This window comes from Desmodus rotundus, chromosome 1, assembly GCF_022682495.2.
Source record: "Desmodus rotundus isolate HL8 chromosome 1, HLdesRot8A.1, whole genome shotgun sequence".
NCBI classification, from domain to species: Eukaryota; Metazoa; Chordata; class Mammalia; order Chiroptera; family Phyllostomidae; genus Desmodus; species Desmodus rotundus.
Genome location: NC_071387.1, coordinates 200,970,100 through 201,042,188, shown reverse-complemented (window position 1 = coordinate 201,042,188; position 72,089 = coordinate 200,970,100). Strand labels below are relative to the sequence as shown.

General features: G+C 41.4%; 1 long non-coding RNA gene across 1 annotated transcript; it reads right to left on the bottom strand.

Moving 5' to 3' along the window:
* Window positions 1–55,186: 55,186 nt before the first annotated feature.
* LOC128781229 (uncharacterized) lies at window positions 55,187–56,622 on the bottom strand. Its single transcript, XR_008427160.2, has 2 exons — window positions 56,437–56,622; window positions 55,187–55,833 (listed from the first exon to the last, which is right to left on the bottom strand). It is a non-coding gene; the product is annotated as an uncharacterized lncRNA (long non-coding RNA).
* Window positions 56,623–72,089: the final 15,467 nt, after the last annotated feature.

The window sequence follows — 72,089 nt, the reverse complement described above, 5'->3', positions numbered from 1 at the left end:
CAAACTTTCTAAGTACTTTCTGACTATACTGACCCTAAGGTGCCACTCCAATCAAATACACACTTCTGACTATTCTGGCTGTTTCATTTAAATCATTCCTTAATCCTTGTTTCTCTTACTACTGTCCCTCTCATAATATCTATCCAGTCACTGGTTTCTACTGTCCCCACATATTTTGACTCCTTAAAGTCAAGGGTAATATCACAGTCTTGATTGTTCCAGTCATCTAATAATAAGACAAAATAGCATAACAGGGCAGAAATGAAGATTATGCAAAACATATATTCCAGAGATATCTATGTTTTTTGGTAGTATACCACAATCAGAAATCCATATGTCTATGGGCCACATACATTTTAAATCATAACAATAATAGAACTGTAGTCTATTAAAAAATATTTAGCATTATACTGTCTAAATAGTCTAATCATCTTTATTCATAGGAAAGTGCATGATTATTGGCCAATTACTGGTCTTCAATAAATTTTGATAAATCAGTGAGAATATTGTTACACAACAGACCAAATTTTGCTCAAAAACCAAGGGCTGTTCAACAAATGGTACTGGGACAACTTGCTAGATGCAAAAGAGTGAAATTGGATCCTTCATACTATATGCAAATATTAACTCAAAATGGATCAATGACCTAAATGTAAGAGCAAAAACTATAAAACTCTTAGAGGAAAACACAGGGGAAATCTTTATTTCCTTGGACTTGGCAAAGGATTGTTAGATATGACAACAAAAGCAAGAGCAACCAAAAAAACAAAAAAAAGATATATTGGGATCCAAAATTAAAAACTGCTTCAAAGGACACAAGAAAATGAAAAAAAAAAAAACCCCACACAAAATGGGAAAAATATTTGCAAATCACATCTGATAAAGGATCTACATCTAGAATATATAAACTCCTACAATTCAATAATTACAAATAACCCAATTTAAAAATGCATACAAGATCTGAATAGATAATTTCTCTTAAGAAGAAATGCAAATGATCACTAAGCAGATGAAAACGTGCTCATCATCATTAGTCCAAATGGACTAATGCAAATCCAAATCACAATGAGTTAACACTCCATCCGACTAGGATGGTAAGAATAAAAAAGTCAGGTAACAACAACTATTGGCAAAGATGTGGAAATACCGGAACCCTCATCATACACTGCTGGTGGGAATACAAAGTAGTGCAGTCACTTTGGGAAGCAAGTAGTTCATCAAGTGATTAAACATCTAGTTACTTCATGACCCAGCAATTTTACTCCTATGATATACCCAAGAGAAATGTTAACATGCCCACACAGAGGTATGCACACAAATGTTTATAACAACATTCAGAATGTACAAGAGGCGGAGCCAACCTAAATGTCCATCAACTGAAAATGTGTAAACAAAATGCAGTATATCCATTTTGGGATATACAGGGTGGGGCAAAAAATAATACAACAAATAATAATAGAAGAATAAACTCACTCATAATTGTAAGCCTACTTTTGCTCCACCCTGTATTATCTGGTCTTAAAAAGGAATGAAGTAGATATGCATGATGCAAATGAATGAATCCTGAAATCGCTATGTTAAGTCAGTCACAAAAGCCCGCATGCTATATGATTCTATTCACATGAAAATCCAGAATAGAGAAATCAATAAAGTAAATTAGCAGTTGCTTAAAGCTGCTGGGCCAGGGTGGAGGGAGGGGACAGGGTAAGTGGATGAAAGGGATGATACCTAAAGGGTACAGGGTTTCTTTTCTGCAGTGATAAAAATGTTCTAAAATTGACTGTGATGATGGTTGGACATATCTGTGAATATACTAAAAACCACTTAATTGTACACTTTAAATGGGTAAATTCTATGGTATGTGAATTCTGTCTCAATAAATCTGTTAAATAAACAAAACAAAGACCATACGTATATAGACAGGGAACATTCAATTTCCACTTCAGGTTTACATTACTGAAAATGGTCCTCATATTCAACTTCCATTGTTTCAGCAAAGAATATAATACAAATTAATGAGAGTTGGAAGACTCATATATTGCAAGAATTTGACCAGGCAGAAATTTCAGAATAGTAATGTGCGATGTATATAATCATCCTCAATATCCTAGGGATACTATTGATTCTTGGTGGACATAGTCTGCTTTCACTTCAGCTGGTTCCTCTTTAAGTAGAGCCATGTTGACAAGGCATGTGCTTAAAAAATTCAAATATATCATTCTAAAGTCAGCTGCAGAAACTTAAAAGCATAATTCAGCTAATGTAAATTTCTTTAGAAATCCTGATTTTATTTCTGCCAAATAGCTCAGCAGTGCCTCAGATTCTGTGCTTCTCTTTAGCACAAGGCAGTCTGATAAAGAACATGAATGCACACTCCAAGTAACATTTACCCACTCCCCATGTTCTTATTTGAACATTAATAACTATAGTTCCTTCACCAACTCATCAGTTCTTTTACTTCTTTCTTCCTCTGCAGTTTCAAGTTCAGTATATTCAGATACCTTGCTTGCAACACCAAACATGAAATACAATCATGTTAGCTTTTTGGGCTTTGGTACGGACTGAATATTGGTTCCTCTCCCCAAAGTCATATGTTGAGGCCCTAACCCACCATTCTGACGGCATTAGAAGATAGAGGCTCTGAGAGGTAATTAGGTTTAAGAGAGGTCATGAGGGTAGAACCCCTGTGAAAGGGTTAGTACCCTTATAAGAAGAGGAAGAGGCACCAGAGCTTCCTCTCTCCACCACGTACCCATACAGCAGGAAGGTGGCCATCTGCAAGACAGAGAGCGAGCATTTACCAAGAACCAAATCTGCTAGAACCTTGTCTTCACTTTCTCAGCCTCAGAAGTGTGAGAAATAAATGCCTGTTTTTTAATCCACTCAATCTATGGTATTTTGTTATCACAGCCCAAGATGACCAAGACAGGATCAGACAAAGTTGCATCCCTTTAATTACCAAAAGTTTTAGATCTAAAGTAGCATCAGTGTAACTCTTTTGACAAGTTGCCATAATCTAGCCATTTTACTGCATTAAAATAAACTAAATTGATTACATTCAGAATAAATAGCACAATGACAGCAATAACAAAGAACTTCAGATAATCCTAATGAGAAATGTGTGGAGTCTATAAAAATGTATAAAACTTTCTACTGAGAGCAATAAAAAAATCTAGAATTGTTCTCAATTTATAGGTATTTTTGTAGAACTTGAAAAATTATTCTAAAATTCATGCGGAATAATAGATGAAAACAGACATTTGCTGTAGGAAACCACATTACCTAATTCCAAGTTGAATGTTATAAGTGTGCAAATGTTTTGAGCATGCTGTGAATAGACATTGTTCAAGATTTTTTTTCTAACTATACCAAATAGGCCCACGTGATTAAAACAGGCCCAATTCTCATTAGATATCTTTAAAGCTGATGGGTTTTTGTTTTATAAGTTAGTTTGCCATATAAGTCAACACATATAACATTTACATTTGTCTTTTCAATACTTTTAATAATTTAAATCGTAAGTTTTAAAAAAAGCTTGTGAAGATATAAGCCATTAGTTCAGGTAAAATCAATAAAAATGTTCTAAAAATGTGAAGTCTTAGTATTTACATGGAAGAAAAAATATAATATTGCAAGACTGGGTCAGTTTTTAGCCTATTTTCATAAACTAAAAGCAAATATATCCTAAAATGTTATATTTTTGTCTAATCTTTGCTGTTATTAATTTGAAATTTCATTTCTATGTGAAATAGAGAATTTCATCAAGCACACACCTTAAAAAATTAGATTTAAGTAACCCTGGCTGGTGTGGCTCAGTGGATTGAGTGCTGGCCTGCAAACAGAAAGGTCACAGGTTCAATTCCCAGTCAGGGCACATACCCAAGTTGCCGGCCAGGTCCCCAGTTGGGGGTATACAAGAGGCAGCCGATCATGTATCTCTTGCACACTGATGTTTCTCTCCCTTTCTTCCTTTCTTTCCTCTCTCTAAAAGTAAATAAATAAAATCTTTCTAAAAATCAGATTTAAGTAACTAATTGCTAGAACTTAGGATAATCACTTAATTTTTATAAATGTCACTTAACTCTCTAAACCCATTCCCTCATTTATAAATTAGAAATTATGGTTGTGGCTAACTCATACAGCTAAGGGTCAGAATTAAAGGCAATAATACATGTAAAGTTTTAACACAATGTCTGGCACATAATAAATGTGACTTTTGGACTACCTCGTTTTAATTCTAACTCTGATATCAGGGAGATTATGCAATTTGTATTTTTAAAATATTATCTAGCTCATGGGACTGATGGGAATATTTTACAATTAAAAATATTTTTTAAAAATCCTTAGATTCCACTTTAGATTTTTAAAAAATGCTTTCCCTCTTTAATTTCTCTCCTCCTTCCAAATCCAAAAACTACCAGTTAAATTTTCACAGATTTTTATGGAACTTTCCATGTTACCAAACTTATAAACCAAGAAACATCATTTGCTTTATTAGGAAATGAATATGCTGTGACTCAAGTAACACAAGATTGTACCAATTTCACTAAAGAATAAACTATTCGAAAATGATGGGCTCGGGTCACAGAGAATTTATGGCAAAGGCAAAAATAAGCTGTACCCTTTTTTATATCTAATAAATGCTCAGCTCCCCATCACGTAAAGGAAAAGCCCCAGCCGTACACTGCCTCTGACACCCAAGTCCTCCCAGAAACAGCCTACGTACTACAGCATCGCCGGTGGTTGCCTGTTCCATGCTTTGGAAAACAGATTGCTAATATGTCACTAACATCCTTAAGATTCTAGTTCGTTTTAAAGAAAGGATTTAAAAAGTACTTTCCACATCTTCCACTCTGCTTTGGTTCAAAGCAAAAGACCCTCCGGTGGAACCCTCGCACTGAGCGCGGGGAAGCTGCCTGGACCCCCGCGTCTGCGACTGCGCTCCGCCTCCAGCCGCACGAGGTGGGGGGGGGGGGGGCTGCCGGGGAGGGCGCGTCCCCCGAGGACCGACCACTGCCGGCCCCGCGCACGGCCTCGGCTGGGGAACACGCACGGGTGTGGGCGTCCGCGCCGAGCCCCGTTCTTACACTCTGATTTCTACTAGTTCTGTGTCTTCGCGCAAATCACCTGCCCCAGATGAAAAAAAAATTTTTAATTTATTCCCAGTGAAAAGTCCGAGAGATGGCGCGCGTCAAGTCCCAGGTGAGTGCACAGGGCGGCGCTGAGTAAAAGTTGGCGTCTCTTCCGCAAACCTCCATTGCTCCCGTTTCTTGGAGAAGCCTCGACTTTTTTCTTTGGCCAGGCTTCAGCGAGGAACCAAAAAATCTGGACACGTGGGTATTTTTCTATTTGTTTTAAACGTTAAAAGACAGAAAAATTAACTTACATTTAATTTACACATTTAATGAATCACCTTCCTTGAAGATCTTATTTACACGAAACCAGGGCTGCCCTGGTAAATCCGAGGCGCTTGGCTTTCCTCCTACTACTACTGCCCGCAGCCACCTTCTCAGGAGTGTCACCTACTTCGGGTGTCAAGTTCAAATGCAGATTCTATTTATAGTACTTGAGCGCATCCCACGTGCCCTCCCAGCCCCGACCGTCTGCACACCTGAGGGAAGAGGTCCAGCATCTCTATCAGCCGCTTAAGCTGGGGGGGGGGGGTGGGGGGGATCCGTGAAGAGGGGCAGACGGGTGCTTGTATTTCTGGAAGCGGACACACTAACGGGGCCGGGGAGTTAACGGAGAAGCACCTAACTGGTAATGAGGAGAAAACTGTGGAGCCTCTTACCTGAGCGGGAAGCCTCGGGTTAAACCATTCCTCCCAGCGAGTTCCCATAGGAGACAGCCAGGGGATCCTCGACTTCAAACGTTCACCTCAGATTCAGTCATTTTATGGCACAGTCTGGCTTATTGTAATTTATCCCATGGATATCATTGGTGATCATGAAGTTCTTCTATTAATTTGTGAGCTAAATAAGTCATATCTCTAAGGAAGTACCCCCCCGTCACTGACAAATGGAAGCGTCCACTGGCTGTCCCTGCGGTCCGCGCTTTGCTCTGTGAGCGCGCTGCGCAGGGCTCGCGGCCGTGCCTGCGGCTGCGTGGGTGGCGCTGTGCGCGCGCGTGTGTGCGCGCTGCGGAGAAGGGGGCAGGGGCTGTAAATCATAGTAAAGCGGGAACAATTTTCTTCTTTAAAGAATTGGCTCGTTCAAATAGGTTTTCTTTAATGTAAAGAATGGAAAAGAGAAAAAATATTTAAAACAGAAATTGTAGTGACATTATGATGCTCAAACTGCAATGAACCAGTTTTATTTTTACTTTTTACAGAATTGACAATGATATGAATTAAGTGGATTTCCATGAATAATTTTCTAAATAAAAAGCGTTCACTAGGGAGCTTAAAGTGAGAAATAAAGCGTGCAGTGTATTTTTTTTCAAATGAGAAGAGTTTTATGTGTTTCTGACTTTAATGGTAATGCATGATCACTGTTTAAAAAATCAAAACAATACGCAAAGGCATAAGTGAAGAGAGTAAAATCACCTGCAATGTCACCGTTCAGAGACAAGCACCACTAGAATCTTGTTAAACAATTTCCTAGTCTTACGGTACAGACTCACCCACGGGCACACATACGGACACGGTTACGTATGATTTTAAATAACTGGACGACCTACATGCACACTGCTTCGTGCACTGCATTCGGACGAAACATTACACTGTGTACAACTTCCTATGCCATGGCTCGGTAAGACTGGGTAGTATGGTTGAATGGTAAGTTGTTTGATCAACCAACTCTTATTCAAGGATGATTAGATTGTTTCCAATTTTTTAATAACATATAAATAATACCAGAGAGAATATCCTTATTATATAATCTTTGAGTACTTGCTGGGTTATCTCCTTAGGATACATTTCTAGAAGCAGTATTGCTGGAGCAAAAATTACGCCCATTTAAAAGTTTGGTATATATTTTCACACTGCCTTCCAAAAATATGGAATCAATTTATAATCCCATCAAGTACAAGAAAATGTTCATTTCTGAACACTCTCAACATCACTATTATAAATCTTTTTAAAGTTCAACTATCCAGAAAGTTTTCTTTCTTTTTTGTATGTTTATTATTAATTAAGCTGTTTATTGTCTATTTGCTTTTCATCTTCTGGCATTTTTATGTCATTCACATATTTTTCTATGGTAGCAGCCATCTGCCTTAATTCTTTGTAATAACTCTTTCATATTATACTAATCTTTTGTTTATATTAACAAATGCAAACATGTTTTTCTGAATTATCGGCCTTGTAATTTTGCCCAAAATGTATTTTAGACACATATTTACTTAAAATTATTAAATCTGTACATCACTACTTGATTATAGAATTGTGTTTTAAAGTGCAAAAATTCAAAGATACCTCTGTAAGGAGTTGCTACCTTTTCTCAGGTTGTCAGCTCCACCAATTTCTGAGGTATGTTTTGGTGTTTCATTTGAGTGATTTATCCTCTGCCCTCCCAAAAGTAATTTTACAAAAGTCTACCCATAAAAATTTCATTAGAATGTCACAGCCTAACAATACTGTAACCAGAGAATAACCCTAAACTAAGGGACAATTCATTGCACACCATCCCACCTTTTCCAGATCCCAGAACCTTCACACAGACTCTAGTCTGCCCAAGGAAAGCACCCCACTCTGAAGCCTCCGGCCTCAGAAAAGTAGACTCAGCTTTCACCTCTCAAACTTTTATATCCTGATAAACATCACCAGGTCTGTGCCTCATTGCCTTAGGACGGAAGAGTCACTATTAACTGCCACTGTTTTTAGATGAACATTGTTTTATGGAAAGCTTTTTCCTTAAGTCATCTTTGGAAAAAAAAATCCCAAATTGGGATTATTGGATCAAAGGATGGAAACATTTTTATAACACTTGTTACCTAGCATTATATTTTTCTCCAAATGGAGAATACCAGTAAAATTGTTTGTGTTTTCATTCCATTTCAACTTTAATAGTTTTTGTGTTATTAATAATTTTTGTTAGTTTACTAAGCATAAAAGAGAAATGTATTTAAGTTTTGGTTTATTTTTCTTTGATTTTACTACATGCCTTAGGCTTTCATTTTCCTTGTGTTTATTTTGTGTTAATTTTTCATAATCATGATAAAATTTGCCCTGTTTCTCTAGAGGTTTAAAATTTTAAAAACTGGAATAATTGAGTTTCTTAAAAAATGTGTAAAATGAAGAAAATGTACCTTTTTGAGAAGAAAAATAAAAATACAAAACAACACATTCTATTCTCAATGCCTGGATTCACTTTCTCTTACTCTTTAAAGTCATTTCACAGGTATAATCAAATTTGGAATTGGCCCTAAAATGTATTTATTTTCCATATTGCAGCTAGAATGATCTTTTAAAAATACAAGCCTAAAGTCACTTCAATAAAAGTCCAAAATTCTAAACATTGCTTTTCAGACCCTCCATGATCTGACCTCTATCCATACTTTCCATCTCAGCATGCAACCCTCACTTGCTTAGTTCAGGAAATCTCTTGTCCGTAGTCCCCAGTACACTGTTCCTTCTTCCTAAGAGCTAAATTCCTCCATGCTCTTTACCCAACATTTTTTCATTCTTCAGCGTGCTCTTGGAACATCTTGTTGTTTGATGTAGGTGATTAAAAAAATCTCTCTAAAAAACAACACATGGAGATCATATTAAGAAAAACAATACAAAAACATATAGCCAGGGCCTGTCCTTAGAAGCATCATGCGAGTGAGGGGTCCTGAAATTTACCATTCACAGTATATCCACCCTCTGGGTGTAATAATCCCTTGCCTTACCTCTATTTCATGATCGTGAGGATCTAAAGAGAAAACAGATTTGGAAACAAATTGAAATTTAAAGCAAAACCCAATGGTTATTTTTCCTGATATTTTTCTTTTTATAGTTATAGCAACAATATAGGTTTGATCTCAATAAGTTGACAAATTTCACTGAGGTTGACAAACCGAGTCATTTGTTCATTTAATTTATGGACTACTCTTTAGGGGATGTTAGCCAATCTATACTGTGCACAAGTTGGCCACACCAATACATTTTGCTTCAATCAATACATTTTTCCTTAAGGCTATTAGTTACCTTTAAAAACACTTCTTTTGATGAGCCTGTGCCATCCTCCAATAAAAACAGCTAAATGATTAGACATGAGGAGAGGTATCAGTAAAACTAATTTCTCATCATTTAAAGTATCTCTTATAGTTACTCATTCACTCTTTTAACAAATATTTATTGAACACCTCACCTACCCAATATTTATTGAGGAACCATTTTAAATGCTGGAGATGCAGTGATGATAAAGAAAGAGTTTATATTCTAGTAGGTGAAAGCAGTCAATAAAGAAAAGAACAAATAAATATTGAATATGCTAGTATGATAAGGGCTGTGAAGAAAAATAAAGAGGATGGAGAGTGATGGCAGAAGGTTGGAGCAAGACCTCTCTGTAGAGATCACATGTGAGAGATGTGGACGAAATGAGAGGTGAGCCACGTTAATGTCTGGGGAACAGTTTTCTAAGCTGAAACAAAACAAGAGTAAAGAACAGTAAGATGTGCAAGATGAGTAAGAGCTTGGCATGTTCCAAGACAGCAAGAAGGATATTTTGTTTCTGGAAGAGTGGAGTTTCTGAGACAGTGAGCCAAATGACAAATCCCTGTTCTCCTGGAACTTACATCATACCATGGGGAGAGAGACAAACAAAATGAATAAACCATCACTTAAGTACATGTGGGGCGGTGATGAGGTGATAAGAGAGCAGATCAGGAGAAAGGGCCAGAGAAAGGAATGAGTGCTGCTTTAGATAGAGTGGTGACAGAGGTTTCCTTAGAGGGACAACATTTGAGCAGAACTGTCAGTGAGGACAGGGAGGGAACCACACAGATCTCTGGGGAAGAATGACCCAGGCAGGAGAAGAGTACTTGCTGAGGCCCCGAGATGCTTAGAGAAAAGCAAAAAGATGCTTAGAGAGTGTGGGAAAGTTTGCAAGGAGGAAAGTGGTAGGAGATGAAGTTGGATTCACAGCCAGCAGCAGACAGAACTGTTTGGAGCTTGTAAGCTTTAGAGTTAATCTCAATGAGGCGGACTGCTGGTGGACAGGTATGAGCAGAGGAGTACATGCTATGACGCACTTTACAAGAATCACTGTTTGCTGTGTTTAGGAGGCAAGGGTGGAAACAGGGAGACAGACCAGTTAGGAAGTTACTTGGACAGTTAGGTGAGAGCCTGAGGAGTTTCGATTGGTGGAAGTAGGGGAAAGGGGTCAGAGTCTGGATGTATTTTGAAGACAGAGCTGACAGGTTTTAAAAATGTGTTAGCTGTCGGTGTAAGAAAATAATTACCATTGGATGATAGCACTTGCAAAAATCCAGGTGGAATTATGTATTTATAAGTGTAAATACAGTTTGAAATGCTTACATTTTAACTATTAAAAGATGTTATGAACACTAATCTTGATTCAATGAATCCATTCAACTAAGTAATTTTAGATGTGAAGGTTTGATTGAAATGTGAAAAATAACTCTCTTATTTTGGCTTTTATTTAGCACCTGGCCATAGGGTAACACTCATAACTAAAGTGCTTGGCAATAAATTCACCAAATAAATTCAAAATAAATTCACCAGGGGACCTGGCCTGAAACCCAGGCATGTGCCCTGACTGGGAATCAAACTGGCAACCCTTTGGTTCACAGGCTGGCACTCAGTCCACTGAGCCACGCCAGCCAGGGCGGTGCCCTTTATTCTTGTTGTTAGTCTGTACTAATAAGAGAAGAATTGTTTTCTGGCATTGATTCAGGGAGAAAAAGATGGATTTGGGCTTATAATGTATGCCTGTCATGCTTCTGATTGAAAATTTGTGCACTGGTTTTATATTTTAGGGCCAATTAACGTCTAGGGAAATGTCCAAATCATTAACTTTTCATTAGGACTTCTACAATTCTTTCTCTTTTTAGTACAATAATTAATCTGGAATTATTTTGCTATTGTGACACAATTACTGTAAATCTTTGCCTGTCCAACATCCACCCTTCAACAACTCTAGACCTTCAAAAACAACTTGGAACCCATAATTAAACAAAACAAACATCGCAAAGAAAAGTGTCAAAACAAAGCTTATGCCTTCTGCATCATGATGGTTGGCTTGACCACACCAACCGACGACAAACAAATCAAAACAAAAAAAAGAAACCGCCAGAGCACTTTGGTTGATTAATCTTTCTCATAAAAGGCATCCTGCTAACTTTTGCTTGTTAAAGCCATGAGGCAGGGGTTAGAGAAAAGAACTAAAAGAAGAAATAACCAAAGAATAAAGAAGAGCGGGGAGTGAAGGCGTTCCTGCAGAAGTAGCTGGGTTAGAAATGGCAGCAGTGGTGAGAAACAGCTGCGGGCGTGGTGAGAACAGTCTTTGAGGTGCACACCGAAGTGGTCAACTATGCAGCCCCCCTGCTCTAGAGCTCTGGAAAGTATGAGACAGTGCCTTCATGAGACTACTTGAAGGAGACAATTGCCACATAGGCATAACCTTCCTAAAGGCATGTGTTTCGTTACCTGTAAAATGCAGAAGAGTATATTTCTTTCGAGCTAACTTGAAAGAGAACCATGCTGTCTTTTCTTGTTTTTGTTCTGTTGATGAGATATACTAAGTAGTAAACAGTTTAATATTTTCTGAATAGTTATTAATGCCCTGTTTTTTTAGTGAAAGAAAGCAAGTGTATTCTTTATCTGTAGAAATACCAATTCATAAATATTACAGTTTTCTCTCCTATTGGCTAATTTCATTCTGCATAGCCAAATGGTAAACTTTTAAAACCTAAATCCCATTTCTGCCTTAGATATTTGTAGAATGAGGTAGGGTATAAATAATTATAAATGAAATTATACTAAATGTAATTTGTAATTGGCTTCATAACCTTTGTAATTAGCAAGTCAAAATAAACATGTTTGTATTTAGCTCAATAACCTGGACTTCACTGCATTCCTATTTTTGTTCCTTTTCACAGAGTGACATCTTTCTAAAACTGTATCAATGTGAAAAAATTTGGTTAGCGTATATTTCTGTATTTCATTAAAATGTCCCCAACTTTCAGTAACTAGAAAAAGATTGATCAATATTTACCCTAAAACAGTGGTTTATTTATTTTTTTAAAGATTTTATTTATTATTTTTAGAGAGAGAGGAAGAGAGGGTGAAAGAGAGGGAGAGAAATGTCAATGTGTGGTTGCCTCTCGCGTGGCCCCCACTGGGGACCTGGCCCAAAACCTAGGCATGTGCCCTGACTAGGAATCAAACCAGCAACTCTTTGGTCTGCAGCCCTCGCACAATCCACTGAGCTACACCAGCCAAGGCTAAAATAATGGTTTAAAAAAATATGTTCTGTGTAGCTGCAGTAGGCAGAATACTGCCCGTACCCTGCCAAAGTTGTTCACGCCCTAACCCCAGACTGGAGAAATGAGTGAAAGCATGAATTTGAGATGAAGAGATGACCCTGGGTTATCCTGGCAGGCCCAGGCTAATCACATGAGGCCTCAAAATCAGAGAATCTTTACTGGCTGTGATCAGAGTGAGTCCACTCCAGACGAAGGGTCAAAGAGACATGATGTGAGTAGGTCTCAAACCACTGTTGCTGGCTTTCAAATGGAATAAGTGAGCCATGAGTCAAGGAATGCAGAAGGCCGCTAGAAGTTGGAAGTTGAAAGGAAACAGACTCCCCCCTAGAGCCTGCAAAAAGGGAGGCAGTCTGCTGACACCTTGATTTTGACCCAGTGAGACTAGTGCCATACTTCCGACCTACAGCACTGTAAGATGACAATTCATGTTAAGTCACTGCATGTGTGGTAATTTGTTAAAGCAGCAATAGAAAACAAATAATGCAGCCCAAGGGTTGGACAAGGTGCCTCCCCGATCACAGTGGAAAAGCCTGGGGAAGGCCACAGGCCCACCCATGACCTTCCCATTTCCTGCTTGCATAACTTGTCCCTTCGACCACATAACTTCTCATCTGCTTTATGTTATTGGAATTCCATGTGAGATTTATTTTGGGGAAAAGGCTGTTTAAAATGAGCATAATGTAAATATGTATATAGGTATATACAATATCCATTCATGAATGTATTTATTTATTAACTTTTTATTGTTATATATTTGTTAAATAATAAGCAAATATATTGTTTACCTGCCTCAGTGGGGACGGCTAGTAATGGTGAGGGGCATACACTTTAGCATTATACCGACTTTGATTCAAATCACAGCTCTGACACTTACCAGGTAGATAATTTTGAATCCCAAGTTGTTCATTGAAAATTGAAAATAATCGCAGTCCCTATCATTTATTGAGTGTTCTCTGCACCCAAAACTGTCCTAAAGATGTTTTCTTAATTAATCATTGAACCCTCCCAAACTAAGACTGGTAATAATGTGTTAAGTACTCTAATTACTACCATTTTACAGATGAGGAAACTGAAGAAAGAGGTTACATAGTGGCGGAAACTGAGTACTCTGGCTACCAATCCTGAGATCTTAAACAGCTACACTTTGCTGCCTCCTGTAATATAACTAAACAGAACAGAGCAGCAACTCAGGCATTCGGGCCAACCACAAGTGTGAAATTTTCTTCACCGCACACATCTGAGCTGCAACCAGAGCTGGAGAGGCAAGGGTATTTGGCCCTAGATCAGCTCAGGAGATGGCAGAGCATTAAAACAAGCTGTCATCACCGGAAAGAGAAACTAGGCAAGGGCTGAACACAATGGGGAATTAATGAGACGATCACAATGACTGCTATGCACCTCGTACTTAGAATATGTCATGTACTAAATTAAGTGCTTTACATTACTATCTCATTCCTTAAAATCCACGAGATAATTGCTACCGTGCTCTCCATTACACAGGGAAGGAAATTAAGCCTCAGAGATGTTAAGCACCTAGACAAAGGGTCAACCAGCCAGGAAGAAAGAGAACTGAGAATGTAATTGAGATTGCCTCCAAAGACAGAGCTCTTAACCCACACAGGTGGCAAACACAAGGCCGGTGGGCCGAATCCAGCCCTCTGCCTTGTTTTATCTGGCCCCGCACCTTGTTTCTACCCAGCAGCAGCGCTGAGCTCCTTGCCCCCAGTTAAGGAGTAGTTACATTTATACAGTCCTAAAATTCCATTTGGCCCTTTGCAGGCCACCGCAGGGCTGATGTGGCCCCCCGGGGAAGGTGAGTTTGACACCCCTGTAAACCGGTTCATGACACTGTATTAGGCCAGCAGTGAGAGAGCCTTGCAGCCTGGGCACTCCTCATCCTCCCCTCCGCCCCGTGCTTTGGGCAAATGTGAGTAAATATGACAATTGAGCAAGGCCTGTGGAGTCTGAACTCCAGGAATTTCTAAACTATATCTCCTCTCTGCTTGCCAGTGTCTGAACAGGTTGTGGGTTACTAATTGATGAGCTCCTTTAAAACGCCTGAACTTAGCCAGGCAAAATGCTCCAAGATTTTTCCAAGCAGCATCACTCTAGAAACTTAACAGTTGTGCACATAAATCTTCAACTTATTTACCCTGGGTCTTTCTTTCTCTTTACATTTTTTTTTCCTGCAAAAAAATTCCAAAGCTTTGCCCCAGGCCAAGGGATGATTCAATGTTTCAAGTAGATTGGGGCCAATGTCATGTGCTCAGAAAGGCAGGGGAAAAAGCTCTTTAATGATTTTGAAAAGATACCTAACCCTCCCCTCCCCAGTTTATCTGGGAATCTCAATAGTCTTTTACTCTCCTATTTCACCTTTGAAGGCCAGATTCTGTGGTTGCAACGTAGGTAGGCTCACAAGTCAAATTCAACCCTAAAGATGTGTTTTTATTGGCTGACACAGTGTTTAAAAATTGTTTTGAGCCAACATTTAGAAATTAGGAACTTTCACATAAACATTCAGTTTCCTAGCTTCCCCTAAAAAGTTGGAAGACTCATCCACATTCAGTGAGTTTCTACTCGGTACCTTTTGTCTGGGCTAGATTTTAGGGGTCTATGCCCCTTCTGTTTGGACATGGTCAATTACCTCCAGTGCATTTCTTTCCTGTAATAGATGTATCTGTCCTTATCTGGGGCCCTTGAGATGAGATGGCAACCTTACCTCTCATCATACTTCTCTGCCCTTTGTCTCCCACTATCCTCTAGGGTTCGGGTTGTCTGTTATTTTTGAGAGTCCTCCTGTTTAGCTCCTGCATCTTCTGAAGATTCAGGTGGGGCAGAACAAAGGAGAAAAGCTGGATAAGTCATTCATGTGCCTGTAAATTTCAGATGCATCCCAACCCAAATCCTTGATTGCCATGTATTTTAGGGGGCTTTTTGGCCAATGATCTGGGGGAAATTTCCTTTTTCTTGTTAGCTCTGTGGAAATAATAGGTCATTTTATAAACCAGTGTGTGAAAGTTTCAGGTTTCAGTCAGAATTATTCTTCAGCAAAGTCTCTTTATTGTGTAGTCAAAGTAATGTTAATAAGTAATGTAATATTACTTATACTAGGTACTCAGCCTTCTGGTGGTGAAGTCTCTTTCCTTAATGACTGAACTCTTTCAAGGGCCCAAAAAGGAATTAGAGACCCTGTACTCCCTTTCCCGCCCCAACCGCCTTGCCTAGGGGAGGCAGAGAGAAGAGAGATTCGTCTGGTGGAACACTATACCCACAACTCGTTGTTGTTGTCGCTTCCTTCCTGAGCACCTTTGATGCATAGTTTTGCTTTCTAATGTGGAGCATTGAGAAGCAGCTTCTATTCAAGATTTTCTCTCAGAGATGGCTCAATGTAAGCCGAAAGAAATTACTAGCCGGGGGACTGTTATTTCCTTGTTAGATTTATGTAAATAATTTTAATAGAAGGGGGAAGCCTTCTTGGGTTGTACTCTCCTTATGAAAGTTTAGAAGTTCACGTGACCACTGGCCAGGAAGCATTGGAATGTGGCAAATGGCCGAGAAAGCTCCCAGGTGGCCCATTTCTTCAGGATTACTTAAGAGCCTCAAGCATCCCATCTCAAAATCTCCTTTACCTCTAAACCAACTCTTCAAAATAAGTTATGTAAAGCCTTTGGCTCTCAGCCTTTAGTGGGGGAGCTTGTCACAATACATATTCCTGTATCCCGCCTTTAAAGACTTGAGTTTCACCAGTTCTGGGATGGGGCTGAGGAAAAATCACTGCATAGGGGCCTCTTTCATCTTGATTTTAAAATTATATGAAGTACAGAACCATTTAATATACTTTCCTGCAAACACAGTCTAATGTTGATGGTGAGGTTTGGGAAGAGATCGAATACTTTAAAAGCTGGCATATCACAATGCTGGGGTAAGGGTACTTAAATGGGACAGATAACTTAATTCTCTATAATTTCATAAAGCTTACTTTCTAGTAATAAACTCTTGTCCAAAATAAGAGTAGGTACATAGCATAAGAGAGAAAAATAGAAGATGAAACATTTCTCTTCAAAAGAGGTATCATTAAAAGGCTTGACAGTAGGGCTTGGAGTTAAGTGAAACAGGCAAGGTATCATCTTTTAATTTTCAGAAAATCAGCTACAAAGATTTTTGCTACAAGTAACAGATCACCCAGCCATTAATTACATACTCCATAAAGACATTAAAACATCTCCTGAAACAAGAAGGCTGAAGACTGGGGATTGCAGGTATGGAGCTCAGTGAGCTAGGCTCACCCTTCTCCGCTGCCCTCAGAATGCGGGCCTGTCGTCCCAGACCTACACCTCCTGGTCACAAGGTGACTGCATCCTCAAACATTCAAGGAGAAATGAAAGGATCATCCGACTGTGAGCAAAATCCTTTTCAAAAGTGCACCCAGGAGACTTCCCTCATACCTCATGGACCAGAAGTAGCCAAAACTGGGTCACATCAGACATCAACAAAGGAGAATGAGATTACACTCTTGGTTGATACCATAATTGTATCAGGGAAGGAGGAGCCACCTTCTCTGAAAATGCTGCTGCTAGAGAAAGCTGAAGGCCCTTTAAATTGATATATAAGCCATATTAAATTGGGGAAGTGGCAATAGATAGGGAACTAGTCATATCTGTCTTGATTTTGATATAATCCTTTAGATCTTAGTGGTTGTAGTATCCTAGAAATGCATTGTGAGTGGGGTGGGAAGGAGAGGTTATGGTTAGAATCGCTCCCAGGGATGGTGGTGGAGTGGGGTGGGAGTGGGTTTGTGGGAGATGAAACAGGGCTTTCTTTTCAACAGTTGACTTTCTTTTTGGATATTTTGGTTAGCCGTGCCTGAGTTGAGGATGCCTTGTTGTAGGAACTAGAAGTGTTTGGAAGGCTTGCCATAAGGAATAATAAAATAAAAGTGGCAATTAGCTTGTAACACCTTCTGTAAGCTAATAACCTTTGGTTATTTCCAGAACCTAATTTAGTATCTTACCACCTGTTACTTAATATAAAATGAAGTATTCTTTCATCTTCTTAGAACTTACATGAAAGACTTTGGTGAATAGTACAGTATAGTGTTTGCTTTTATCTTCAACTTTGGAGATCACACAAGAGAAATGTCAGCCATATATATAATTCATTTGTTTATTTTATGCTTTTCTTGGTTCCAAAAATACTTGAAGTGGCTTGAAAGAATGCACTTAATACATACAGATAATAATAAATGAAAATGCCAGCCCAACACCTAAGTAGAAAAAGTTTCTGTTGTTCAGTTTTGTGTGGTACAAAATGATGAAAAATGAATTTAATTTTTTTGAGACTAATGTTAGACTTTTGAGTATTATCATTTCAAAATTAAAATCTAAATTATTGTAATTGGAAAGGCTTTGTTTCAAACAAAGGAATTTGTTTCTTTCATAACATGATTTCAGAACAATAGGCTTGAACATTAATGTACGTGTCAATACACTTAATGGTTATTTAAAATTTTAATGTATAAAATTTCTATATCAGAGGTAGGGTTTATGTCTCATAACTAGATGTCATTTTAAACATTTAAAGGCTCTATTGATATGAGCCTTTTAACATTATTAAAGAAATAGGTATTGATTCATCTGACATTGTAATATTTTAATAGATGCATGTTAACATTTTATGAGGAAGTTTAATTTTATTTAAGTAAATGGGAAATTGCTGTTGCTTCAAAATACCTGTTTTAAAAATGTCATCCTTTCTGGAAATATGAAAGAAACAGACAATAGTGAAATATTGTCTTTTCAAACTAAAGCCTTACCTTTGGAAAATAAATCCTGGAAAATGGCCCAATAATAGGGATTCACTTTTTTTTTCAGCTAAACAACAGTAAATATTTTAATCTCCTTCCCCCTCAAAAACAAAAAAAAATATTCTATCATTGTTAATGGCTTTAAAATTTTAACCTTAGGCTGGAATAGTTAGAATATGAAATTATTCATATTAGACTTTGTAATAGAAAACAATCTTAACCTAAATTATAGGGGGTTTTTCTTGCCAATGATATATGTATGTGTGTATGTATATGTGTATAAATTTGTGTGTGTGTGATCTGTGTATGTATATATGTATATGTGTATAAACCTATGTGTGTGTGAACAAAATATCCATAATTTTTCAAAACACAATTTTGAAGAACTAAAATGTGAATTCATTAAAATACTTATCAGATTAATTCTCATTTATTCAAGAGTGTAAAAATTATTAGACTAATAATTTGCAAACCAAAGCACATAAATCAAGTAGCATAAAAAGTTACCCTACAGAGGCGGAGTTAAAAAGGAACATTCTGCCCTGGCTGGTGTGGCTCAGTGGGTTGATTACTGGCCTGCAAACCAAAGGGTCACCAGTTCAATTCCCAGTCAGGGCACATGCCTGGGTTATGGGCCAGGTCCCTAGTTGGGGGCATGCAAGAGGCAACCAATTGACGTATCTTTCTCTTGCACATTGCTGTTTCTCTCCCTCTTTCTCCCTCCCTTCCCGTCTCTCTAAAAATAAATAAATAAAATCTTTAAAAAGGAGCATTTTAACCAAGACTGAGCAAATGAAGGTTAGATTACACAGTGACTGTTGAGAGTCAAATATTACTTAAAGTCAAAAATACTTGTTTTCTTTGAAACTTTACTTTAAGTGCAATGTATTTATCATTTTTCTTAGTCATAGTAGTGAAAGATAAGTATTTTATAAGAAGTTATATTTTGGAAAGGGAACAAAGGCCTGGGAAATTCATGATCTAACATGATTGTCTCCTCAAACCTCCCGTGTCTCCTCCATACCCAGATTCAAGTGAAGTGTTATATTTCGTTGAACAGAATGTGCTTCTTTTTAAGACCAATCTCATCTTCTCTTGTCTATTAAAATACATGTCCAGCAGTTCTTCCCTCTCACCATGAACTTTCCTGTTAGCACACATTCTGTTTTGTTCTCTCGTCTTTAATTCAACCTGGAAACATTTATTGAACACCCATTCCTTGCATCTACTAGTGCTGGGCATGAAAAAGAACAAGAATCATTGCACACTATTCTATAGCAAAGAGGTAGAGCTTTCCTATGAAAAATTTAGAATTAAAGACCACAAGTGCAACAAGTCACAGCACTTTAATATTACCTGTGGATTTCCGTAACACCATCTTTCTCTTGATCAGGTAATATCCATCTAATGGGCGGGTCATTTGAGTAAAATATTTTCTGAGGCTTTACTCACTCTCTGTCACTAGAAATGATATGTTTAAATTTAATTGTGAATTCTCATGCATAGACCAGCCTGTTTTCCTTACAAACAACAGATAAAACCCTGCTCCTTAAATTAAAGTTAGGGTTAAAACAGTTGTCGTGATGTATTTAATTTCAGCACATTTACCAACCGCCAGACTCCTGGCTCAAGGTTTTCATACATTTGCTCACGTAATGCTCACAGCCATCCTAGGAGGCAGGTAGTGTTCCCTTAATGTACTGATAGAAAACTGAGAAACACAGAAGTTTTATTTTTAATAAAGGCCCTCCCCATGAGTTTTATGACATTTTCAGTTTAATTAGAATAACATATAAATTCTTGTTTGACTAGTCAAAAACGAAGTAAGCATGCAGAGGACCTGAACGGAATAAATCACGTGCACCCGAGCATGAGCAGCGTCTCACGGAAGAGAACAGGTCAGTGGCTGCAGTGGATTCACCGTGTGAGCGGTTTCTGCACGACCCCAGAGGCCCCGGGGAATGACAGGACAGTTTAGCCAACAGACAGCTGGTACCGTTAGAGGACACGAGGTTGGAGGGCTAGGGTGGGAACGGAGGAGGGAGCACCTACTTTTCGGTAGAAACAGTGTACTTTTCAAAGTAGGTAGTTTGGCTTTTTTAACTGTCAATGTTGTATTACAAAATTTTTTGAACCTAGGGAAAAGTTAAAAAAAAATAGAACAACGAACAATCATATACTATTCATGCAGGTTCAAAAATTAAAATTTTACCATATTTGCTTCTCTCTATAGATTTATATATTTTTTTCTTCATTTTAATAGTTGCACGTGTCCTGATGGCTCAGCATATATCTTTCAAGAACAAGGACATTCTACGTAATAACAATTCAATGATTACACTTAATAAATTTAACATTAATTCATTATTATCTAATATGCAGTCTGTTTTCAAGTGACCTCAATTGCCCCAATGGTATCCAATGCAAATCACACTAAATGCTGCTTTAGAACCAGTGGCAGATCCTGCCTTGCATCTAGCTGTCAAGTCTCTTTGGTCTCCTTTAATCTAGAACCTTTCTAGATTAATCCAGAACCCAATCTAGAACTTCCCCAGCCTTTTTTTTTTTGTCTCTCCTGCCATTGCCCTCATAGAAGCATCCAGGTCAGATGTCTTATAGACTGTTCCGCAGTTTGGATTACTATAATCTCTTCCTCCCCTGATTAGACTCCCATTGAAGTTTTTGGTGGGAGTACCGTTAAATAATGTTAGGATTAATTTTAACACAGATTAGATTTTCTTAATAGATGTATTACCATAACTATGTTTCACTTCAGTATTTACAGGTACATTTTAAATATTTGTTTCCTTTGCTGTTAATTCAATTTTACTCAAAGTGGCTACATGAGGTAAAATGTTGTTCTGTACTAATGGTCATAATGGAGAATTAGCAGATTTCATCTTTTCCTTCCTTTTTAGGGGGGTAGTGGTTAAACAACAGAAGATTATTTGGTCACAACCCTGGGGACTGAAGTCCAAGATCAAGGTGCGGGCAGGGATGGTTTTGTTGAAGCCCATTCTCCTTTGGCTTGTAGCTGGCCGTCTTCTCCCTGTGTCTTCACATAATCTTTCCCCTGTGGGAGTTCATATTTCCACGGAAATTTTAAAATTAAGAATGACGCAACCTAAAATGTGTGAATAATTGGTTTAAAATATGTATTTTTGTGTAAGACCAATAACTGCACTATGTTATTTTTGTGTTGTCTTAATAAGCGTTTGCTACAAAGCGGAATAAAACTAACAAGACATTTGGTGAGAAATGCCAAATTGTTAGTTATAGAAACAGGAAATAGAGAAAATCTGAAATAGCACAACTCCAGTTCACATTGTTTATGTACAAATTTTAATGCATGTTTTGCAATAAAAATGGCTGCTCTTGTCTGAATATCTGCCTGTATCTCCTGTAATTAGCACAGCAAGCTTAAGAGGGGATTAAAATTGTTAACATTCTTTTAGATTAAGAACAAAGTGGCTTTTAGCCATTATACTGAATCCCTTTGGTTTTATCAGTCTACAAAATTGCTATATTTTTTAGGGTTAGGGTTAAAATAAGGTAAAATTTAAAAAAATTTAAATGCTGTATTTTACAGCCATGGTTGTTGCTGTAGTGTATTCTAACCAAACTCAAGGCTTGTATGTGTGTGTGTGTGCATTTTTAATGAAAAAACAGAGAATAAACTTAAATTTACATTTTTTAAAACTACTTTTTGCTGTTTTCTCCTGGGAGAGACTTTTATGTTCTAGAGAGAGCTCTGAACATAGTCTTATTTTTCTTGTTTATCATTTTATTTTTTTTAATAAAAAGTATTAGTTTGGTGTAATATAAACAGTTATACCCACAGCCAAGATGGCTAAAAAAGAAAGCTGCTGTTTACATTCTCTTCCTTAATAAGCGTTATGTTTGCTTTGGCTAAATTGCTGCTTTGGCACATTACAATTTTTTTGTTACATTTTTCTTTGTAGAAAGTGATGTATAGGTGTAAAGGAGTGGCCACAGTTTTAATATAAATTTTAACTCAAATTCTGAAATGAATGTTATGATTAACTATAATATTTCTTTAGTTTATTTTATAAATATCTTCCAAATAAACATGGTTAAATTCACAGAATTAAAGTAAACATTGAAGGGAAGAAGCCCATACAGTAAACTCACATATTCTTAGTGCTTAGTTGTCAAATGCATTTATAATCAGAGTGATACTTAGTTCAGATCTTCACCCAGCATCTGATTTTAATTTCTGCATGATCCTTTACACCTAATGTGTTAGAACAACCAGACTTGTAGAATAAAAAAACTGAGTGTCTGAACAAATTTGCTCAAAAATTACCAGTAAAAGAAAATTTCTCCAAATGTCTGGCTAAGTAATCCGATGGGGCAGGTCTGGGCCGAAACAGACTTCTGGATGTGAGCATGTGCCCGAGGGATCAGAGAAAGCCAGGGCCTAACACGTAATGCACGTGCTATGATTCAGCTACCTTATTTAATTTGGTGACTTAAAACTGTGATAAGAGGCAGGCAAAATGTGGTATCCAATTCAAAAGAAAGTGTGGTGATCTGCCTTGTTTTCAACTTGTTGCTCTCCAGTGAAAACACTTTTCCACAAGGAAGACTGATGAGCAGATGGTGCTAATAAGGCCAATTAAGTGCTAAGCTTCTGGAAATGGTTTTGTTGAGTGACATCGTCAGACTGGTTTCTGCGAACATACGTCTTAAACCATGTGTTTCTAAGGTGCAATAGCATCAATACTTAAGGTCACTGAGATGTTTACTTTCAAGAATACAGACTCAGACAAGACACATAAAAGCCCTTTGCCCCAATTCCAAAGACAGCATGTGAAGTTGGGTGGTGAGATTCTAACCCTTTGGGGACTCTGAGGGGCTCAGTGTAGGCCACAAGTTTCCAGTAACTGGTGTATGAAGAAATTTCCTCTAGTTTACAATGAAGAAAATATACTAAAAAACAAAACCAAAAGAGTAATGAATTTTGGGGGGTGCTTTTTCCCATTTCCTCTTAACTTTTACTTTCTTTTTTTTTTTTTATTCTGGTAGTTTGGAAGTTATTGATCCTATTCTTTTACTGATTTTTGTCTACATAATATACTTTATTTGGATTACAGGTAAACAGAATTGAATTGATCATAATAGATTATCATCATTGGTTCATGAATGATTCTTTTAATTTTTATTTTTAAAATTTATTTTTATTTACCACCCCCCCAAAAAAGGTATGGTGAATATTCATCCAAGCCAAGAACAAAATACTATCAATAATGTACACCTACCTATACATTCTTCCCATCTCTCCTCCTATCTCCTTCCCTCATGTATACATTGTTGACTTCTCCTTGTATGGGTGCCTCTCCCAATTTCTCCTTTTTATAAGGGCACCAGTCTCATTGGATTAGGGCCCACACTAATGACCTCACTTTAACTTGATTACCTATAAGGACTATCTCCAAATAAGGTCATGTTCTGAGGTACTGGAGGTTAGGACTTAACACATGAATTTTGAGGAGACACAATTCAACCCATAACAATACAGAGCTTACTTTTTTATTTATTACTATTGAGTTAACAGTGAGCCACTTGAAAAAGCTCAAAGAGGACTTAGTTCAAGTCCTTACCCAGGGAAAAAAAAAAGTGACTGAAGAGAAAAAAAGGAGTAATGGGAAAAAAGGAATTTAATAGTGGACATTTACAATTTTGGCCTGCCCAGAATTTTATGCTCCTTCTTTTGGTAATAGTACCTTGATTTTGCTCTATGTGTGGTCGCTTACACTGGGGGCTGACCCAGAGTATTTCCTTTTCCTGTGCCAGCGATGTTCAACCGTTTTCATCTCATGGCACATGTAGGCTAATTGCTAAAATTCTGTGGCACACCAAAAATATATCTTTTGCCAATCTGACAAAAAAAAAAAGTATACTTTTGATTCATTCACACCAGACAGCTGCTGGCTGCTGTCATTTTTTAATTTGACACTCTAAAGGAAAAGAAGTCAGTGCCTCTGACTTAGTAGTCAGGGATTGCATGTTTTAAAAATTCTTGTGGCACATGGGTTGGAAATCACTATTCTATGCGGAGTTATTGGAGTGACTACATGAGCCAACATGGGCCAGTTGCTCTTTTTTTGTTGCTCTTACGAGACTGATATGCTCTGTCGCCTGAGGTTGCTAGAAACTAATGCAACGTGGGGAAAAGTAGAACTCAAATTGGGGGAGAGGAAAAATGCTAACAATATCATCTTGAGTTCTTAGATTTGCTTATGCCTGAAGTTCACTCTTTGAACTTCCAAGTTACACAGGCTGGTAAGTGTCCTCTTTTGTTTAGATTGGGCACCTATTATTAACAAATGCTCATTCCATTTTTGAGGAAAGATAATAGGAAACAGGCAATGACAGAAGTGAAATAATTTGTCACATGCTTCGAGTGAGCGTACAAGTAAGAGAATACTCCCAAGTATTCCTAAAGGGAGCTAACGTGTTGCCTCACTCCTTTTTCTCTTCCATTGAGTGCTTAAGGGCCTCACTTTATGGCCCTGTTTTGATTTTTTTTACTAAGTGTGTTTTTATACACTTGTAATCAAGTACATTGAACTTGCTAAGAGACTAGGTTTTTATTATTTCAACCACTAAAGAGAGATGTAATTATGTGATGTGTAGAGGTGCTAATTATCACTACAATGACTATCATTATAAATTTATAAATGTACCTAATTAACATATTATATATCTTAAATTTACATAATGTTATATGTTATATGTCAAATATATTTCAATTTTAAAAAGTGGGTTGACAGGGGGAGGTAATAAAAACTATATAACCTTTTAAAATTAAAGCTTGTAAATTGCACATTCATTCACCAAATCTTGAGTGGAGCCAAGTTCTTTCCTTTGAGTTTTGGCTCCTGATTAAATTTTTGAAAAAAATTTTTGGCATAAATCACACTCTCATTTATATCATCTTCACTTTTATGGTTTCTACTTCATTAATATGGAAAGAGAAGATCAAGACATTGCAGAGCAGTCTGAGTGCAGAATCTTTCCAGGTTTTTATAATTGAATTATTTTTTTACAACTGCCTTACCTGCATGTAATTTGATTTCTTTAGTAACTCACTTTTTAAGCATTTTGTAAACATTTGACTTAGTTTTCACAGAATCAACTCCTAATTTATTTTCACTCATATTTCTAATTTTGTGTAATATTTAATCAAATTATATAATCATAATAACTGGTAAAACTGGCATTGACAGACTTGGGGATAGAAACTGAATCTTGATCAGCATAAAATTCAAAGTAAAAACAGAAGTTCCCAGGTTTTCTAGGCCTGAGCTCTCAGAGCCTAGTGGGCCTCAGTCATTATGTTTTTCTTTTACAGAATTCATGTGAAACACTTTACTCTATGTATTTTATGTAAAAAAGGAAAGTCAAAAGAAAACATGGTGTAATCACAGAAAGAAAAGTATGGCAGTAATTTTAAAGGAAAATTGCACAGAGTAAGATGGCAAAGCAACGTGCTGAAAAGAGTTATTTGAGTTATAATTGTGAAAGCAACAAGTATTACGTTACTGAAATATTAACCACATCAGCATGTTAAAATGGTTTATATGATCTCCGGGGAAATAATAATCCGTATTCAGACCCTAAGTTACTACTTCTACACCCAGAAACAGTAACTTCCCTGTGCGGCAGGAGCACCGACCACGTCGCTCACTGTGAATGTTGCGGTCAGGTACTAATTGCTGCACCCTCTGCACCGATTTGTGTGTGTATTTGGATATTTGCAACTATTATAATTTACAAGGCAGCATCTCGGCTTTGAAATTTCCTATGAAATTACATAAAACAAAAACAATGGTTTTCGCATCAACAGCTCATTTATCATTTTTTCAATCTCTGAGGGGATTCTCAGGAAATATAATGATGCACTTAGACTAGGAATCTGCTGTATTGCATACGAATACAGAAGGGAGCTAACAACTCATGGAAATTTCTTGGAAGACTGCCTATGCCTGAAAAGGTGCAAAACTGGTAAAATACATATTTATCTGGCTTGTATGATTTCTGTAGCTGGATTAGTGAGTAAAAAAATAGAGAGTGGTTCAGTGAATCACATTGCTATCACTTTCCACCTTAATTGTGCAATTACACTTGACCCTTGAACAGCATGGATTTGAACTGTGCAGATCCATCTATACTTGGATTATTTTCTTCAGCAACTATATAGTCAGCCCTTCCTATCCCCAGGTTTTGCAACTGTGGATTTAATGAATCCAAGATTGAAATGATCTGTGGTTGCCTGAATCCGAGATTTGAAGGGTTGACTGTATGCCTTCTTCTACGCCATTTTGTATAAGGGACTTCAGCATCCATGGATTTTGGAATCAGTGGGGGTCCTTAAGCCAATTCCCTATGGATACCAAGGGACAACTGAGTTTTGGAGGAGTCAAAAATTGTACATGGACCACAGGGGTCAGCGTCCTTAACCCCCACTTTATTCAAGGGTCAACTGTACTTACTCTGATGGTATGGAGCATATTCTCATGAAGAGATAAAGCAAGGTAAGTAGAGTACCTTTATGTATATTTTAACTGATATCTAAAAGTCTACACCACTCAAAAATCGAACAAAAATTTTTAAAAACTTTCGTAAATTGTCTTCATGTTTTGCCTAATTTTCTATCTAATTGTATTCCCAATAACAAGGAGATAAAGCTTGAGTATAGTGGAATTTTTATCTAAATGCATTACTGTATTTACTTTTTTGCATATTTTTGTGGTAAAATATAGATAACATAAAAGTCACCATTTGAACTATTTTGAAGTGCACAATTCAGTGGCATTCAGAATATGCACAGTGTGGTCAACCATCTCTGCTATTCATTTCCAGAACTTTTTTATCTTCCCAAACAGACATGTTATATACATTAAAATAATAACTCCCAAATTCCCCCACACTCAGTCCCTGGTAACCTCTATTATACTTTCTGTCTCTATGAACTTGCCTATTTTAAATACCTCTTTTAAGTGAAATCATACACTATTTGTCCTTTTGTGTCTGGCTTTTTTCACTTAGCATAATCTTTTCTAGATCTCATATATATATGTATATATATATAAAATTTTGTTTTTTCATTCATCTGTTGAAGAAAATTTGGATTGTTTTCATCTTTTCACTATTGTGAATACTATTACTGTGAACATAAGTATACAAGTATCTGGTTGAGTCCCTGCTTTCAATTCTTTTATTTATATACCTTGAAATGTGCTTAATTTTCAAGGAACTACCATACTGTTTTCCACAGTGGCTGTACCACTTTACATTCCCACCAACAACACAGTGTTCCAATTTCTCCACAACCTCACCAACACTTATTATTTTCTATTTTTTAAAATAATAGCCCTTTTGCCCTGGCTGGTATGTCTCAATGGATTGAGTGCTGGCCTGTGAACCAGGGGGTCGCTGATTGGATTCCCTGTCTGGGCACATGCCTGCGTTGCGGGCCAGGTCCCTCCTTACTTGGGGGCATGTGAGAGGCAACCACACATTGATGTTTCTCTCCCTTTCTTTCTCCCTCCCTTCCCCTCTCTCTAAAAATAAGTAAATAAAATCTTTAAAATAATAGCCCTCTTAATGGGTGTGAATGGTGTCTCGTTGTGGCTTTGATTAGTGGCCTAATGATTAGTGATGCTGAACATGTTTTCACGTGGTTATTGGCCATTTGTGCATCTTCAGCTAGTCCAGTCTGCTTGAGTGGGTTGGCGGATGGAGGTGACTCAGGTCTTTACTCTGAGGGGTCTGAGCCATGATCAGGCCACAGTGGACTGTGGCTGCTGCCACCACCTGCTCATAATTATCACTAGGCATGGGAGCACCAAGAGATGCTCTCGTGAATCCTTTGAGTTGTAGATATAATCCTGCCTAGCTTCCCATGACAGTCAGGGGCTATTTTCTCTAACAGTAACTTAACCTCTTTGACTACTGACATGAGGCACCCAAAGTGACCAGGCAGCAGTCATAGCTTCAAGTTCAGCAAAATTCTTATTGTGTTCTCTTAAGAATAATAATCTAATCTGACAGGAACTAAAGTTTCAGAGACGGGAAGTACCAAGTCTGAAAATATGTACCTGGTAGTTATGGTGAAAAGGATGAATCTCACTTCTACTTCTTGTCTTCTGAATATGTATGTTGCAACCATTGGGGACATAGCACCATTTATAAGTCACTGATTAAAGTTTTCATTACAATTTTGGGACTGTTTTCTTCCCTACCCCTCCCAGAATGGTATCCTTGAGTGGGGAGTTATCTGAGCCTATAAAATGTCATTTAACCATCTAATTAGCTAGATTCTTTGGAGTAAAGAGGTATGTGGGGAAAAAAAACTAGTTTATTTTGTGCTCCTCTGCCCACTGACATACACCTTTACCATAAAATGTGTCCCCTAGTTAGAGGTAATGTGTTGGTTGCTGTGCTGATAGACAAGTCATTCTATCTATAAGTCTCTGAATCTATCCCCTTGCTTCCAGCCAAGGTAGTCAGAAATACCACAGTCCAGAGAAAATGCAGTAAGTGACTAACACCTCCATCTCTTCTTAAAGAATTCAGGTGTATAGATCCCCATCAGATCCCTGTGAATTCCACCTGTTGAGTCCCTATGAAACCTTTCAAATAAAGACTATTTCAGGCTCTACTACAGTTATTATAGTTAACATCACCACCATTTGGTACCATAGCTACCGCCTATCCCAGAACTACATTTTCCACCTGCAGTTTATCTCAGTCTCTCCCAACTGAGTCAAAGGAATTGTACAGGGTCTTCTTGCTATTTATGAGTAATCTGGTTCCAAAAATTCAACCAAAGGGCCCATTTTTAAGGGCAACTCCTGTTACCAGTTGTCTTGGTTTAGTGTTTTAGGTCATGTTTCTTAGGAAACATACTCTGAAGTGGATATTTGCATGCAGGAAGTTTACTAGGGGGTGTTTTCAAAAACAACACCCATCAGGGAGTGAGGAAAGCAGGATGGAGCAGAGGGAAAAGTTGAAGTGTGGTGCAGCTCCAACAAGGGGTTTGGTGGATCCCATGGAAATCTCTTGCCCTTCAGAGGTGTCTCAAATTGAGGCAAGACTATACTGTACTTTACCCCCACCAATTTATTAGTCATTGAGGTAGGCTGTGGGAGGGCTGTCAGCCTGGGTGAAATAGCTCCCTTTGCCAGGGCAACATCCTGAAAGGGACTCAGCAGTGAACCAGGGGCAGGCAACAGTCTCAGTGGCAGAGGACACAAGTTAGTGCTATGGGCCTGAAGGAGGGATCAGGACAGTGCACCACGGCATTTACTACATTTGAAGAGGAAGCAGAGTCAAGACAAATCCTGTGCTGCAGATACTCTGTGTGGGAAGTGATCCCAGGGAGCAAGAGTAGGGACAGGAGACTGGAAAAGGGGGAAGCAAAGCCAGTACAAAAACGGGCTCTGCAGTGGTTTGCTGCTTTGGAAGACAGCTACTTGACTCCTTTTGACCGAGGGTGGAGACAGGGGCGTTATACTTGCCCGTGCTTCTGGGTTTCCCATGCATGAGTCCTAGGAATGCCACGAGAAGGTGCTGTGGGGCTGCATCTGTCTGAAGCCTGTAGAAGACAGAGCAGAGTGGGATGGAAAGGGTCCACAAAAGGCATCTAGTACTTCTGAAAATATCTGGCAGAATTTAAAATGTAAACACTTTATGATCCACAAATTTCCCTACAGGAATTTTTACTACAGATATTTGTTCTTCTAGGTCCAAATATCTATGTAAATTTGATAGGCTCTGGGGCCACCTGCCTGGGTTTGAGACTAGGCTCTGCCACCATGAAAGAGGCACCTGTAAAGGAAGTCCTGTCTCACATATAATAGTAAATGAGTTAAAACATGCATTTGGCTTTGAACAGTGCTTTGCACATGGTTAGGTCTCAACGTCTCTGAGTTATTAATATTACTCTTTTAAGGACATACACTAAAATTACTGTTTGTAGTGACAAAGATGAGACACAACCTAAATATCCACTAATTAAATACTAGATAAAGAAATTATAGCATGGCCATACATAAGGAACTACAATGCCACGTACATTGCAAAGTGGAAAAAGTAAAGCAAAATGTAAAAAAGTGTGTTAGTATGCTCCCTTTTGTGGATGGTGCATGGGTCAGCATGGATAAGCACGGCTGCGACAGACACGATGAGTGGTCCTTACCCGTTGCTGGATGCCCTCTGCTCCCTGGGCGTGTGCAGATTGCTCTTTGCAGCTAAGTGGACCATGGGGTTAGCTCTGGCCAGTGAGAGACCCAGTAGGAGAGAAAAACCCCTGTCCGGCCTTCCAGGTCTCTCTTCCCTGGAAGCCACATGCTACCATGGCAGCTGCTCAAGTAGATGCAGCTTCAAGAGGCAATCTGATATAGAAACAAACCCCTTGTTGTGTTTAGCCACTTAGATTTGGGGTTTCCTTTGCTACCTCAGCATAACCCAGCTTATCTTGACTAGTATAATGTAATTCCATGAAGGAGATGAGAAAATGAAAAAGCTGGTTACTCCTGAAGAGGACAGCCAGGGGGCCAAGGGCCAGGGATCGGAGGAGACTTATTTGGCCCTCTATACCTTTTCTGTTGCTTGAATTTTTAAACTATGAGTATGTAAAATTTTTAAACTATGAGTGTGTAAAATTTTTAAAAGATTAAATATAGTTTGGGTCCAACAGGAACCATCGATCTCCCCCAAAACTTAGGAGAAGCCACGGCCTTCATGCCCCTCAAAACAAGTATACAATAAAAGACAAAGCAAACTCCTGCCTCTGGAAAAAGACAAAAGCACAGAAATCATTTAGCCTGAGTGTGTTATTTCCTCAAATAAAGTCCAGCAGCTTGAAAAAGAATGCAGAAAAGAACTTTTGGGGCAAGGAGGGCAGTAAAGAGAGGAGGGAGTGGGGTATGTGACCGTGGGTGGGAAGAAATGGTGGGTCATTGTGCTAGAGGGTGGGAGGTGAGTCTATGCAGTGGGGCCAGCGTAGTGATGTGGAGGAATAATTGCTGATCACCAGGGAGTTAGGTTCTTGAAGGATGTACTGATTATGACTGGGTCCAGGAACTAGCGGCCAAGGTAGGATAAAATAAAAGGTAGCATGATTTTAATATTTTAATATGAGTACTGTAAGATTTGGTCTTGTTTTATGTCTTGTTATGCTTATAATATTCTCAATGATTTCAAAATACATGGTGTATTTTATAACATAGATGGTGATGAAGAAAGAAATCTTTATAATTTTCCCTCAGGAACTTTTGCAAAGGAATTTTGGATTTTTCTATGAATTTTATCTGCAAAAGATGCTATAGCATCTTGCTGATCAATAGTGACCACGCTGGATATTTGCAGGACAGTTATGACAAAAGACGATGGCAGTTTCACAATAAGGATGAAAAATGGAGAAGATAAAAAGATAACCTTGACAGATAACTCAGTTAAGAGGGAAATTGAAAAGTATTTAAAGATCCTGAGTTATACCAATAGGCCATTCCGTGGGATTACATCTAAAATAATAAACTATTTATATAGATGATTTTCTTGAGTCACGGATCATTTTTCTTGGTGACTAGAGAACTATGGCATTTTGGAAAGTGGATGAAGGGCTTAATTAACATAAAATAATAGAGCCTTCCTCTCATACTGTAGCAAATGCTGTGGGTGAAAATTAATCAATTAACATTACTCGGCACCTACTGTGTACCTAGGCAATGGAATGGTGCTGATTGAAGAGCTATGTAATTCCTGATCTTAAGGTATAATACTTTTGGTTCATTTAGAGAGATGTCGAATAATGGAATATTTCTCACAAGAATAGTGGAAATAAGACATGATAGTAATCATTAGCAAATTGCAATGTAAAGAATAAAAGTGGTATAGAAATTCAGAGAAAGGCGAGCCGGGGTACTTGAACATGGCGAAGGCTCAGTGGAGGTTATTGTCAGCTGGATCTTAAATGAGAAGCTCTGGATTAGAACCTGGCGCTGTCCTTTACCACTTGACCGTGAACAAGTTTATTTAACTTGCCTCTGTCTTTTAATTTGTAATGTAAGGATGACAACACCTGCGTTGTGGTACTGTGGAGAGTGTGCCTGTCCTTGTCCTGTCCCCTCAGATCCATTCTTGCCCTTTCTGTTTCACAGCTGAGTGGGGATGGCAAGCCGCTGCATTTCCCAGGGCTACGGACTGAACTGTATCCCACCAAATTAAATATTGAAGCTCCTCCACCTCCAAGAAGACTGTATCTAGACAGAGGGTCTTTAGGAGGTGATTAAGGTTAAGTAAATTCATAAGGGTGGGACCCTAATCCATTGTGGCCTTACAAGAAGAAGAGATCTCTTTCTCTCCCCCCAGGGTGAGGACTCGGCAAAAAGGCAGCTTTCTACAAGCCCGAAAGAGAATCCTTACCACGCAGGCACCTGGATCTTGGACTTCCTAGACTCCAGAAGTGTGAGAAATACATTTCAGTTGTTTAAGTGGCCCAGTCTATGGCATTTTGTTACATCAGCCGAGCTAAGACATCAAGATCCCACGTGAGGAGAGACAGGCCAATGGCCGGTACAGGACACACACACATTTCTTCCGACTTTGAGCTGCTTTTAAAAATGTTTAGCTTGTGATTGGGAAAAGAGACAGTTATATGGAATTCTGTTTAGGATAAACAGTATGAGCAAAAGTTTGTTGATGAGAAATATAAGACTGATCTCTTCGGCCTCTCTGCTTGTTTTAACTAACCTAGAGTTTATCAGGATATCGTAGGTGAAATTGTTTTTAAGTTAAACACAGTTGGAATTTTATAGCTTTTTCTCCATGCAATTAGTTAATAATGTTGGTGTCCCCTGAAGCCTACTTTAAAATAACATAATTATAACATTCAAAACAGAGCAGCAGGGATCTTTACATTAAAATGTATTAGAAACTAGAAGGATAAACAACATGTATCCTCCATGCTCTGAAGGCGATGCCACCAGGTTACTGTAAAATCGGGCCAGGAAGAAGTTACAGTAAACAGTAAAGAAGGGCTCTCTCCGGAAACTATCCTATTAGTAATAATTTCCAGAAGATGTATTTTTGAAACTCAGAGCCCGGCCTAATAGATCTTAACTACCAGACATAACACAATTTTTTTGTGTTGGTTTGTCTTGCTATTAGGCATTTGGTATTTGTTCCTTGCCCAGAAGAATCTTGCTGCTGAGATGAACACCATTCCTGTGCTGACCAATTGGTTACATCTAAAACAGACTAGAATCTGTGTTTTTAAAAAATGTTTAATGTGAAATCTAGCCAAGAAGGGACTTGGATGGAAATGTGAAATGTGCTGCCAGAGGAAAGTCCCACTTACAAAGTTTTAAAAGATTTTGATCAACTTCACTAATATCTGGAATTTGGCTGGAAGTTGTTGCTTTCAATACGAAGATTTTCTGGACACAATATTTGTGTGTGCTATGGTGGGTTTTAGCTGATTATGTAAATCAATTGGCTGTCGAAGGGCAACATTTTGGGCATAGACAGTCCTACATCTTTAAGTATCTGCAACCATACAACTTGAGCTGGCATTGACCTGAGAGATCCCATAGCCCACATGAGAAAGCACAGGAGTTTCTCCCCACTCCAAACATTAGATGATATTAATGGTGGTAATAATCATTTATATGCTATGCATATTTTACTGCTGTTATAAAATCAAATACTCAAATTAAGATACAGAATGCTATCTTTTATGTTAGCAGAAACCAGTAGTTATTATTAGAAAATTTCTAGACCTGATTCTTTGTCTCATTTATAGACTCATACTTCTACAAAAGGTCATTTATAGAAACAACTCTTATGAAACCTGATTTTGATAAATTAATTTATAAATAATTTAGCTTTCTGTTGAGTGCTTAAATAATACAATGTAAAATTAGTACCAGAAAATCTTTCTTAAAAATGCAGGCATTGTATGCATCTTATAGTTAAATGCTTTAAAATAAAACAAAATAATGTTTTAAAATTGGTCCTGCTGGACCCTTTAGCCATAACAGGTGCTGTGTACTAATATTTATTGCTTTGCATTGCCTTGTTGTCAACATCTGTCTTTTAAGTTCTGTCGCTTTGGGGGGGGGGTTGGTTCCACTCGCTCTTCTAACATCACCATGAGTTGAATGCTCCATAATCCTGCTGGCCCCAGCGGGTGGATGAGAGACACATGGAGCAGAGTGGCCTCAGCTGAGCGCCCCTGTCAGCCATGGTCAGCCAACCACAAGCTCCTGAGCTAGTAAATACTTGTTATTGTATGACTAGTGCAGGCACCTAGAGCAATCAAATTCACAGACAGACAGTGGAATGGTGTTTGCCAGGGGCTGGAGAGGGGGAGGATGGAGAATCACTGTTTAATGGGTACAGAGTTTCAGTTCTGCAGAATGAAAAGTGTTCTGGATGTGGTGGTGGTGGTGGTTATATCACAATGCAAAAGTACTTAATACCACTGAACTGTACACTGAAAATTGATTAAGATGGTAAATTTTGTGTTGCATGTATTTTACCACAATTACAAATAATTTTAAAATTAGACAGGTTAGTTTTCTGCACTAAAGCTTGAATGATTCACCAGATGAGAGCAAAGACCACTGGGAAGGACCATACCAATCATTCAAAATGGTTCCCATTAAAGTTAGAAAAATAAAATAATGCATTAATTATAGTAGCATCTTTATATCTAATATAAAATGTGAAATACATACATCACTTATAAATTGCCTCAAGATATGTCCATATTTCTAATGCTTAAAAATACTAATGCTTTTATTACTAACAAAGGGCACATTATCAATTCAAACATTCCAAACAAGTATCATGCTTGGTAGGCCATTAACTAAACATGGCTGCCTAATTTATTTCCTAAATTATGATCTTTGTAGGTGAGCTGGGAGAATCTGGAGAAATCATAGTCACCTGTAGGAAACATGTTGATACATTTGCAGCTTATTCTTGATGATCCACACAGGGATTTTCTGCGTGTTTGATTATCAGTGCCTTCCAGATGATGTGCAGGAAGCAAGAAAAGATTCTACTATTTGGTATTGTGTGAATTAATGTTTTTTTTTCTATTAGTGAAATCTAGACCAGATGGTGATTCCCAAGCAAGCTCTCCTCTTTAGGACAGTCTATAAACACACCATCTCTTTTCTTACCAGCCTCCTGTTAGAAATCTGTGCTGCCTCTTTCATGAGCCTTCTGGAAGAACAACATTTGCTTTCATTAAATGGAAAGTGAAAGAAGACAGAGAAAGCCTTGGAGAACTACTTGTTCGAAAAATCAAATATATGTTTTTGAATAAAAAAATGTATTTAAAGAGCGACAGAGAGGACAATGCACCCTCCCCCCCACCATGCTTTCTTCTTCCCTTGTTTCTCCCCTTGTATGATTGTAAACTCCTATGGAGTGAGGCGTTCGGTCTCATCTTCTTATTCTCCTTTCTGCCCTCATCACCTAGCACAGTGATTGGCACATAGTAGGTCTGTAAATTTTTTTAAGAAATCAATATGTGTATTTAATGTGTGAGCTCAATACACTCCTGCCAACACCTTGACTTTAGATCAGTGAAATTGATTTCAGACTTCTGACCTCCAGAACTGTAAGAGGATAAATTTGCATTGCTGCACTGTGGCTTTACAAATTAGTACAAACTTGGTGGCTTAAAGCAGCAGACATTTATTCTGGAGGCCAGAGGTTTCACAGCATCACTGGGCTACATCAAGGTGTTGGTAGGGCTGCCTGCCCTCTGGAGGTTCCAGGGGAGGTTCCTTGCCTCTTCTAACTTCTGGTGGCTGCTGGCCTTCCTTACATCTGCGGCTGAATCACTCTGATCTCGGTTTTTGTCTTCACCTTGCCTTCTCTGTGTCTTCTCTTCTGTCAAATCTCCCTCTCTCTCTCTCTGATGAGGTCATTTGTTATTGCATTTAGGGCACCAGATAACCCAGGATACTTCAACCATCTTAAAATCTTTAACTTAATCACATCTACGAAGACCATTTTTCCTTATAAGGTAACATTTATGGGTTCCTGAATTTGGACTTGGTATCCTGGGGGAGGTAGCCAATGGTCAACCTACTACAACTCCTAAATTTCCAGTGCTTTGTTACAGCAGCAACTAATCCAGGTGTGTATTAAGTCTGCCGTAGGCAGAGTAGCAAGCCAAAGCTCTCAGCAGGAAAGTCCTTATTTTCAAGGAAGGCATGGCTTTCCCTTGAAACTCTAGGAGACTGGGCAGTGATTTTTCAAGCGTGGCTCTTCATATCTGCCATAAACATTTCAGACTTCACTGAATGTATTGTTGTAGGAACACATGTTAGCCCAGGGCAGCAGGAGAGCTCCTCTTTCTCTCTGCTCCTTGACATGCAGGCTGCCTTGAGGATCACTGAGTAAAGGGATGGGAACTGTGCAGTTCAGTGTGGGCTATGTTATCTCCACATCCCCCGAGGTCCATTAGGCAGTTCTTGGTGGGAAGGGCTCCAAAGTCCAGCACCTTTCCTTTCACTTCTTTGAGGAGATATTCTGACATGTTCCATCCTCTGGACTCCCAGAAACTTCATTGAAGTAGCACGTCCCTGAATTTATCTGCCACATGCTTGCCTTACTAAGGCGTTCCAGACCTCTTAACTGTTTGTTCTATATTCTTTCAAGCCCCTTTCTTTTCATTTATATATGCACATATGTTCCACACTTATTTACTTCTCACCCAGCTGCTCCTCATTTTTTGCTCACTATGAAATATACAATGATGGCTTAACCAAGTCTGACATCCACACTCTCCACTCCCACCCACAGACTCCCCTGTGCATTGAATGAAAGGGAGATATTTTGGAATGAGAACGCACAATATGATAACAAGCATCCTCTTCCAAGCTCTGTTAAACCAGATGCAAAAAGAATTTGTTATTAGTCATGATGGGTGTGGTTTGTCTTTTTTGTATAGACTGGGGAATTTGCAGGTGGTTCTGACTACTAGGTTCTTGTATTTCTGAGCCAGATGTGTTCACAAGTACAAGGGGCTCACATTACTGCGTGGATGTTTACATGAATAAATTCCTCCCTCGCTAAAAGCTGAGGATTGGAATATCAAAGCAGTATCCTTTTTTTTCATTTGACAGGCACAACTAGGTAATGTGAGTATTTATCCTTCAATGGATAATTCTAGGGGAACTAAAATTTTTCACAGCTATTCTGGTTTTATGTCTTTGTTTCCAAGTCTGGTTATTTACAAATCTGTCCATATGTGAATTTAAATGCTTCTGAAAGCTTAGCTCTTTGAAAACAATGGAAAAATAAAAGAACATTCAATACATTTTCTACCTCTTGTAGGGTAAAAAATCAAGTTTAAATAAAATTGAAGCACATGCCTGTAGATTTCCTTTTAATGCAGGAAAAAAATAATCAGAGTGCTCAATGGAGACTCTCAAAAGCTGGGTCCTTTTAAGGTTATAGGGAAAAAGATTTTATTTTGTGAATGGTACAACTGAGGTCCATAAGGACTCAATAGAGCTGGGGTAAGAATTCCAAGATGGTTTTCTTTGCCTCTTCAGGGAATCAGAGCGGTAATACAAAATCATTGAAGGTAACAAAATCTTAAAGTCAAAGCAAGATTCATACAATGGAATATTATTCAGACATAAAAAGGAACATTTTATCCAAAGAAAACAAAAACACTAACTTAGATGTATGCATTTCTGTGTTCATTACAGCATTATTTACATTAGCCAAGGTATGAAAACAGCCTAAGTGTCCACTGATGGATGAATGGATAAAAAAAATTGTGGTATATATACAAAAAAGAATGAAATCTTGCCATTTGGATCAACATGGATGGAACTCGAGGGCATTATGTTAAGCGAAGTAAATCAGATAGAGAACGACAAATACTGTATGATCTCTCCTGTGTATGGAACCTAAAAAATAAACAAAATTTTTTAAAAAGCCAAGATTGTAAATACAGAGTCCAGATTGGTGGTTGCCAGAGGTAGGGGGTCAGGGGTAAGACAGATGGATGAAACACATTTAAAGGTTAAAGAGAAAAACAGTGGGAGAAGGAAAAGAAATGCACTTGAGAAATATCACCTTGGTTGCAGCATAGAGAATGCAGAAAGAGCCAGGCAGGCTAGATGAAAACGATTGCCATTAAAAATGGAAAAGGAATCAAGCGCTGATATATGTGACAAGATGGGTGGAACCTAAAACACTATATTAAGTGAAAGAATCCAGACACAAAAGACCACATATTGTATGATTCCATCTATATGAGATTTCCAGAATAGGCAGGGACAGGAAGTAGATTAGTGGTCACCAAGGCTGGAGGAGGGGGACAGGGGGTGATCTCTGGTGGGAATGGAGCGTCTTTCACGGTGATAGACATATTCTGGAATTAGACGGTGGTCACGGTTGCACAACTCTGAATATACTAAACATTACTGAGTGCACACTTCCAAAGAATGCTCTTTGAAAGGTGAAAGTATATTTCAACAGTATATATATATACATGTGTGTATATATATGCAAAATATCAAAAGAGTTTTGCCTGACAAGTTATTTCTTAAACTTTTCATGAGATGCAGGAATCCCCCAAGGCTTTGAAGCACAGGCATAAGTAATAACATTACAGGTAGATTGTTCTCATTTATTTAATTGATATGATGGATAATCTAACAAAAATAAAAGGAAAAATACCAACAAAATCAAGGATTTGTACTTAATTCACTTAATGATTGAGAGAGAAAAATCTTCTGACACTAAAACGTTAGCGAGAAAGACTTGGTCCTGCTAAATTACAATTTGAATCATAAAGGCCTCGGCAAAAATTAGGCATAGTGATCCTCAAAAAAGTAGATTCTCCTTTATTTGTGGTAATTGCTATTCAACCTAATGGGCACCTGCTGGTGTCTTCCAGAGCGTTACTAAAGTAGATCATGGCAACAGTCTTTCATTATAAGAAAAATTAAATATCTTAAATAAACAAGCAGGCCGTTTGTTATAGCTAGGTAGCCCTCATCATGTATCGTGTTTATTAATATCTAAACTGAATTGAGGCAATGTTCAAGTTTTTTGTTTGTTTTTAAAAAATCAAATAATATAATAGGTTTGGCAGATATGGCAGTGCCTACCCTTTATAAACAATATCCTCCTTTTTTCTTCCAAAGGGGCCCCTACTTATGTTCAGAAGGGTGTTGTAGGCTGAACCGTGTCCCTTTAAAATTCTTAAAGTCCCAGTGCCCAATGCCTCTCAATGTAACTTTGTTTGGAGATAGAATAATTAAAGAGGCAGTCAAGGTTAAATGAGGTCACTAGGGTGGGCCCTAACACGATATGACCAGTGTCCTTATGAGAGGAAATTCTGATACAGGTACACACAACTGAAGACTGTGCACAGGCACAGAGAGAAGACAGCCATCCACAAACTAAGCAGAGACCTCAGAAGAGACCAATCTTGCTGACACCTTGATCTCCGACTTCTGGCCTCGAGAACTGGGGAAAGTAAAGTCTGGTTGTTTAAGCCCCCAGACTGTGGTACTCTGCTATGGCAGCCCTAGCAAACTAACGTAAGCGGGAGACAAAAAACTTTCTCCCATTTCCCTTGCAACCATAGGTGGCCCTGCCTCAGCAACGTGGTCAAGGAGATACAGAAGTGGAAGTTCCTTGGTGGACCATTTGCTACAACTCTCTAACAGAGGTCAGAATTAGGTACCATGGGCCTTTGCTATTTGCCCTTCCTTTTCTTCCTGTCTGGAATAGGAATATGAATCTGACAGTAGAGTAGCCAACCCGAGACCATGAAGCAACAGCCAAGGACAGTCCAGTGGAAAGACAGGAGACCCGAGACTTGATAGCATCATAGAATCTCTATACCAACGCAGAACCATCTAACTCTGGATTTTTTATGTGAGAAAAACAAAACCCTTAAGTTGTTTAGCCACTGATTTCTTTTTCCCTTTCAACTTTCCAGTTCTTGTAGTCGAATGCAATTCCTAAATGATACCGCAGATATTTTGTGTGTGTGTGTGTGTGCGTGTGTGTATTTTGACTTCGTGAAAAAGAGTACTATTCTGTATTAGGTATAGTTGAAAGATCTAATCGGAAGCCACACAGAACATAAAATTTCTTTACTTCCAACCATCTGGTTGAAGTGTGCAATAATGCCTACAGATACACTTAGTTATTTCTTGAATAAAATTCAAGAAAATTTCAAAAGAACCATAATTTGGTAGCCAGTGCATTTAGATATAAAGAGGTCTTCCACTGTGATTGTTGGAGTAGGTTTTGGAGTAGAATCATGGGATTTCTCTCCTTGTAAATTACCATATGCAGGCTACCCAGGTGCCTGACCTGTAACTCATTAGCCTGTACGCTCTTAGACCAGTCATAGGTCTGCGAACTGTTACCAGTCAGCAAGGAGATAAGGAACCTATTGCTTAATGTCAATCAACTACATCACTAAGCATAGTTTAGTCTAGCTTCTACCCACCCTCCCCACCCCTCACTGGTGGCAAGACCTCTCAATGAGGGAAGGAAGCAGTGTGTTGATTTACATTCTGGTGCCACCTCCTGTGTCATTGCAGATTGGCACTTTGAGTAGCACTGAGATAGACAAGTCGATTAGTATAATCAGCTAAACCATTGTGGGAGATATGACTGTCAGTGGTTTGCCCTCTGTAGCTTTCTAGCCTAAGAGTCCAATTAAAATCACATTTATATTAGGTCTAGATTGTAATGACTCTGAGCCCCAGCTTTCTGTGTAAGAAGTTGGCCATGCTTCTCAGAGCCCCTGGGAAATTGTCTCATATTTGTTTGGGTAAAATTCACCCAAGTTCTTTCACTCTAGTCTGCTAGTCCAGCCTTCCTATCGTGGCCTCTGCTGCTGATATTCTTGGTGACGAAAGTGAAGTGCTCTATTATTTAGGATTCATTTCGCTGCAAGTAACAGGATATCCACTGAGGAATACCTTTACTAATAAAGATACTTAATTTTCTCACATAACAGAAAGTCTGGAAGAAAGCAATTCTAGGTTTGAAACTGGCTCAACAGTTACCTGGAGCTCAGGCACTTTCCACCTTTCTACTGTGCCATCCTCTCTGGTGGCTTTGGGTCCTCGTATGAGTCATCTAGTGGCCATAAGAGTGCCTTCACAACTCTAGACATCATGGTTTAAAGCAGGAAGGAATAACAGAAGCCGAGAAAAAGTGGGGCACAGATGGCACTGCTCCACCACCACACACACCCAGAAGATTTCCTGTTACAGCTCATTGGTCAGAATGGAGTATCATAAACGGCCCTGCCTTAAAGAAAGTCTGAGGAAGTGATCATCTGTCAAAGTGGCACAGGGTGACTATAACCAGCGTAAACAATTAGGACTCATCCCCTTGGGCTCCACTCATTGGAACCTCAAATTAGATGAGTTCTCTTGGCAGAGGAGGGGGTAATTCTGTTTTGAACTCACCAGCAGTCTTTACTTGCCAGGGACACCCCCCACAGCCACCATTCCTGGAGGGCCGGAGCAGGGCTAGTGTTCGGAAAGGGAGTTAAGCTTAAAGCTGCTCAGCCCAGGCCCAGAGCAGTAACTACAGATCCCACAGACATTACCATCCTTTGTAGCTTTAGCCCCTGGCCCCTCCAACCAGTCTCAAAGACCATTTTCTTTTCTTCCTCTTCAGGTGGTGTTCTCTACATTTGTAGGTACACCATCCAGGTAGTTTTTCAAAACAAACAGTGTGCAAAAGTGTGTGCAACTCTCTACTTCTTGCACAACACCAAACTATTAGGTACTTTGAAATGGCAAGTCTTCAGTTTCAATGCACTTTGTCAAGGTTTCAGAAGTCTTAGGTTCAAGTTCCAGACAGTAATCATGCCCTTACTCTGTCCATCCCTTCCTCCCAGCAGTTACTGGAAAAACACCAAACCAAACCAAACTGAACCAAAACAAAACAAAAAAAATGCTGCTCTCAAGTGATTGGCCTAGGAATGGGGTCTCAACCTTGGAGAGTGGTAAAAGGTTTACTTTACTCCCCTTCATCATTTACATAGTGATCCTTGTAACTAAATAATACAAAGGAGTATATGATACACATAAAAAAAAACTGATAGAATTCTATGAAATGCAATGTGCGCGTGTATTAGCATAAGCTGGATGGTTTAGGAAGACTTTAAACAAAAAGTAGAGCGAGAACTGTGGGTAGTTTTTGGTCTAGAGGGAAAGAAAGGGGTAGGCACTCCTGGGGGAGGGATGTTTAATATTAATATGGTTCCAGGTAGGTACCAACAGGAGACACAGAGGGACAGGTGGGTTAGGGCTGGTCAGTGGTGAGAATATTTCATATTACCAAGTGCATAAGCAGTCTAGATAAATCCATGATCACTCTGTCTCTATTAATCTAAGGTCATCGCTGTTATTATATTATTACTTTCTCTTTTCTGTTTACCTTGGTTGTCATGGTTATTGTGGTGGGCTTCTTAGGAATAACTCAGTCTACACACATTTAGCCATTTCTTTTCCACTGCTCAGTCTCTACATGCAGTCTTGACCTTGACCTAGCCACTTCTAAAACAACTCTTAATTCAAATGAGCAGAAATCAGAAGTTTTGCAAGATCTCCATTCTTTCACATTATTCTTCACACCAATAAAAGAAAATGAGGATATAATCTGAATTCTCTTGGACTTTCTTCAACTGACATAACTGCCTCGGATAAATAGAGGGGTCTTAGCACCTTCTGATCTTCTTCACGCACATATTCTGGGTATAATCTTCCAAAGGTGCTATTATTGTTATTTTACTTATTTGGCACCAATTACTATGCATCCATTTCTTTAATTTAGAGAAGGATAAAAATGGGTCGATTATTATATGCATGAGAGTCAGTTTCCCACCTTCTCATTTTCTTTTTCAAGAATGTTTGACAATATGCATAGAGACAGGCAACCTGTATCTCTGATGGAAGGCAGTTTCTGGCTTCTGCTAGCTAGGTTTAATCTCATAACAAAACTTGGAAAACTGGATTTCATGTGTCAGCAAAACTGATTGTTTCTTAAGCATTTGAAGAACCAGCAATGGTGGGTTGGGGGTGGTGGAATCAGACAAATGGGATAGGATGTTATGGATCTTGAAACAGGGCTTGAGAAATCTTCCTTATTCACGCAAGACCAAATGTGTGTTTACTGAAAACAACACATGGGGAAGATGGGGAGCTGGGGCTTGCTTTGTTAAGTTAAAGCTTGGGAAATATTGTAATTGAAGATCTACCTGATGTATTCAAAGCAGATTATAAAAACCTGTTGAGCAGCAGAGAACTCATTTCTCTCCTCTGGAGATCAGTTAGCACCTATGAATGGAGCTGGGTTGGCTCAAGGTAAAGAACCCAGATCAAACCACAGTGTGGTCTCACCCAGAATGCCTTTCTTTCATTCTCTCTCTCTCTCTCTCCCTGCCCTGCCTCACACACACACACACACACACACACACACACACACACACACACACACAAAGACACAAGACACACATAAAGTTTTAACGGGTATTTTGGTAGGTTGCATAATTGCCCTAAATATGTTCACATTCTAATTCCTGACACCCTTGATCATTACCTTACATGGCAAAAGAGACTTTGCAAATGTGACTAATTTACAGGTCTTGAGATAGGAAGATTATCCTGGATTATTCAGGTGGACCCTAAATGCAATCACAAGTGACCTTATAAGGAGGCAGAGGGAGATTTGACACATGCTGAGTAGGAGAAGGCAGTGGGACCAGAGAGGCAGAGATTGTGGTGATGCAGCTACAAGCCAAGGAATGCTGGCAGCTACCGGGAATGGGAAGAAGCAAGGGTTAGATTCACCCCTAGGGCTCTGAAGGGAGCTCAGGGCTGCAGACACCCTGACTCTGGTCCAGCGAAACAGATTTTGGACTTCTAGCCTCCATAACTGTGGGAGAGTAAACTTCTGTTGTTTTAAGCCACCAAGTTTGTAGTAATTTGTTCCATCAGCAAAAGGAAATGAGTGCAGATGTATAGTAAAGTGGCATCTTAGATATCAGAAATTAAGGCAAAAATCATATATCTATACACTGGCCTCTGAAAATCACTTAAGAACATGCTACATTGCAGCACCATATAACAAGGTTTTTCCAGCACAGGAGCAGGGCATTAGTTCTCCTGAAATGCCAGATGACATAGCTGGCATGTATTATAGGCTATGTTGCAGTAAAATATTTATCTTTATTATTTTTAAAAATGTGCATATGTATGTATGTGTGTATGTATGTATGTTTTATTGTAATTATTCCCTTTCCCATTTAGTCTCCTTGTTATACTCTCTTCCCCGCCCCCACAGTCACCATGCTGTTGTACCTGTCCAGGAGTCCTTTATCTTTTTGCTTAATCCCTCCACCCCCTTCCCCCACCCAAGCTGTCATCCTGTTCTCTATGAGTCTGTCTCTAAAAAATACTCACCTTTAAACATTAGATTCCTCCCAGAAGTACCTAGGAACTGTTCCCCTGAGGAAGCTGCAGATGCCTGTGTCCCCTCTCACTCTGCATCCAGGCAGATGCTGTTTGAATGGAAGAGTGGGCTCAGTAGCTCATGTGATTGAAATTGTCCTCTCTTCCTCTCCCAAGTCAGTGTGGTGAGAATACTTAAGATAAGTACAGCCACCTTGTGCATAGACTCACTATATACCAGATGCTTTTCTAATTGCTTATATCAACTCAGTTAAAGCCAGTAGCCGAGGTGCAGAGAGGTTAGTAACTTGACTCAGGTGTGCTTTTCTTTTATATACAGAAAAAAAGTTAACCAACCTTCCAAGTCAAAATTTAAGATATTTGAAAATCCCAACTTTTTGTCCCATAGGTTTCCTTGGGGGGCTGCCTAATAGGAATGTGGGTCCTGATTTCAGAATCTGTGGATGAAAGTTCTTCTTCCAAAGGAAGCTCCCAGCTTACTTCATGGGGACTTTCCTATCTACTGTCCATTCAGCTCGAAGTAAAAACAATGTCTTTGAAAACTTTCTCTACTTTGCATTTAACTTGAAGATATACTCCTGTTTCCTAAACATCTATTTCCATAATTCCATAATGCTGTTAAATTAATACATAACTTTATTCCCAGATTCTTTTTCCAGTAACCTCTGTGGCTATCAAGGCTATTGATTCTGTGCTCTCTCTGTTTTTAGCCCATTTCTTTAAATTGCCTATATTAATTTGTCTTTTGTATAATGCATTTGAAATAACTTCTTTTCTCTTTGTAACCACAGAACATTTTCTTCTGTTCAGGAAAATTGCTGCCATTTTATACAACCTTTGATAACTCTCTTACCAGAAGAGCCACATAGTTAAGCAGCGGCGACAGCTTAAGGCTCCCATAAAGCTTTGCCTCTACCCGTGAAATACCCAGACTCCTGCACACTTGATGGGGTTTTTCAGGCTGTTGGAATGACTGAGTGGTGTTGCTGTGCTGTTGATGGCCTCCCGAAGATTCAGAGAGATTTAAAAAAATGAGTGGATTGGTGGGGGCAGCCAGTCTGGCCCCGAGGCACACAGGGTAGATCCAAGATTGACTCTGTGGTTTTAAAATCGCCCGCAGCATTACTGTGCACCCCACTTGTCTCACTGGTTGTTTTAAAAATAGAGACTTCCCTCTTTCTGGCTTTTTATCCAGTCAACTTGGCAGTCTGCAATGGTATGTCCATCTTTTTACAGCCTCTTTTCTGAGAGGCTTCTCCCTTTCTTTGCTAGAGCAAAAAAACTGGCCTTCTCCCGAGCACACCGATTTCCCTGCAGACCTTTGGGCTTATTTTCCCACGCCTGGCACACCTGGGTTTGGGGAAGAAGGTGCAGTTCTTCGGCCGCCTGGATTCCCTTCCCCTCAGGCACCCATCCTGTCTGGCTCCTGACTCCTGGAAGTGTTGGCTGCTGATGGCTCGTGACCGCTCCCTTCTGGGAACTGTCCTATGTCCATGGGTCTCGAAGTGTGATCCCTGGGCCAGCAGCATCAGCAGCACCTGCTCCTTCGCTAAAAAAGCAAATTCTCAGGCTCCCCTGCTGACCCACTGGACCATCCAGTTTGTCGTTCGTTGCTATGGCAACTCTGGGAAACTCACGGAAGGGGCTGTACCTAAGCACACTCCTCTACTGACCGTCTGGTACACAAATCCCTGCCTCAGGCTCTGCTTCTGGAGAACCTGACCTAAAGCAATGCGACTTCCACCTTCAGGCAAAACACCCTGCTCTTTTGAGGTTCATAACATCCAGCTACTCACCATCTTCTCTTGGAACGTGTTTCTACATTGTGACAGCTTTATTAAACTAGCTGAACCCAGTGAGAGGCACTCAGGAAATCCCTTAATTGTTTCTCCACCAACTGACTTTAAATACACACAGTTGTATTTCCCTGACCCTTCCCTGATGGTATCTCTGACTTCCAGAGATTTTCTGACACTGTGGCTCACAGTGAAGTCCCATTTTGGGGTATTAAAGGTCCCATCAATATTTACATCTCTTGTTCAGTTCAGAGCCGCCTCTCTCTGCCGTCCTGGGACTGCTCTGGGATTCTGCAGGAGGGCATCACAGAGGAGGCGAGAGATCTTTTCTTGTCCTTTATATCGTCTCTTTGCTGCTCCTGGCTCCCCCAGGGCAGGCAGAATTTCTTTTCTCTTTGTAACCACAGAACATTAGGATTAGAGATTTCTCAGCCTCAGACCTATCGGCATTTTGGGCTGTAAAATTCTTTGTTGTGGGGGCTGCTCTGTGCATTATATGATGGTCGGCAATGTCCCTGGCAAGTGGCCCCGAGTTGAGCACCATTTGACCCCCATCCCAGGGACATTGCCCTCTGGAGCAGAGGGTAAGGGCAGTTTCTTACCTGACTAATGACGGTGTTATCTGGCCATCAGCTCTCTCTGTCTTGGCCTGTATTTTATGGCTGGTTGTTTCACTTATGGGGTGCTTTTGTGGGTTCTTCAGAGAACCCCCCATCGCTCAGCAGACCTCCCACTGCACATTCTTTGCCAGGGAAGGTCCTCCCTGGCTGACTTCCTACCTAGTCCTCTGATGGTCTGCAGCCTGTTCTGCTGGAGTCACCTGGCCCAGGTTGAAATCAAGGTATTGGCCAGGGCTGTGAATCTCATCTGAGATTTGGGATCCTCTTTCAAGCTCACTGCTTGTTGGCAGACTCCGTTCCCTTGCAGCTGTAGGACCGAGATCCCCATTTCCTTGCTGGCTGCCAGTGGAGGGCCGATCTCTGACTGTAGAGGCCACACCCAGTGCCTTGCCAGGTGGCCCCCACAGGCAGTTCACAGCATGGCTGTTTGTTTTTGTCCAGAGTAGCAAGGGCACATCTCAGACCATCAGCCCCCTTTTAAAGAGTTTGCCTGATAATGTCAGGCCCACCCAGGATAATCTCCCCTTTGATGAAGTTGAACTGACCCTAGGCAACTTTAACTACATCTTCAAAAATCCCTTTTGTAATATAATGTAACATAATCATGGGAAGAATACCCCATTATATCTACATGTCTCACCCACACTCAGCAGGAGGCTACGCAGGGTATGGGCCATTGGAAGGACCATCTTGGACTTCTGACAAGTCAAGCCTTGGGGGCACCTGGGACAAGAGAGCCCCCTCTTTGGCTTGAGGGTAGTGCCCACCAACTTCCTTTCTTCCCTGGAAAAGTGAAGGGAAATGCCATGATGCTTTTCCCCAGAAGGATAACTTTCTTTTTCTTTCTTTTAAAGATTTTACTTATTTATTTTAGAGAAGGGAAGGGAGGGGAAAGAGAGGGAGAGAAACATCAATGTGTGGTTGCCTCTTATGTGCCCCTTGTTGGGGACCTGGCCTGCAACCCAGGCATGTGCCCTGACTGGGAATCAAACTGGCAACCCTTTGGTTTGCAGGCCGACACTGAATCCACTGAGCCACACCAGCCAGGGTGGATAACTTTCTTTCAATAATTTTTCAATGACAAATGCATTCTTTTTTCTTTTATAGCCTAGAGATAGGTAATAGATTAAGGTCTGGTTTTTGCCCTCCTCTTTGCAAGCACTAGATATAGGCATCCGATACCACCTTCTTTGAAGCTGTAAACATTTATAACCTGTTATCTTTAGATCAGGGTCTCAGCTGAAATGCTTAGACAACAGGAAATACCATCTAACATCCTGTGAAATTAGTATCCTCTGATGTCCCGGTCACACACTCATCAAAATCTATAACATCTGGCCCACAGTCTCCCTCTCTCCCCAGTTAGGTGCCTGTGGACTAAGTCACACAGGGAGATGGATGGTTTCTACCCCTGCTTCACACCCACCAACCTTGGGTGGGTCCTCGGCACCACCTGAACACTCTTCCCTGGTCCTCGGCTCTGTTCACTTTCCCACTCCCCAGAGCGGCTGTCCCAGGCCTTCACTGTCCTCACACCTCCAATGTCCCCTTCCTGCCACAGTACCCTTGAGGACCTAATGCACGCGAGGGTATCCAGTACAGCACTGGGGATTCAAAGATCTCTGAGACCAGTCCCTTTCCTTGAAGGATCTCACAGGCCGGTGGGGAAGCCTGACGCATAAACAGATAATCCTAATACAGAGGGAAAGGGCAGCGGCCAAGCTCTATGCACAGGATGTATCAGAACTTAGAGAACCTTTGCAAATAGGATTAAGTTCATTCTGTTTCGGTCAAAACTATTTTCTTAGATCAGATTGCCCAGTTTTGAATGATTCTTCTCAAAAACCAATCAGTTCATAATATTCTCAATATGACTAGTTTCCCTAAAGCCAGCAGGGAATTTGGTATTTTGGGTTTTTTTGTTTGTTTGTTTGTTTTCATGTGTAATAAGTGAGGAATTAAGGAGGACTTCCAGAGGCGGGTGGTTTCTGAGCTGCTTTCATAGTTGAATAGTAACGTTATGTGTTTTATCACTATATTAGGTGATTTTACCTCAGTGTGAGAATACATAGCCCTGTCCCAGTCTAAATCCTGTGGTAGAGCAGGGATGGTTTTTCCACGAGCAGTGACTGATTTCCAAGGCTCGATGGCTTTCACGCGAGCGATTTCTGGCTTTTGCTCCCTTTGGAGATCCCGTCTCATGGAATGTGTGTGAGACCTCTCACGGACCATTTGGGATCCTCCCTCTGTGCACGGACCCCGATTCCAGGCGCCCACGGCCAGCGGCTCACGCTGCTTGCTCATGCGCACGCCTCTCTGCTGGCAGCCCTGGGATCCCTTGTTGATTTCACCACAGGATCCAGCTCTGGCTTCGTGCCCACCTAAAGAACAGCCTGGACGTGGTGGGGAGTTAATGTCCTAGGTGGACTTTTGACCCCCGTTTTCACCCCATTATGAGATGCAGTCGATAGGAATTGTTGGGGCCAAAGTCCTGCAGACGGAGCAATCAAGAGCAGTCAGTGGTGGCCAGTCCCACCCAGCCTTGTTCTCCTTACTTCCCTGCCCTCCTCCTCCCATCCCCCCACTCCTGCTCTGTGGGGTTGTGCCTCCTAATAAAATAGTATCACACAGCCTTAGGCTCCACTTGCTGAGGAGCCCAAGACAATATACACATTTAATTAGGAACTGGTTACATGAGTAGACTCTGAGGTCAGAGAAAGGAGGCTGCAATCCTAACAAGGTAGTTATTTAACCTCTTCGTGCCTCAGTTTCATGGTCTGTGAAAAGTGGAGTAATGCCTACGTCGGGGTGTTGTGATAAGTATTAAGTGGGACTTATGGAGCCCCAGACACATCACACACTCAACCGTTAGCCATTGCTATTCTTTTGTACCTATGCCACGCTGGAGCCGAGTACATGGCCCTGAATGTTAAGTCTGTGATGATGGTGCCTTAATTCATGTAGCACTTTGCCCTTTTCTGAGGGCCTCGTGTTGTAATGTTCAGTCTTTCCCAATCCTGTGAGTCAGAGAGACTTTGAAGGGGAAGCGGGCAGGTCCAGTGACCCTCTGTTAGGTTGGGCCATAGCTCCTCCCTCTTGCTGACTTCTACCAGTCACCATTCCTGGGGTGCATTCCCAGATGGTGCCCAATAGACTGAGCTGCCCATGACGGTGATCCGATGAGGACAGGGCAACACTGCTCTCAGAACCCCCTCAAAGGAAGAAATTTCCAGTTAGACCTCTGCTCAAAGTTGGAGTACTTAAATTAGGAAAAGAAATCATTTTGCAAAGGGTTCATGGAAGGTCTTTGGCTTTAGTTCTTAAGTGAAGCTAAGTAATAAGAACTCATAGGAGGCATCAAAGGGAAATTCCTGTAGTGTTGATTTTTTCAGTTTTGGCATGTCCTTGCTTTTGGAATTTCCCCAATGTACACTTTTAAGTCATTTTCTATTTGTAGAATTCTGTCATAGTGCACGTTTGGCTTCTCCAACTGGTGCTTTCCTTAGATGAAACATTCAGTAAGATATAACTAAAGAAAATAAACAATCGACCGGAATTACTATAATGTGCTTATAATGAAAGAGCAGGTTTTAAAAATAGTGTATATTAAAACTTAAGCTTCCTAAAGTAGCTCTTCCAAGGTAACAAAACATCCTTTGCAGAGCAGTGACTGAAGAGACACTGAGCGGCTCCGGCTCTTTTTTGTTCAGTGTGGAATAATTCTGTATACTTCAAGGCCTAATTTGCTTCACTTAGCGTAATTGTCAGTTAGATGAATGGAAAATAGCATGGTACTAATTCCAATTTATTTTGCTTGATATAGTCAAAATTCATGCAGTGGAGAAAAAAAGGAGGTCAGACTATGATCTGACAACTTTTTATTTTTCATATTTTGCTATAATTGCTAACATTTAGCAAACAGCCCAGCTAAATTACAAATAAAATACACAATTGACATTTATTTTTGTAAAAGGAAAATGTAACGTCCAGTATAATTACAGAGAATAAGAAAAGACATAATTGTTTGGTTAATATTTTTGTATTTTCTGAGAAGAAATACCATATATGATTTTTTTAAAAAAAACCTCTGTAATTCAGTTTAAGTTGATTCTGTTTCAGTAAAAACTATTTTCTTAAATCTGATTGCCCAGTTTTGAATTATTCTTCTCAAAGACCAATCAACTCATATTATTCTCAACAAGATTGCCTTTCCTAAAGCCAGCAGGGAACCTGGTATATTTTTTTACTTTATTTTTTATTTTCCACATGTAACAAATGCCTTCTTTCTGTTCAAAATGTCCCTCACAGTTGTGCGAGGACTGCTACTAATAAAATAAGCTCAGAATTGTTTATGGTAAGAACTGATCTTGCAAAACCCACTGTACTGGGCGGCGCAGATGCCCGGGACTGGCTTCTCTTTGATAGGGAATGGTCTCAGATCTTGGAGAGGATCTGCCTGGGCAGCGTCAGTCCCCTCGGACTCTGGGGCCATGGTTGAGTTAGGACTTACATGAGGACAGCAAAGGTCACCACGTCGCTGACATGAGGATTGTGTGTATGTGTGTGTATGTGTATGTGTACATGTGTGTGTGTTGACTTCATAGTTTTCATCTGCAAAACGGAGGCAATTCTGCCCACATCACTGGGTTTTGATGGAGTTAAAATGAGACACTTTAAAATGGGTGCTTGTCCATATTTGTAAGATGGGAGTGGCAGAAAAAGGGGACTTGACCGACATGAGGCTTACGTTAGAGGTCTCCACGCTCTGTACATTGTAGTCAGTGCCTTGCTTTTCTTTCAAATGAGGATAATGATATTGACCTACTTCAAAAGGCTGATGAGAAGCACAGCTAATTACTGTTGGTAAACCACTTTGAAAACATTAAGTGCTATCTATGAAAATGCTAAATAATAACTTCCTGATGCTGTTGAAAGGATTAATTAGGGAATGTTTACTTGAACCTTGATCTACTAATGAAAGGTGTTTCTCCTGTTGCTATTTTTGGGTTAGCTATTATTTTGTGCTATAATTTAGTAGATAGTAAGTGTCATGTTTGGCTGGGTTTTTAACTGTTTCCAGATGGAATTTTGATAATTTTTTTGAGAGAACAAATGGATTTCATGTTAAGCATCTTGTCCAATGTCATCCAACTAAACCGACCTTTGCTTATTTCATACTGTCATTCACGACTTCCTAGATATTCTCATCAAGCCGCTTTTTCACAGTCTGCTTCAAATACTGTATTTAGTGACAGATTTAGATTCTCTACCTCCTCCTCTGTTTCTCAAACCACTTTTTTCACCAAGTACAAAAAATAAAAAACCTGGATTAAGAAGATCTTGAAAACAATTTAATCTTCACTTTAAAACCTTATTAAGAATTAGGATTTGCTTCCAAATGAAAGCTGTCACTTCTATTTTCCATACTTAAATTTGTAGATATGCAGTCTTACTCTCCTGGTTTATTTTCTGAATTTTCTTGGTGGCAAAAAGGCCTTCAGAATAACCTTGTCCCGAAGGGAGTGTGGTGAACTTTCATTTTCACTTCTTTCCAACGGATATAGTTACTCCAAATCATTGTGCAGTTTTCCAATATATTATAAGGGATTTCAGAAGCTAAAAACGCCATTTAAAAGATATTGGACAGCTCACAGAATCTGTAGGGAAGCTGCAGGCCCACATGATGCCCAAGTCATGTTACAGAGCACCTCCCCTGGACACCAAATCCCACCAGTGTGCACTGCTCCTATCTGTGACACTGGTGCCAACAGCTGCTGCCATCATAACTGCTGTCATTGCCACCTCTGAAAGTCAGATGTCGCTCCTGCCACACCCGTCTCGACAATACATTCGGGCAGTCCTTTCCGTTTTAATTAAAGTCTGAGGAGGATGCATCTAGTGAATGGAGTCACAGGAAGGCTGAGAAATCCAGGGTCTGGCATCTCCAATTTACACAGTGGGAACCGGCCTCTGCTTCAGGAATGGAGATGAGACTGAGGAAGGGCGTCCCGAAAACATGGAAAAGAGGCTCAGAGGCTGGGTGGCCAGGAAGAATGACAAATGTCCATGCATGACAAAACAGAACTGCAGTCTGTAAATACATGCAGTTGACTCCTTCTACTTCCTCCTGGGATAAATGTTTAGATGCTTTTTACAGTTTAAAGGTTTACCTTCTTTACTTTTGCTGTTTACAAAAATTAAATACTGCTTGGGGTAAAAACAGTTCCATAATTAATCTCAATGCTTTTTTAAATGAACAAACTCACAGATTTTTCCCCACACATTTTTCTATTAAATATTTCCTTTCATTACCGCATTAAAAATGTTATGGCACGTTTATATAATTATCTGAAAAGGTGGTAGGGCGGAACAATAGACATCTTTGTTATTATCCATCGTCATTTGTGTTTGTTTTTTATTTCACTGGCTTGTATCAGCAACAGATAGCAATTGGTGCCATGTTATGCCAAAGTTTAACCTGGGCCAGGTTAGCTGATTGCATCATTGTGGCCTTAACTCCCACTGGCTTTTTCTAGAAATCTACCTACTGATTCTATAGTTCTCAACGTCACTGATGATGAAACATTTTTCCTTCTTCTCTTTTCCCTGGATACTGTACCCGGTTCTACCAAACCCATGACAACATCTTGGTGACCTTTGCAAGCCAAGTTTACCAACAATATCCCCCGAGGCAATGACTTCAAACTTATTTTGAATTCTTTCAATGTCAAGATTCCCAATACTTTAACATAAATGATACGATAAAGTAGCTGAGTGGACTGCCACCAAAAGTAGATTACTCTCTTCCGGTCTGGGTATTTGCTGCTCAGCTCTCCTGGGAGTTTTGGGAAGCGTTTTGGTTTCGTGTTAAGGTAATGGTGGGGGCAAAGAAAGCTTTCAGAGTGTAGACACTGTAGACGCCAACTGCTCCGGAATGATTCATGCGTTAGCATTTGACAATTCATCCTTACCAATAGAATGTGTTAGGTAGGTTCTGCTGAACTTTCATCATGAAACAAGTGCAATATTTAAAGCTGAAAAGGCTAATTTGGTTGATGTGTAAATATTAGAGTTTTTTTTTCTAATTGCTGCCCTAACGGGGCCTTTCCCTTTTTTACCTAGATCTCAAGGAGACACCACTGAGTGGCCTGTGGTAGCTCCAATTTATTCTGTCAAGTCTGCAAAGTTCACTAACAAGGCACTTCATCGTGTGAGTTGTGCATAGTGAGTGCCAGTGACAAGCAGGAGAGAAGCATCCCTCATCTCTTGGTGGGCTAATGGCAACAAAATCTTGCAGTGAAAACAAAAATAAATGAATTTTTTAAATCATAAAGATCCTTCTAAAACACCAAGAGATGCACAACTCACATGATGAAGTGCCTACTTGGGGAACTTTGAGTACTTCACAGAATATTTTGGAGCTACCACAGGCCATTCGGTGAAGCCTCCGTTTGAAAATGTTTGGCCTGCAGATCAATAACTGAAGGCTGAAACAGCTCTGAAAAAAGTCGTAATCTGTGATCTAGGAGGGAACTGTGGCCTGGGGAGCCTTAGTGGGCATGCTGAAGGCTTGTCCTGTTATTCTACCCGGAGACTTAGCAGAGCACTTGAAGAAGCTATGCTGGGCCTCTCTGGGCTCCTACAATATATTGTGTTCAAACAGGGGCATGAATCTGTGGTGCATACGTGTATAATTAACATTTTCAAAGACACACTAAATGCACTGTTGGTTATTTGTAACACATTTTATTTTGGAACAGATCCGTGCTTGTTTGGTTTAAAACACAAAGTTCTTCTTTTTCCAGGAGAATGTCACATCCAGCTATTTTTCCCAATTAGTTATTTTTTATTTTTCAGTTATAGTTGACCTACAATATTATGTTAGTTTCAGGTATATACACCAGCTATCGATTTAATAAATACTGACCACCTACTATGTGTGAGGCACTATGTTAGAATATTCTCTATATGTATATATGAAGTCTGTCCAGAAGGTATCCAGCCACATAACAGGAAAATGAGAAACATTTATTGAAGAAGAGACAAAATACAAGAAATATTCTACACAGGTCAGTGACATCTTAGTCCCCTTCAGAGTAGGCACCTGGGGACCTCACACAGTTCTCCCAATCACCATCAGCTACCCCATCATCTTTTCCTGAATCTCATTGACAGGCTGAAGTCTCTTCCTTTTCAAAGGTGATGTTAGCTTTGGGAAAAGCCAGAAGTCACAGGGCACCAAATCTAGGCTGTGGGGGGCTGAGTCACCTGGATGATTTGCTGTTTCGCAAAAAAGCTCTGCACCAGATGGGATGTGCAAGTGGGCGCGTTGTCCTGATGAAGCTGCCAATCTCCAGTTGCCCATAGCTGCGTCCTTCTGCGTCATCCGAATAGTTTCCACGGAGGATTGTTCAAGCTTAGCGCAAAATGTGATGCAGATTCATTGCTCTACTTGCTCAGTCACTTTGAACATGACAGCCACACAGTACACATACTCACTCAACGGCATCTGCCGCCCTCCCTGACTAGAGCAGAGAAGTCGTCATTGTTCACACATGCACATTCCAGTCCACTCTCCTTGGCTGCCAGATTACGACGATGTTGTGCAAACTGTTCTTGTTATATGAACAATGGATTGACTTTTTCTGGACAGACTTCGTACATGTGAATGTACATAGAGAAAATAGATATAAAAATTGAGTTATTCTGCTTTGGGTAATCTTTTGAATAATCATCTGATATAATTATCGAGTTCTTATTTGGTTTTTGGCTCCCCACCTAGTCTCTGAGCTTTTCTGGGTCAGACCCTAGAGCAAGCTGCTTTCCCTTCCCTAACTCATTACCACTTAGCAGAGGGCTGCTGCTAAGCATCAGAGAGGTACAGGGTGACATTTCTCCAAAAACCATATCTTTTCCACAAATTTTGAAGGTAACATATTGACACTACAGGGCACTGATGGAAAGACATTAGAGAGAAGCATATGTATTATACAAAGATTCCTGTGCCTACAAGCCACCTAGGGATCTTGTTAAAGAGTAGGTTGAGAATCAATAGATCTGGTGCAGGGCTTGAGATTCTGCGTGCAACAAGCTCCCACGTGACACCCACGTGGCCGCCGATGCACGGACCACACTTGACCAGGGCAAGGTTTATGTAATGGCCGCACCCCAGATCGGGCCCTTATAATCGTAGATCAAGCACTCAGAGCGCAGCCCGCTCTAACCGCGCCCCCAAGCTAGCCCGCCTGTGGCCGCACCTGCTGGCCGCCCAGTGCTGTTGGCAGGATCCGCGAGGGCTGGTCCCCTCGCCTTCATCTCTGCCTCAGAGCTGGAGTCGGAGAGCAGCAGCCAGGTGAGCGCAACCGCCAGGTGAGCGCAGCCCCCAGCGGAAGAAGCGACTCACCTGGGACGTCTCCAACCGCCCTCCCTGGAGACCCGGCAGACCGGTTTTACCTGTCCTCGGCCAGAGACGGCTACGGACCCAACTCTTGACTACTGGGGGAGGCGGGCGTCCTTCCGCAGCCTCCTCCCACCTTTCTAGTCACTTCATCAGTTTTCTATTCGCCACTCCCCAAGCCACAGAAAGGCGGGACCCGGCGCGGCAGCTGGTCGGGGACCGTCTCCAGCTCCGCGTGTGAAACTGTTCAACCCGAAACACAAACACCAGCCACTGACGTGTTGTAAGAAACACCACAGTTGGATGACTGCGGAGCGAAAACAGACCAAACAGGGAGGCAGGGAAGGGAAAGCAATTGGCCCGGCTGGGCTGGAGAAGCGGCTCGAGTTACATTCCCTTTGCCAGTTAGCGTCGTGGGCGTTTGTTGCTGTGTTAATTACACTTCTTCTCGGAGTCGGAGGCGAGAACAGCCCTTGTGGAACGATTTCAAGTGGAACGTTCCGCCAGCAGGAAAACAACTGCCTGCCTCCCCGGCTAGGTTGGGATTCCCACCAGGCGGCACTCGGGCAGGAGTCGGCGGGGAGGAGAGGCTGCCCCCGGCGCGCCTCCGACCCTCAGCTCGTGGGTGCAGTTCAAAAGGAGAGATGCACAGTGTCCAGCTCCCGGAGTGGACATGGGGCGCGGGACACTGCCTGTTTCATCTTTGGGTGGGCCAGATGAGGGTGGGCGCCGGCGGTTTAGAAGGAATCAGGAACAACGTGAGATGGCACGTGGCCTTACAGACGAAATGCCCCGGCTCCAAATCCTGTCTCTGCCCCTCGTTGAGTTGTGTGACCTTTGGCGAATTGATACTTTTTTGCGAGCTGCTCAGGCTTCTCATACCTCACAAGGTCGTGAAGTGGTAACACTTACATGGTATTGACTATGTTAGGAGATTCTTCGGAACGCCCAACCCCCACAACAACCTCAGGAAGAAGCACTTTGCAAATTGCCGTTTCACACATGGGAAAGCTGAGTCCTAGATATGTTCATGAATGTGCCCGAGGTCACACGGCTGACGGGTGGCAGGACTAGGATTGGAAACCAAGTGGTGGAGCTCCAAATCCATGCTCTCCCCAGGGTGCTCGCTCCACTGCATGTTCAATGATACTGTGTAGTCAAGTACCTGGAAAACAGCAAGGTGGTCGCTATTGTTTCCACTACCACAGGCACATACACACCAAACTGATCCTAGCTAGGATGTAATGGGCTCATCATTGATTTACAAGGGAAATGGCAGAGGGGGCAAGGGTCCAGGTGGTCGTGGGAAATCCATCAAAGGTAGCTGGACAGGGATTGGGGAATAGGAACGTGGATCCCAGCCCCAACTCGGTCAGTGTATCCTCAGCCTAGATATGGCTAAAGTCCCTCAGAAGCCAGTTAGGTGAAGCCCCAGGGGCAGGATGGCTCAGTGAGAAGGGGCATGAGCCTGAGAGTCTATACTGAAGTCTCCTGCCATGGACCAGCGGTGCATCACTTACTTAAACAGCACAAAAAATATGAAACTGTTGGTTTTCCTGCCATTTCAAAAAATACATTTTTCTACTGTGCTCTTTGGGCCTTTTAAGAGTAAAATTCTTGGAACTGAGTCAAATACCACAATCCAAAAACCACGGCGTGCCCTTGAAACTGCCATTTATGCACACTTAAGGGCTGGCACAGCCACCTGTGATAATATATGGGGAGTCCTTCGGAATGAAAGCACCAGGTAATGATATTTTAAAAGGACACCATACATATTTTGATTGTCATAATCTTCCTGGGAAAATACCATCACTAATGTGGCTTTCACTGAGAGTTCCATGTCCCTCTTGGGAAGGCCATTTTCAGAATAGATCATGGACAGGTTGGGAAAGGGCCAGGCCAGGAAGCCGTTGATGCTGAAGGAAGTGGTACAATTTCTCACCATGAAGAGTGTGCAGGGGGTGCAAGGCAGGCACTCGGGTTCTGTGGACAGCGGCCTGTTTGCCTTTCCCTGGGCATTGCCCATTCACCAGGGCAGCCAAGGGCTAGCTGGGAATTTGCACATCCTGGGTTAGTTTCCTCATGCCGCTGTAAAAAATCACTTCAAATCTAGTGGGTTAAAACAACCAAATAGAACATCTAACAGTTCTGTAAGTTGGAAATCCGACAAGTCTCACTGAGAGAAAATCAAAGTGTCAGCCCGCAGGATTCCCACACCTTTCTGGAGGCTCTGAGTGGGCGGGGGAGGGGGCGGGGACCTGTTTCCTCGACTTTTCCTTCATCCATCCTCAAAGCCAGCAACGGCAGGTCAAATTCTTCTTATGTTGCATCACTCCTGACTCTCTTCTGCTTCTCCCCTCCACTTTTAAGGCCCCTTGTGATTACACTGGGCCCACCCAGGAGCTCAGGATAATCTCCTTATTTTAAGGTCCTCTGATTAGGAACTGACTTCCATTCGCAACATTATTTTCCCTTTTTCATGTCATGTAACATATTCACAGGGGGTGAGAATCAAGGCGTGGACATCTTTGAGGGCCATTGTTTTGCCTGCCTCACACCCCAGGTGCTTTGGTGGCAGGCATAATCTTAATTCAAAAACATGCTCAACACTTACTCTCTGAGAGGTACGATCACAGGGACAGAGACCTGTGATCGAGTCCCAGCCCTGCCACTTAGTAGTTACCGGTGTGTTATTTGGGGCCAGATATATAACCTTTCTAACTCTCGATCGCTTCACCTGTAAAATGGGGATGACAATAATACCTACCTTGTTGGATTATTGTTTGAGTTAAATGAGATAGTACTTGAAAAGCACTTAGCATGATGCCTGGCCTGTGGTAACCACTAATGAATGTTTTGGTTATTTTTATTAATGTGGCAGGGGGGTTCGCAGAGAAGTGTAAATGCATGGTGTTGCCCTTGCGGAGTTTGAGGAGAAAGGCAAACTCACACGCATCACCGTGGAGTAAGACAACACAGGTTTAGAGAGTGAAAAATAGAGAACAGTCGTCTCCTACTTGGGTGCTCAGTAGGACCCCACAGACAGTAAAAGCTGTTGCGCGAATGGAGATATTTTCAGTTAGCAGAAGAGGCAGGCATGGAGGGGGCAGGACTGCTGCTGCTGGAAGGAGAAGAAAGACTGGGTTTAGGTTTAGGCGGAGGAGGAAGTGTCAGGCCAATGAGCGTGCCCGTGGTGTATTACGAGGTGAGACAAATAAGATGATTTGCTTATGGAAAATGGAGGGTTTGTTCATTCATTCATTTCCAATGTTTTTCCAGAATGTTGAGGGGAAGCGTGGGCTATGACACTTGAAAAGGCCAGGCTGTTACACAGGTTATACAGATCAGATTTTTTTTCTGGCAACAGCAGGGAGCCCTAGGAAGTTGTAGAGCAGAGGTAGATTCATGGAGAAAGCAGCATTTAGAAAGGTTAACCTGAGTAGTGTGTGTAGATGGACTGATAGAAGGAGAGCCTGGAGGGAGGGAGACCCGGGCGGAGGTGTTTTCAGTGGTCCAGATAATAATGTCTAGAGGAGATGTCTTAGCAGCCAGACCTAGAAGAGGGAATGCCTGCCAGGGACACAACAAAGCAAGAGCAAAGGGCCTTGGTGATGCAGACAGGAAGGATAAAAAAATTCCTGGAAGTCTGGTGATGGCAATAATAGAAATCAGAAATGAGTTCAGTTTGAGTTGTTCTGTGTTCTGTTTAAGAGGTTGTCAGGTCACGCAGGTGGCCCGTGTCCAGGAAGCCATTGGAAATGAGGAACTGGAATGTGAGAGAGAGCTCACGCTGGCTAATTAGGCTTGGAAGTCACCGGCAGAGAGCTGGTGGCTGAAATCCTTTACTCCTGCCTTTCATGGGCAGCCCCGTTGTAGGGCCCACTCTGGGGGATTCCCAGCAGCACCGCTCTTTCCTTCATTCCATGTTTCCCTTTGCTTGCCTTGTTATGGGCTGAACTGTGTCTCCCCAAAATTCATATGTTGAAGTTCTGTCCCCTAGTATCTTCACATGTGACTGCATTTGGGGATAAAGGCCTTTAAAGAGGTAGTTAGGGTTGAATGTGATCATTGGGGTGAGCTCACTCTATGACTGGTGCCCCTATAAAAGGAGGAGATTAGGACAAAAGACACATACAGGAGAAAGACCGTGTGAAGACACAGGGAAAAGATGGCTGTCTACAAGCCAAGGAGAGAGGCCTAGGAAGAAACCAACCCTGCAGACACCTGGGTCTTGGACTTCCAGCCTCCAGAACTGTGAGAAAATACATTTCTGCTGTTTAAGCCCCTGAGGCTGTGGTGCTTTGTTATGGCAGCCTGAGCAGACTACTACACTCCCCCAGGGGCCAGGGTCTTGTCCTGCCACCCCATCTGAGCTGGGGGCATGCCATGCTACCAATGTGTCTGCCTGCTTACATTTCACCAGGTCTGTTTCCTAGCCCCTCATTACCTGAGTACGTCGTGGGTGGTATTGAGCAGTTATCAAGATATCGTTCCCTGTGAACTGCACGGAAGGGTATTCTTCCCTGATAACAGTGCTCTGTCTCGGGAGCCTCCCCATGGGGGGCACACTGGTGGGAGAGGGAGCTAGTCAAAGAAGCCTTTCTGAGCGTCCAGCTCGCAGCTGTTCGGGGACTGTCTCACCACCTGTTCCTAAGGCTGTCTCTGGCAATGGATCCCTGCATGTGCCTTCCTGTGAAGCATGCTCAGAAAGAAATGTGACCATCCTCATTAGCAAGACAGAAAAATAAGATTTTACTGCACTTATAATTCATGCAGTGTGGGATTTTTTTTTTCATTTAGTAATGATTCTAAATCTCAGTTGCATCCCATTTTTGAAAACACGAAGACCACGAAAGCTGAAGACCAAGCCAGCACTTAATGTCCCTCAGAGGAAACGGGGGGATATATTCGTACACCCACCTACACGGAGCTTATCTACAAAAGGACAGAATAGCTAGTGTTCAGAAAGTTCCTGTTAGTTCCACTGGACAGATTCCAGGTCCTGCCTTACAGACTTCTGTGACAGTGAAATATTCAGACCAGGACTGTGTCCTCGGTGACTGCTGTGTTCATTAGAGCTGGCCTTTATGATGGATGAGGCCATAACGACGAGGAAGGCGCTGACGAGCTGTTCTCCATCTTCACAGAGGACGGAATGAGAGCAAGTGGGCTGAAGGCCTAGCCAAGTCGCGTCAGGACCTGGGAGCCTGCTTCTAAGGTCTTTGTAAGGTCCGACTAGGTTGTGCTCTTGCTCCCTCCTCTGGGCTGCCGTGGTACTGCCCTGCATTTCCTGCAGTTCAACAATGTACTGCATTGTGCAGTTGTTTATGTGCCTGTTCCTACCAATAGCCTGCGAACTCCTAAAGGGCAGGGCTCCTGTCTCATCTTTGTGCCTCTGCCTCAGCCTCTAGTGGGCACTGGGTGAGGCCTCAGTGAATGGGAACCGACTCTTTGTCCTGTGAAAACTTTTTAGTGTCCCTGAGACTCTGTGTGTGTGCATGCATGTGCAAGGGGGGAGGGTTGGCGGGGGGAGAGAGCGAGCCATAAATAAACCACTCTTGGAAGTGACTTTTAAGACTTGTTATTTTGGATATCGATTAATGTGTGAATAGTGTAGGTGACTGTCGAGCATATGTTGATGAGTGAGACATAATTAGGGACTGATTGGCTAACAGAGGGCTGGGAGACACATATTTGCTAGAGGGAGACATGTGGCTTCTACTCTAGAGATTTTTAAGGAAATGAAAGAGACACTTCTGCAATGGGATGTGACCCGCCTGCTGAATGCAAATTTTCTCTAGACTCAGAGGGTGATTGGATCCCTGAAGCTGCACACTCGATGGTCCATACAGCTGCCACTGATTGCCTCCTCCCTGGGGGAGGTGCTTTGCACCTGCTATTGCAGTTAATTTTCACACACTTCTTGGGATGCATATCGTTTCCCCCCATTTTACAGATGGGAAACTGAGGATCAGAGAGATTTGCTTATTCAGTCAACCACGTTTACCATGCTCACGCTGTGTGCTGAACACTGCGTTGGGCTCTGGGACACAACAGTGACGCACAGTCCGTGCCCTCCTGGAGCTTACAGTCTAGCACAAGAGAGAAAGCACAGAGGTAAGCGATCTGCTTTAACAGGGCGCTGATGAAGTTTATAGCAGGAGCTTATAGTAGAGTGAGGGACTGGGGAGCAAAAGGCCCATCGCAGTGGGCTTGGTTGTAAGTGCTCCAGAGAGGAAGCGCCAGGTGCTGTGTGAGCGCACAGGAGGAAGGAAGTGACACCCAGCTGAGACCTGAGCATGGGTAGGAGTTGGTGGGGGAGGGGAGGGAAAGGTTTCCAAGTGTTCCCAGGGAGCAGAGTGTGCAAAGGTCAGAGATTAGAGCTGGCCTAATTCTGGCTAGAATATGGGTTTTCAGTGAGGAATGAGGCTGGAGAAGTAAGCTGGGGCCAGATGCTAAGGGTTATATAAAAAGCTTAGATTTGATCTTGGTGATCTGAACAAAGTAGGAGCAGGTATAATAACTTGTCCAGGTCTTATGACCAGAAAGTGGTCCACTTGGGATTGGAACTAAGGTTCAGTCTAACTCTAAAGCTCCTCCCTATGTCCATTGGCCTCCATTGCCAGGAAACATCCCACTAACTGGTGGAAGAAAAGGTGGAGACTCACTTGTGTTTTTCTAGCAATCACCTCCCTCCATGCCCAGCCCCCATGGGTTTTTCCATTTTTATTTCCCTGGGCAACAGCCCCAGAAAAGGGTGTGTCACAGCCCAGGAACAGGTGGCAGATGCTGGCACCAAGGAGCAGTTCTGTGACAGCACTTCTGCTTCCTGACTGTGCTCCACCCTTTTTTCTGAAGTTGACATTTCTCTCCACTACTCACCTATACAGTAAGTGACCTGGCTGTCCCCAGGTGGTGGAGAAACTGCTGGCTCCAGCTGCCTCTGGGAGCCGAGTCCGAGCTCCCCAGACTGAGAAGGAAGAGAACCAGGTGTCAGGTGGGGAGAAGACACTTGTGTTCTCTTCGTTGCCATTCATGTCCTGTGGGGGGGATTTGAGGTGCATATGCCTGGGTGCTGTTTTGCATTGTTTTCCTGTATGTCTCCTCGCTGGGGGGGCTGCCATCATGCTGATGCTTAACTTAATCTACACGCCATTACTCCATACTTTGGAACCCCAACATGTTAACATGCTTCCGTGGTAAACAAAACTTTTTCAATAACTGCTCAGAGTTTGGGAAAACAAGCTTGTTTTCTCCTTCTTTGTATATCTGGCAGGATGGTTGTCTTTGTTCATATTTTTCTTTTGGTATAGTGTAGTGGGCAGGGGCGCAGTCTGTCCCAGACTGAGTTCAAATCCTGATGCTAACACTTTCTAACTGGGGACCTTGGGCAAATTACTTAACACTCTGTGCCCCCCCTTACTTATCTGTAAGAAAGAGATAACAGTCTCTGTTTCATAGTGTAATGATGAGGATTAATTGCATTAATTAGAAGGACATCTGGCACAAAGTAGTTACTTCTTAAATGTCAGGCTAGTACTAGTGTTCATGATATAATTTGCATGTTTTTTTTTTTTTATTCTAGTCCTCAGCTCCAAATAGGTTTTTAGGAAAGGCTTTGGAGAGATAGGGAGTGCTGATCTTCAGCCTGAGCACCCTGTGCAGGTGAAGTTCATCAACACATAAGGAGATGGTTATGGGATAAAGCTCTCCTGAGGATCGAAAGAAAGAGGTACAACCGTACTACAGTTCCTGAGAGTGCTCAGAAGCACTTGCAAAGGAAGAAATAATATCCTGTGTGTTAACACACATCGCATCACGCACCCCCAACAACCTTCTGGGGCAGCGGACAGCACAGAGCTCTGTGACAAAGAACCACAGGTGATTGTTTTAAATGTAGATTGTGCGTCACGTGAGTGAAGTTTCATTTCTTCCAAGTCACAGAGGATGCGCCTCTGGCGAGTGCCTCTGTCACTACAGGGCTGGCTTTCCCTTAATGTCAGGTGAACTCCGACTGTTTTGAATAAAGTTTTACTACTGGTCAGTGCATTCTTTAAGTCTGAATATGTAAGTGACTTTTATTTTCTCCTGAAACACCTTTAACTGGAAGGTGCATGCACAAGTAGAGGGAGAAGGCTGCCCTTCGATGCTTCTAGACAGAGGCTGAGATGAACAAGTCCGACCGTCTGCATTGCCTGGGAATGTGCAGGTGACTATGGAGACAGCCACAGAGGGACAGGAATGGGCATATGGTCCTCACTGGCACAGCATCCCAACGTAATTAAAAATGTCTTAAAATGCAGAACTCCCCTAAACTGTAAAGTATATCATGGTAGATGTCAAATTAGCATTTTCTGCCTCTTTTTAACAATGCCATAATCTCATTAATCTGCAGAAGGAACCACATGCATGGACTCCAACCAGTTGGCTGGACATATGTTGCATATTGGACTGGCCATTTGGCTGGATCTCATTAAAGTGGAGAAATTGAATTTATTCTGGGCACTGAACTCAAATCTTGGACTGCTTATTACTTTTTGAGCTCCCTTTTTAAAGTGATAGGTTTGTAAGTGCCAACAATTCAGTACCAACTTGATTTTTTTTTTTTTTTTTTTTTTTTTGCAAAAAGCCTATAAAGGAACTCTGCAGAGGAAAGGGACAAGTATTGGAAATGGAGACATAAGGCTGGCTCAGATCAGTGGGATATTAAATAGCAACAGTCGCTATATTATATATTAGAACTGTTAAACCCACAGGATCTTGCTCCCTTCTGAGTTATGTGCCTCAGTTGATGAAGACACTTAATTTATTTTGTATGGTATCATATACTATTAAGCCTTTTAACACAATACTTTGTCTTAAAATTCCTTATTGACAAGTATGAAAATTTAAAAATCTTCTAAATGTTTTTTGAAAGCAAAATGAGTGTACACTGTTTGCCTCATGGATATACCCACTGTCTCGGTCAGCTTGGGCTGCTATAACAGAACGCCACAGACTGAGTGGCTGAAACCACAGACATTTATTTCCCACAGTTCTGGATTCTCGAAGTCCAAAATCAAGGAGCCAAATGATTTGGTGTCTGGTTAGAACCCTCCTCCTGATCTGCCTTGTCCCAGTGTCCTCACATGGCAGAGAGAGAGAGCTCAGCTCTCCTGTGGCGTCTCTACTTACGAGGGCACTAATCTCATTCTTGAGGGCTCTAACCTCATGACCTCATTGAAGGTCCCACCTCCAAATACCATCGCATTGGGATTAGGGCTTCAACAGAAGGGTTTTAGGGGATATAACGTCAAAACATATCACCCACTAATAGTTCCTGAGTATTTGGTATGTACTTCCTGCATTATACTAAGGATTTTAAGAATACAAATTTGCATGTAACACTAAGGTATTTGTGGTTAGGCCAAGTTCACAAGTAGCTCATGTACTGGGTGGTGTATGGCATCTTCAAAAAAGTGCCAAGTGCGACAGGGATTCCAAAGAGGGTGAGATTGTATCTGGGTGTGTTTGTTGGGAGGGCTAGAAGGGTTTGGAGTCAGGAAAACCTTCAGGAAAGGACAGAGCATTTGAAAAGGTGGCCGTAGAATTCTAACAGGCAGAGGTGGGAGTAGGAAGGTGGTTCGAATTCTCAGGAGTGAAAGGAGGGAGGTAGGAAATCAGAGGAACAAATGTGGAGGGAACCATTGGAGGATGTTTGGAAAGGGAGGACGCAATAGCTGATCAGAGAGTGTGGTGGGCAGCCAGGGGCTACTGAGGGCTTTTGAGTAGGGGAGTGCCCCAAACTGGACCTGTGCTTTAGGATAAATAATAAGGCAGTGTGGGACAGATGAGCGAGAACATCGGTTACAGTTGATGGTGGTAGAGTGGGTGAGAGAGGGGGACGTTCTCATCTGAGGAAAGGCAGTGAAAGCGGGGGATGTGGAGCCAGAGTTACTGCGGAAACAGAATCCCTAGGGTGAGGATGCCACGTGGCTGCTGGCTAACGCATAGGATCCTAGGACCTCAAAATGATCATTTTAAACAGTAATAATCATTGCATATTTGTAGGCAGGCCAGTTATCATAAAGTACTCTGGTGGATAAGATGTTCAATAGACACACTTTGCTCTAAGAAAGAGGCGACGCCTTTCCTTCCCTGAGACCAAGGAAAGCTACGTCCGGGGCAGGGTGGATGTGGGTGAGCCCAGCTACAGGGCTCATGCTGTATCTCCAGCTGTTCCAGCCTGCATCCCAGAGGCGACACATTCTTGTTAGCTTGTTAGAGAGATGAGATAACCCGACACGGGGGCCAGAAGTTGGAACTGTCCCTAGGACTTCACAGGGCCCCACATGTTCTTCCATGACAAGCCTTAATGTTCTCATAAGATCTTGACACTGACTTTTAAAATCAGTTTTGCAAGAATTCCTGCGAAGATGATGGTTAAAGTGAAGAAATGAGCTTGTAGGTGTTTTAAGTACTACAATAGCCCTGCGATACCTGCATGGAATTTGGGGGCTACTGGCTGGTATGCGCTGATGTGAGAGGTGCTGAAGTCAGCAGAGGAAAGAGGTCTCCCGTTTGAGAGGGTGCTCTTTTCACCTACCCCCTAAATCCAGAGTTCAGGTGCAAGCAGGCCTCGGTCTTAGGAGAGACGGTAGCCATTTGATTTCATTAATCTCTCTTTTTGTGGCAGTAGAATTTTCTGAATGGAAATGAGACCTCTGAGACTCTCGGCATAGAAATGGTAAATTAGAAATCTATTCATGAAGACTTCTCTGCATTTAATTAAGTGTCAGTCTCTGGGGGTTTAACAGTGTATAGAGTAATAAACCCATCACTTAGAACAGCTAAGTATGTGGACTTCAGTCCAAATTTGTTAGTCACAGTAAGGTTCTGGTGGTACTGAACATATCCAGAAATGATCACTTTTAAAGGAATATTTGCTAGCTTTTTTTTTTTCTTCTTGTCTTGGCTTTGTGACTGAGCTAGGCAAACATGAATTAAAATGGGTTTCCTGAGTTTAAAAGTATTAAATCAACATGAACCTTTCAGGTTTTTCTTACCATTTGGGGAGAGGCTGTTTTCTGTCCCATGATGGGGAACTTCTGGGACAACTTCTACACTGTGTTCTGTGACTCATGGCTAATGACTATGCTGGAGATACTCAACACAGCAGTGAAACTTCTTCCTAGTCCTGCTGAAGCTTTTAGGGATTTCCCTGGGAACTCTCTGCTAGTTTGGGGCAGAAACAGCTTATGGTGGGTAGGGGAGTTATAATGCATCACATGAGCCTCGAAATTTAACTTCACACTACAGGTCTTCCACACAGACCTGTCCATTTCCCTGAAGGGGACTCTCCGTCAGTCAGAGCGTGGTAAAGAGGTGTGTGTGAGTCTGTGTAAGTGTAACTAGTACATTTTTATGAGATGGGATACAATTCCATTTCACGTTTAGTGGGTTCCATTGACTAAGCAATGGCGATGTACCTTGTCTTGGTGCGGTGACTCCTTCAAAGGGGCCTGTATCCTTTCTGTGAGACGTATATTTATTTAGTGACAGCTTGGAAAATTCTGACAGATTTTTTTTTTTTCCCAAAGAACTGCCTCCCTATCAAAAGGAAAGAGGAACATATGAGTTCATTTTGTAGATGATGAAACCTAATTAACTGAGGCATTAAGTTAGCTCACCCCTAGTGACATCGGTGGCAGGAAGAGCTCAGCCTGGTGGCTCTGGGGTGCCATGTGGATCCAGGGGCTGGCTTTGCCCCTTCCTACGTGAATCATCTTGGGCAGGTTGTTTAGGTGTCTGAGCCTCAGTTACCTCATAATAGAGCAGGGGCATAATAGAGAAGAGAATGTTTGTAGGGGCCTAGAACTGTGGCTCGTACCTAATTGGTGCTCAGTAAATATTAGTGATCATCAGCACCATTATTATTAGTAAGAAGCCTGCTCCAAATCCCCACGCTTGCATGGGATCCCACCACCAACGTGGAGCATGCCTGCCTCTGGCATGGGCAGGAATGTGCCGCTGCTGATTTGGGTGATGGGCTTTAATTTCTAGTCCTTCCCTTAGTCCAGTCTCCTTCTGACTCAACGCACTTTCAATTCTGTTTCATTGTGCCGGGACCAAAGTAGCCTGCACCCGTATGCTTGAACCTAAAGGGCAGTTGCTGCTTCTTAGACGAAAGGCTTATTTAGAGAATTGTGTAATCTTGAGCTAGAAAGCAGTATGGGCTTGGACGCCAGCCAGACTGGATTTGAATCTTAGTTTTACATCTTATGGGCTGAGGCAGTCTAGCCCTGGGGGCCAGCATAGCCTGATGATTTCAGGCTTGAGTGCTGGCGGAAGACTGTGTGTGCTGAAATCCTTATTCCCTAGATCAATTACACCTGGAAAATGGGGTTAACAATAACTTTTACTTCATAGGATTAATCTGAAGACTAAATGGTGTTACAGGAAGCACTCGGCTCAGATTATAGTAAATGGCCAATAAATATTTGTTACTGTTATGATAATTACCATAGGACTATGGGTAGGTTGTTTCACCTCTCAGAGACTCAACTCTTTCTCCCGTAAAATTGGAATAGTTTATGTGTCTCATAAAGATGGGAAGAATAGATGTAGTAATGCACATAAAGTACACGCAGTGTAGTAGATTCTCACTGAAGGCAGCTATTTTATTACGTCCACGAATTAGTCTTCCTGGTGGAGAGCCCTTGCTGGCCGAGGGCCTTCCGTGGCCAACTTCATGCCTTTCATCTGCTGCCCAAGTTCAACCATGTTCCCCGTGGAATTGACATCGTTCCAGAGCGGATTCTGTTCCAGGCGTCTCCGTGCAACTCAAACCCTGCCTGGACCGGGTCTATGTGATCGCTTTGCATGCACATGGCTCCCAGGGCCCCAGTGGCGGCCTGGCCTGTGAGGCTGCTGTGTTTGATTTCTGTAGGTCAACAAACAAGCATTTGAAATGAAATAAGCATGTTAGTCATGGCAGGTTCAGGTTGCTGTGATTAGCTTCTGTCTGGCCTGCTGTAGCGGCGGCAGGCCTGTGCTTCTTACAGTCTGTGCCACAAGAAAACACTGGTCCCAGAGCTCCGAGGGTGCTGCCGCTGCAGGCACTTGATGTTGACGCATCAGGACAGATGCGTCAACATCAAGGGCACAGTCTCTGATTGCAAGAAAGTGTGATGGGCTCAGGGCCAGGGCTGGACACACACAGGCCAGGAAGCAAACAAAGATGACATCTCTCTCGCTGGCTCCTGGGCTGAAGGCACTTCAGGTTCAGACTGTTCTCGGGGTCTCGCTGGGGAGGTGTGGCTCATCCAGGTGTGACTGCCTGTGAGTACTGGACCAGCTTACCTGTGAGTGTCCTAGGGCTCCCCTTGGTCCCTCTCCCTGCACAGGTCTAGCTCCTCTCCCCACTCAGAAACTCTGAGCCACCCCGATTCCAGCTTGGCCCCCCTTTCTTTCTCTTTCTTGGAAATTTAGTGCACTTTAGACCGAATTACAGTCTGCATATCATTACCCTGCAATCTGCCAAATCAGTGCTGTATTTAATCACAAGGGTAATGACAACAATAATGATAACAATACATTGCTTTGGTCAAGCTCTTTGGATTTTTTACAGCAAATTGTATTTTTATCTCATTTTTTCCCCAAAAGCTGCTACATGTACATACTCATCATCTCCACCAGGCATTTATTGAGTATCAGCCGTGTTTATTAGCCTTGGAGGTGCAAAGAAGCATGATACACAATGCCCACCTACCTACCCTCCATCCTCCCACCACATGAGCTTGTCAGCCACCCTGCTACCTGTTAGCTCTGTGACCTTTGGCATCTTATTTAACCTCAGTTTTCATGTCTGCAATATAGGAATAATATCAGTACTCCCTTCTTAGGATCTTGATTTGTCTGAATCCCACATACAATGCTACTAAATGTCAGCCCTGAATTAGGCACCCAGAACGTACTAGGGACTTTATTATAAGCATAATCTCCTACGTCTTACCATGGTCCTGCAAAGTAAGTATTACTGCTCCCATGTTACAGGTGAAGAAACTGAGGTCTAGAGGCATTCTTAGAGTCACAAAGCTATGATGTGGAAATGCTAGTTTTAAACCCAGGTCTTGTCTCACTACTGCACTGGAGCTTACTCGATGCTAAACCCAAAGGAGCAGCACACACGGAGAGAACAAGGGGAACACAGAGACGTGAGCCCCAGAGATCAGTGCCGGGTCATTCTGAACAGACTCCTGGACTCACCCTGTTTTCAATCCCGGACCCTTCTCTGTTTAACAAGAAACTAACGCTCGAGTACACTGTTCCGGAACAATTTGTGTTTATGTCAGTGTTTGCCTGTAGTTAGACACGTCGCTTTCAGTCAGTGCGGTGTGAGGTATTTGTGTTCAAAGTTTTGCTTAAATACAAGGGGGCATTTTGTTCAAAAGGGAGTATTTCGGTGACTTTGTGACTCAATTTGGCACCAGTGCCCTCTGGTGGTAAAATTGGAAATCATCGACTTCTTACAGAGTTTAAGAATTGAAGAGGAAAAAGAATCATGAATTTACCGAAGATCTTTGTGACATCTCTTGCTAAAATATTAAGCAGTCAACCCTGGCATCGTCATTTGTTTAATAAAAATATTTTATAAAGGTCCAAAACTGTAAGAAAGAGGTGACTTTTACACACACATTGGCTGCGTTTGCCTTTAATGGTTTTGGGTGGAAAATATTTTGAAATCAACAATTTCATGTTATGTGAATTGGCATCAAGGAAAGTAAACATTGCCTAAAGATTTCTACTTGCTGCCTTTTACACAGAGTTATTTTAGAGAATGTTCCATTGGAATACACTTTTCACTTCTTTATGCTCTTTTCCGCATAAGATCATTTAAAAGAAAAAAAAAGACACCCAAGTTGGATGTCACTTGGGTTCGTGCGGAGCCATGGTCCCAAAGCCCTTGGTTGAAGGTTGGGTACCCTCCTTCTGCCAGCTGCTCAGGAGTCTAGGGGCAGACGTGAATGTAAGTGGTGTGTTTCTGAGGAGTCTATCACAGACATGTCCTGTTTTTCCTCAGGTTCTCAAATGTGGGACCTCATTCCATGGTGCAGGGTACCTTGGACGGTGTCCTTCTAAGAGGCGTTACACCAGCAGGTGCTGCGGGCCAGCCATTGTGTCAGGTGCTTAAATCCTGTTTAATCTTCGAGACAACCCTTTGAGGTCTGACTAGAGCCTCATTTCTATAAGAAAGAGAACTGCAGTAACTTGGCACCCAGCTCTTAGGTGGCAGGCCCGGGATTTAACCTCAAGCCTGCCCCTCTCTGCCTGTGCCCTTGCCTTCTCCCTGCAGAGGAGGATTCCAAGCACTGGGGCCTGCTCACCTGCAGCTCAGATCCCCAGCTGCAGCTGTGAACCTGGCTGTGTGTGACCACCCCCCCCCCCCCCCCCGCGCCCTTCCCCAGGGAGAGTGGCAAGGGGGCTAAGGTGTTTGTGTAAATAGCCTTGGCTGACATGTGGCGGTGTCGC